Here is a 72,089-nt window from a genome sequence, read left to right on the forward strand (position 1 = left end):
TGCATGTATGATACATGTACTCCACATAATAGGAGTGCAATAATTTATCCCAATTGCACTGGTATTAATTTTATTGTAGTCGCACTGTTACACCAACAGTATGGTGTGGTTCTATCTGAACCAAATGGACGGCTGTTGTGATAGATTCCCATAGCATAGCAACAATGCTGTTGTTTAGCAAAGGTTGTTAGGTAACCATAGCTAAGGTAAACGAAACCAATGCACTGGTTGCTAGACAATGGTTGCTAAGTGTGATTAGTATTTTGTTTCCATGGTTAATTTTCAAATTCCTGTTGCTCAGTAATGGTTGCTAGTGTGGAAGGTGATCACTATGTGATTAATAGGTTCTCATACTCCTTTTTTTGCAATTATGGAATAATTGTACTTGTAACAGCCAAAATTGCACTCTGCTTTGCCTCGTGCAATTTTGACTATTACTCATACAATTGTTCCCTAATTGCGCTCAAATGATTACCTATACAAATAGATAGGTGTAGTTACAATTATTTATAGAAGAGTGTGTGTGACATTTACAGTAGGGACATGAGTAATAATGCAATACAGAATCAAAATTTTCTAAAACGTTAGATAGGTGACTACTCAATGCAGACCCAGTAAATATTTCAAACATTGTGACAATGGTTGACTGCTTAATTCAGGTGACTGTTAACACAGGTTTCACTGTATTGCAAGAGTATATGTTTAAATAAGGTTGTACTGTACAGGACGTATAGTGAATTATTATTTTGCATACACTTAGCTATTGTGTATAAGGTACAGAATTATGGATGAAGAAGAGGACCCTAACAAAGTTAGGGAATCAGCAAAACCAGGTAATTTAGTAATACCATAGATATACGACTCTTAATAGAGACTGGAAATGGCGTCATGTGCCCAGCGTACATTTGACGTCACTGGTTAGGTATGAGGCGCGTTTTGTTTGTTACCACTTTGAAGAACATGAAAAGACTGACATTTCTCATTACTGTAGACTATCAGTGTAAGTTTAGTAGAATATGAAAGTTCTCTAAGGTTGAGTGATACAAGTTACTTTGGTGGATGTCACTGACTGGCCTTTCCCACAGAAGAAACTTGTCGTATCGTATTGCTTCTACACCAAGGTACGTTTCTGTTCCTGTAGCAGCTGTGTACACCTTCTGGTATCGATGATGCGTGGCTTTTTAGAATACCTTTGGTCATTAGAATTGAACAATATGGTTTGTAAGCCACACCTCTAGTATAGACGCTGCATATTTCCTTGGTTACAGCTTGTGCGAGGGGTAAGTAACGACCTGAAATTTCGTAGATCACCACTGAAATTATTTCTGCAAGACGAAATATTGCCTGAAATTTGTGCAATTTGAAAGATGAAATTTTGATGATCGAAAAGATGTAACAAAAATTTACGGAGTCTATAATCTTCGGATTCACTAATTTTAGAATTACTGAATTTTACTGAGATATTTGAACTGAAATTTGTCATGAAAGATGAAATATGGGCAGTCATATTTCTGAAAGATGAAATATGGGCAGTCACCTTTGAAATTTCGTAGACAATTTTACCTCGTTACCAACCCCCAAACTTGTGTAGGTGTTGTTGTACAGTCGTGTTTCTGTTCTGCACAGCTGCTGTCTATAGCGTAACCGTTTGTCTTTCAAGCTTTAATCTAATGCCAATGCTGTGAACAAAGTTAGTAGGATGGTAGCACACTTCGCTCTTAGGTTCTAAATCACTCTTGCAAAACATTTAAAACTTCATTAGGGGACAATTAAATCAGTATACAATACAAATTACGGAAACCACCTGTAACATTTGAAACAAGCCTATTTCTGGCACGTGACACCATTTTCAATTCCTATTAAGAGTCGTATATCTATGGTAATATGGTGCACACACAGTTTTGTGTGTATAGTGTATGTGTGTGTGTGATGTTTCAATAAATTTAATTTAACAAGACTGAAATTAAGGCTGAAAAACATGAAAAAGATAAATTAATATAATTTGAATAAAAGGTTTATATACCCTAATGTCTTATAAATACACAAAAAATGGAATTTTCAACTAGAGTAGGGACCATAGCACACCGATAAAAAGTAGGCGAAATCAAATCACAGTAAAACAAGAAGAAGTGTTATATCTCAAAATACCATAATGGAAATGCACAGTAGGGATATAACATTTCTTCAGTTTTCTGTGATTTAATATCATCCACTGGGTGTATCCATTCACTGGACTGGACTACTAGACTGGAACACTGGACTGGCATATTTTTGGTTTTTGCACATTCTGTGATTAAAATTAATTTTATTGAGTCTCGCAAGCCAAGTGTCCTGAGGGAACCTACAGTCCACTACTAAATGTTGAATGTGAGCAGTGGAGTATGCAATGACTGTCTTAATAATTTCGCTGTGTCCTACAACACTTATTCCTTACCCTGGTGTATAGTAATGCTGTAGGGAATGTATATCAGCAATAGTTAACCAGTGATCAACTCGCCAGTTGACAAGATGTCCTTAGTGTGAGCTCAAGGAGCAAGCTATATAGTATAGTCCTGCGTGGCAAGACCTTTACTTCTGGAGAAAGGCTTACCGATTAGAAATTTTCTCAGCGTGTGCTTAATTATAATCATTGCATCCCATGGCACTGAAAACAAGTCCGTTCATTCTAGCTCAATTCCTGAGCTCACACTAAGGATATCTTGAAGGATATTGTCAACTGGCAAGTCGATCGCTGGTTAATTGTTGCTGATACACATTCCCTACAGCATTACTGTACACCAGGATAGGGAATAAGTGTTGTAGGACATAATAAACCACAGCAAAAATATTAAATGACAGTTATCGCATACTCTACTGCTCATATTCAACATTTAGTAGTGGGCTGTAGGTTGCCTCAGGACCCTTGACTTGTGAGACTCAATAAATTTTACATAGTGGATATTGTGCCAGTACTGGTTAAAAAGCATGAACGGCTTTGTGCCAGCATAGTAGTATGCCCTGAGTACTTGACTTTAGGGCACACGACCAGTAGTTTGCCTCGAGTGCTGTACTTTAGGGCATGCGACAAGCAGTATTAGCGTTAGGGTTTGGGTCAGGTTCAGCTTTGATTTCTTCTTCACTTCAGTTGGACATTTTAAGGTAGAAACTAATGTAAACCAGTAGTTGTGGCACCAGTGGTACAGTGGTTAAGAGTATGGACTATGAGTATGGAAGCTAGGATTTGAACCCCAGCAGAGACAACTTTTTTAGGTTTTTTGTGCAAGTTTTTTTTTAAACGCATGTAAAATTCTCAGTATTATACCCTCTACTGCCGGCAAAATAGCTGGTGAAACAGTGTAACTGGTACTTGCTCTATATTACCTACCTAAATTTAACTACAGAATGTGCAAAACAAAAAAATATACCAGTCCAGTATTCCAGTCCAGTAGTCCAGTCAAGTGAATGGATACACCCATCATCCACTACTCCTGCAGCTTGTTTCAACACATTTTATCAATGTGCTATGGTCCCTACTCTAGTTGAAAATTTAATTTTTTGTGTACTGGTTTGTTAACTTTTTGTAAGTAATTATTATGACTGGTGAACCCAAAAAGATTATGACTTGTCTTCAGAAAAGTGAAGTATTCATTATGCTTCATTGTCAGCTATGTTCAACCCAATACACATCATTTCGAATCAAAAACTGTTCGAAAAGCACCTCTGCAATCCACGCATACCAAAAGAAAGAATGATGTTGTGTGCCCCAATTATATTAATCATAGTCTGAAAAGTGAAGTATCCATTATGCTTCATTGTTGGCTATGTTCAATCCGTTACATAACAGTGTGAATCAAGAACTGTTCAAAAAGCACCTCTGCAATCAAAATAGCCACTGTGAAAAATATGGACAATTTCTGTTATGAAGGGAAGCTATCACGTGCTACTGCCAAATCAACATTTTTAGCTGTCAGCAAAGATAAATGGGACACAAAGGAGAACACCGGTAAGTCCATGAAGAATGCATTGTATGTACTGCAGTATGCCAAAAGGAACCTCTCAGGCCAAAGTGACATCGAACATTGAAAAAATCAAGTCAAGCTTTATAGCCTTAGCCGTTATCAAATTGCGCTTGTCTGAAGGCATTAGTCGGTCAGTCAGTCACAAGAAAGTTCCATTTACTAATTTTTTTAACTTGTTGAAAATGTTTCAAGCGGATCTGAAAGCTTGTTTGGGGTTAGTTATACCTAACCAATACTGCCTCATCATTGTCAGGGAAAATCGAGGCTGGTTTTTGGGTGATTGTTATTTTGTTAGCCTTTGTGGTCCTTACTATACAGTACAATACTGTACAATTTTCTTCTCCACAGATTTAATGTTACTACATAATCCTCTCGCGAATATGCATTACAGTTCCCTTAAATCACGTTGTTGTATTGTTGTTGTTATTCTGTAATATTCTGACTCGTTGGCCAATTGAAATAGGGATTCGTGCATCCCTAGCATACCGCTTCCCAGAAGCTTAAGCTACCTGATCTTCTAGCTTTCTATCAGTTTTCATTGCAACAAATCATAATCCCCTTCTCTGTTGCAAATTACAGTGCTACATATCTTTTATCCTCTCAAGCAGAAACATTTGGTATTCTTGGGCACACTCTGCCTAACTATATTGATTGATTCCACACAGTTATTGCTGATTGGTAACTCTTCCCAGTCACCTTCACTGATACTACTTAAGACCGTACTCAGTTTTAATAGTAAGGTGATGGCAATTGTGAGACAAATTAGTGAAATGTAGCAAACATTAAGCATTATTTCTTTGTATTGGCTTTGTGTGTGAGCATGTTTATTTTTGGTGTTATATCTATAGTTGTATTTGTGTTTTGTGCTCTTTCTCTTTTGCTCACAGGGCCCCAATGAAAATCAGTGTTTGGCTACTGAGTTAGACCCCTGTTTAAAAATTACAATTACAACCTACACAAGACTGTAAAGGCTAAGTCATTAGATGAGTTGTCATATGGCTAAGTTGACAACTAAGTTAGATAAATAATACATAGAAAGGTGGTGGATATTTAACTGCTATTGCTTTGCTACCTCATTTGTAAAAGAACAGAATAACCATGTATTTGGTTAGAAATTTCAATTCCAAGCGACGATGAGGCAGTATTGGTTAGGTAAAACTAAGCTTTCAGATCAACCCGAAACGCTTTCAACAAGTTGCTACAGAATTTTATTTTTTATTCAACGGAAATTTTCTACTGACTGCCTAACTGACTGACTGATGCCTGCAGACTAGTGTAACTTGATAATGGCTAAGGCTACGGGATTGATATTTTCACTGTTCGACGTTGCTTCAGCACGAGAGGTGCCTTTTATTATTATTATTATTATATTGTTTAATTAGCAGAGCCCGCCTGGGGCATAAGTGCTAATGTACATTAAAATTAAAAGTGATTGTATAATAATTATTTGAAGGCTGTCAATAGTTTGTTGGTTGATGATGTCTTGTGGTAGTCCATTCCATTCTGGTATTGTTCTTGGAAAAAATGAGTACTTATAGTTGTCTATTGATGTATGATAGTGTAGGAATTTTTGTTCATGATTAGATCTTGTAATGGTGAAAGGTGATAATGTTGGTACGTAGCTGTTAGGTATTTCAGCTAGGTTGTGGATAATCTTGTATAACAGAGTTAATCTTGCACATTTTCTCCTTAATCGGAGTGGTGGCCATTCTAATGATGTTAGCATTTCAGTTATACTATCTCGCATATTCCTTCTCCATGGTCGATTCAGGGCAAATCTAGCTGCTCTATGTTGTATCATTTCTATTTTATTTATGTCTTTTAGGTGGTATGGGTCCCAAATTGCAGCAGCATATTCCAGCACAGGTAAGATAAATTGTCTATAGCTTAGTTCTTAAAGTGCACATGAACAGTTTCTTAAGTTACGTTGTAAAAGTCTGGTTGCCTTGTTGCATACATGGTTAACCTGTGGTCCCCAAGAAAGATGGTGATCTATTATTATTCCAAGGTAAGAACGCTGTTCAACAACTTTGAGGGGTTTGTTTTACATGTGATAAAGAAATGTTGTTTTATGGTGGTGTTTGGATAACTGAAGAATGCAACACTTGTCAACATTTAATTTCATTTGCCATGTTTTAGTCCAAGTATTTAGTGTATTTAAGTCTAGTTGTAATAACTGATGTCGTTAGGAGAATTTATTGGTCGATAGATAAGACAGTCATCAGCAAATAAACGAACAGTGCTCTGAATATTTGATATTAGACATTAATATATAGTAGAAATAGTGTTGGTCCTAAAACTGTACCCTGAGGTACTCCAGAAGTGACATGGGGATGAGTATGTGCTCTCAATGACTACTTTCTGTGATCTGTTGTGTAGAAAAGATGTAATCCACTGAAGTGTTTTCCCTCGTATTCCGTAATATTCTGATTTCTTCACAAGTCTGGCATGCGGAACTTTATAAAATGCCTTTGAGAAGTCCAGAACTCCAATGTCAACTTGTAACCTGTTATTTAATGCACGAGGAAAATCATCAATAATTGTTAGCAGGAGTTGTGATTCGCTAGAGCATCTAACTCTAAATCCATACTGGTTGTTACATAATATACTATTTGTTTCCAGGTGTTTCATAATCTGAGTGACTAAAATATGTTCCAACGTTTTGCAGACTACAGACTGGACGATAGTTAGATAGATCGTATCTTTTGCCTTTTTTAATTATTGGAGTTACAAATGTAGACTTCCACTCCTGTGGTATATCGCCAGTAGTCAAAGATTGTTGAAATAGGTATCTAATCAAAAACAGCCAAGCTGTAAAAAAAGGTGCGGCCCCCATAAAGGCCATAGTGAAAAAAGATGTGAAATCCAAGGTGGCGGCCAAGAAATGTCTGTGATGGTAGGTTAATGGTTACATTTTAATAACAACAATTCAGGTGAATTTGGTGCCAAGGCCAAGCGGCACAAAATTCACCTGAATTGCCGTTATTAAAATGTAACCATTAACCTACCATCACAGCCATTTCATTGCCGCCACCTTGGATTTCACATCTTTTTTCACCATGGCCTTTATGGGGGCCGCACCTTTTTTTACAGCTTGGCTGTTTTTGATTAGATATCACTTCTTTTTGTATTTGTATACTGCAAAGCTGGCCTATGGCTGGCTTTGGGGCTTTTTTAACCCATGTGTTTTTTTCTTTACCACAGGAAGAAGAAAAGAACTTAAAGAAGAATTTTAGTACTTCAATTATTTTTGATTTTATTACTAATTATACAAATTATATACATATATTTATTACATGCTCATTATTCCCCAAAGGATTTTTTTGCAGCTGATCTCTCTACTGGGTGACTTGAAATGTAGCTGAACTATATACAGGATGGTTTCTTTGTAGCTGAACTCTGTGTAACAGGTGATTTGTTTGCAGCTAAACTCTCTACATGGTGGTGTCTTTATAGCCGAACTCTCTACATGATGGTTTCTTTGTAGCTGAACTCTCTATAAGGTGACTTCGTCTAGCTGAACTCTCTACAGGGTGATTTTTTTTGTAGCTGAACTCTCTGCAGGGTGATTTGTTTGCAGCTGAACTCTCTACATGATGGTTTCTTTGTAGCTGAACTCTCTACAAGGTGACTTCGTCCAGTTGATCTTTCTACGGGGTGATTTGTTTCTAGCTGAACTCTCTACAGGTGAATTGTTTGCAGCTAAACTCTCTACATGGTGGTTTCTTTGTAGCTGAACTCTCTACAAGGTAACTTCTTCTCTACAGGGTGATTTGTTGTAGTTGAATTCTCTACAAGGTGGTTTGTATGAGGCTGAACTCTCTACATGGCGGTTTCTTTGTAGCTGAACTCTCTACAGAGTGATTTGTTTGCACCTGAACTCTCTACATGATGGTTTCTTTGTAACTGAACACTCTACAAGGTGACTTCTTCTAGCTGATCTTTCTACAGGGTGAATTGTTGTAGCTGAACTATCTACAAGGTAACTTCTTCTGGCTGATCTCTATACAGGGTGATTTGTTTGTAGTTGAATTCTGTACAGGTGGTTTCTTTGTAGCTGAACTCTGTACATGATGGTTTCTTTGTAGCTAAACTCTTTACAAGGTGACTTCTTCTAGCTGAACTCTCTACGGAGTAATTTCTTTGTAGCTGAACTCTCTATATGATGGTTTCTTTGTAAATGAACTCTCTACAAGGTGAATTCTTCTACCTGATCTCTCTACAGGGTGATTTGTTTGTAACTGAACTCTGTACAAGTGCGTTTTTGTGGGTGATCTCACTGCAGGTTGATTTGTTTGTAGCTGAACTCACTAAAGGGTGATTTTGCTTGTAGCTGAACTCCTTGCATTGTATCTAGTTTCTAGCTGATCTCTCTACAGGGTGATTTGTTTGTAGCTGATCTCTCTACAAGTTGATTTGTGTGTAGCTGATCTCTCTGCAGGTTGATTAATTTGCAACCGATCTCTCTACAAGGTAATTTGTTTGTAGCTGAACTGTCTATAAAGTGATTTATTTGTAGCTGATCTCTCTGCAGGTTGATTTGTTTTAGCTGAACTCTCTACAGGGTGATTTACTTGTAGCTGAACTCCTTACATTGTGACTAGTTTCTAGCTGATCTCTCTACAGGGTGATTTGTTTGTAGCTGATCTCTCTACAAGTTGATTTGTGTGTAGCTGATCTTTCTACTGGTTGATTTGTTTGTAGCCGATCTCTCTACAGGGTAATTTGTTTGTAGCTGAACTCTGTACAAGGTGCTTTTTTGTAGGTGATCTCACTGCAGGTTGATTTGTTTGTAGCTGAACTCATTAAAGGGTGATTTGCTTGTAGCTGAACTCCTTACATTGTGTCCAGTTTCTAGCTGATCTCTCTACAGAGTGATTTGTTTGTAGCTGAACTCTCTATAAGGTGATTTATTTGTAGCTGAACTCCTTACATTGTGTGTAGTTTCTAGCTGATCTCTCTACAGGGTGATTTGTTTGTAATTGATCTCTCTATAGTTGATTTGTGTGTAGCTGATCTCTCTGCAGGTTGATTTGTTTGTAGCCGATCTCTCTATAGGGTAATTTGTTTGTAGCTGAACTCTCTATAAGGTCATTTGTTTGTAGTTGATCTCTGCAGGTTGATTTGTTTTAGCTGAACTCTCTACAGGCTGATTTATTTGTAGCCGATCTCTCTACAGGGTAATTTGTTTGTAGCTGAACTCTCTACAAGTTGATTTGTGTGTAGCTGATCTCTCTGCAGGTTGATTTGTTTGTAGCCGATCTCTCTACAGGGCAATTTGTTTGTAGCTGATCTCTCTACATTTTTTTGTAGCTGACCTCTCTTCAGGGTGATTTTTTTCTAGCTGATCTCTCTACAGGGTGATTTTTTGTAGCTGACCTCTCTTCAGGGTGATTTGTTTCTAGCTGATTGCTCTACAGGTTGATTTGTTTGTAGATGAACTCTCTACAGGGTAATTTGCTTGTAGCTGAACTCCTTACTTTGTGTCTAGTTTGTAGCTGGTCTCTCTACAGGGCAATTTGTTTGTAGCTGAACTCCTTACATTGTGTGTAGTTTCTAGATGATCTCTCTACAGGGTGATTTGTTTGTAGCTGATCTCTCTACAAGTTGATTTGTGTGTATATAGCTGATCTCTCTGCAGGTTGATTTGTTTGTAGCCGATCTCTCTACACGTAATCTGTTTGTAGCTGAACTGTCTATAAGGTGATTTGTTTGTAGCTGATCTCTCTGCAGGTTGATTTGTTTTAGCTGAACTCTCTACAGGGTGATTGCTTGTAGCTGAACTCCTTACATTGTGTCTAGTTTCTAGCTGATGTCTCTACAGGGTGATTTTTTGTAGCTGAACTCTCTTCAGGGTGATTTGTTTCTAGCTGATCTCTCTACAGGTAGATTTGTGTTGATTTGTTCATTGCTGATCGCTCTAAAGGTAATTGATTTGTTGCAGTTGAACACCCTGCAAAGTGTTTTGTTTGTAGCTGATCACTCTAAAGGGTAATTTGTTTGTAGCTGAACTCTCTCCACAGTGACTTGTGTGTAGCTGAATTCTGTGTAACTGAATTCTCTAGAGAGTGACTTAATTGTAGCTGAATTTTCTACACAGTGCATGACTTGTTTATAGCTGAACTTTCTTCAGTGTGACTTGTAATGTTCTGAATCTCTATAGTGGTATATTTGCTTAACTCTCCACATGGTGACTGTCTTCTTTTTGAACTGTCTATAAGATTAACTGTTTGCAGCTGAACTCCCTACAGAATAACTTGTGATGTAATAAAATTCTATAATGGAGTAAATAAATTAGCCGAATGCTCTATTAGAGTGACTGTTCTATTAGAGTATCTCGATCTCGCATTTGCTACACGGAGTTGGCTTTCGAATCATAACTCAGTGGTTTGTAATCCGATTCTTCTGTACTACTGCAAGGACTTTCTATGAAGATTATTCCAGCTATACACCGATTTTCAGCTCATTGCTCTAAGCGGTTTGCCTAGTAGGCGTGAAAACTAATACTTTTTTATTCATAAAAATCGATCGCGTAATTGTGACACAGGTTGGGTTTTGTGTCATATCTCCGTGGTCTTTATCTCGATTCCTTTCAAACCACCAAAAGGCACTCCTACGATGGTTACTCCATCTACATAGCAATTTTCAACTCATTCCATGCAGCGGCACTGTGCAAAATGTGGGATATAATATGGTATTTCCAGTGGCTTATTGAATACAAATAAGCCTTAATATAAATCCTGTATTATACTTATTTTATACTTTAGTATAATCCATACTATACTATTGCATATATGGTTTCAGTTTATTTACCACATTACCTCAAATAGCTTATATCTAGTATAATGTCCACACTATACCATCGCATATATGGTTTCAGTGTATTTAACACATTAGCTGAAGTCTTACAAGAGATTGTTAGTATAATACAGGTTATACCAACCTTTTTTGTATTCAATAAGCCACTGGAAATACCATCTTATATCCGTCTTTTTTCACAGTGCGGTTTACCCTGTAGGCGTGACAACAAATCGATCTTGTTTTACACGAATAATCGGTCATAACTCCTGAACCATTCATCGGATTTGTACCAAATCTGATGCTAGGATTTGCCTTTGGACTCCCTTTCTGTGTACCAAATTTCAAGGCGATTGGAGTACGCCTTTGCTTGTTATAGCAATTTTTGCAAGTGTGCGAAAAGACGAAGAAGAAAAAAAACGAAACTTTCGCAGCTCGTATCTCGGAAATGGCTGGAGCGATTTCCTTCAAATTTGGAATGTAGACTCCCTTGGCTGGCGGGCAACTGTGTAGCAAATTTGGTTCAATCAGATACGTGATCACCGAGATACAAAGGTGTGAAAATGACGTTTTCGTTCTTCCTGTCAATATACTCATGGTGTGGCGCGCCGGCTTCTTGGGCCGCACGACACACTACCGTGTGTCTTGATGTGAGCATTGGTGTTAACTGATATGCAAGTTCCTTAAGTATTTGAGCTGCAATGTTGTCTGGGCCCCCTGCTTTGTGTGGATCTGTCTGAGATAAGAGAGCAAAGACACCAGGTTTTGTTATGGTTATTCTTCTATGGGTGGATGAACTGATTCAAATAATGTAGATAAGGAAGTTGATCTTCTACTGTAAACACTGATTGAAATGTACTATTGAGAATTTCAGCTTGACTGCTTGGTGTAGTAACTATTCCATCAGGGGTTTGTAGTACACTAATTCCGGTGTGGTCATGGTTCTGAGATTTGATGAAGTTCCAAAAGGGTTTGTTTCCTTTCAATTTACTTGTGGAATTAAGAATGTTGGTAAGGTAGTTGTTATGTTGTAGTCGGATGGATCGGCGTACTTGTTTTTGAATGTTCTTAAATTGCGCCCAATCAGTAGCTGTCCTAGTTTGCTTTGCTTTATTGTAAAATCTCTGTTTTTCCTTATTAGTCTTTTAAGGCAAGGTGTCATCCATGGAAGTTTCTTCTGACTAGAAATATATTTCATTGGTATGTAGGCGTCAACAGCTTGTAAGAGGTTTTCACGTATATAATTCCAGTTTTCTTCAACAGATCTCGAGTTGGTTTCATTTAGTTGACAATAATCTGTAGAAATGCTGCTTACTTTGTCACGGAGAGAGACTCAGTCTGCTCTTTTAAAACAGTACATTTTCTTTCTAGGTTTGCTATTACAAGGAATACAATTTAACAGATCAACAATTACTGCATTACGATCACTTAAGCTGGAAACAGTTCTACATTGGCAAACATAGCTAGGATGTGATATAAAGCATAGGTCTAAAATATTTTCTTCTCTAGTAGGCTTGGAAACTATTTGCTCTAATAAAAAGTCTTGGGATAGCAAAATTAATGATTCTCTAAATGCTGCTGGAAAATAAGATTCGGTTAGACAACCAGAAGACCAATAAATTCCTGGGGAGTTAAAATCACCCCCAAGAATGAGTACTGCATCAGGAAACATTTGTTGAATTTGTTGTATACATTCAGATAGTTCTTCCTAAATTGATATTGGAGAATGAAGAGGACAGTAGAAGGATCCTAAAATTATATCGGGATGGTTCTGTACATGTACTTATGCCCACACTACTTCACATGGAGAATTTATTAACACTTGACTAGATGGAACATTTTTGTCAACTTATATGAACACTCCTCCACCATGACTGTTTTGATCTTTCCTGTACGCATGATAGTCTTTTAGGAATACTTCTGAATTTGTAATTTCTTGATGCAAATGTGATTCTGTACCAATTAAGAAACGTATACTATGTAGAACTAAGAATGCTTCTAGTTCAGTGTGCTTATTTGTTATGCTGCAAAAGTTAATAATTGTAAGATGTTGTAGCAAATTTTCGTTTGAACTACTGGTAGATTTTACAGGTGACTTACCACAGTTTTTGCCTATAGTGTTGTAACTAGGAATTGGTTCTGTAGCGGTAAAATCGTCAGGACAATAATTTCTTTTATCAGAATTTAGTCATTGGGAATCAGTGGAAGTACAGTAGTGTCCATAGTTTGAGATGGCTCAGGCTGAGATGTATTTGTACTTGTAGCGTCAGAGGAAAGAGGAACAAGCTGGCTGAGTTGGTTGAACTTTGAATTGGTGACTATGCCGTGTGGCTGATTATTGACATAAATGTGAGCATTACAAATTTTGATAGATTTGCGAGAATAGCCTTGTTGGATAAGCTTCCATCTTTCCTTAAGTAGTAAGGATTCAGTGTTTCTCTCTTCAGGGGTCATGTCAGGCTTGGTAAGTATAGGAGGAGAAAGCTTACTTCTATCATACAGAATAGCTTGAGCATCTAGTGCACGGAGAAACTGTACTAAAAGTGGTCTTGGGCGTTGCTGACTTGGTTTGAATTTCCTTAGTTGGTGTAAATCTTTAATTGGTGAGCTTTTGATAATGGGTACAGCTGAGAGTATGTTTTTAAGATCAGATTGTGATCTAGCAGATTTAGATGTGTTTGTAGGACATTCTGCGATACCATAAAATACTACATTGCACTTCCTGTCGGATGACCTTTGCTGATTGATGAGGGGAGTTTTAGGTTGGTTTGGGGGACCAGGTAATTGGTTACTAGACAACATTGGCTGCTAGTGTATAGTTTTAGAATGGCTAGTCTGGTTCAATTCTAGCTTGCTTATTTTGTCAGTTAGGGTCTTTATGGTCTCTTTTAAAGTACTGATTTCATTATATTTTTTGCCAAGGGTGCAGTGTGGACACAAGTATGGAGTGGACTCACTTAGTAACTTCTCAAACACAGGACGAGTAATGCCGGCACAATGTCTATGAATCCACCCCTGATATTCCCCTTCGCAGAATACAGCGTCGTGACCATCTGTGTTTTCTCCAGGCTCTAATATCATGTTGTTACAAATTAAACATTCGATCTGGTTGTCATCCTGAGTTTCCTTAGTCTTCTTAACAACACTGTTGTTAGGAGGAGTGTTATAAAAGGGCTTTTTCCATTTGATCTTTCTAGTACGTCGACTAGGAGTACTCATTTCATGTGTTTCATGTGGTGACTGCAAAATAACGACAGAAAACACACAGTTCAATTGTTTAGAATGGTCAAACCTTTACAGGCACCGTTAGTGATGCTTAGCCATGGTACAACAGTGTAAACGTTTTGGCTGGAATAGTCTGATGTCCGGGACTATAAGATATTTCCTTGTCTGGCGTCTGCGGTTTCTTCTCGACGTAATTCTCCAATTTCAGCAGTATAATTGAGGTCTTACAACACCAGAGGACGACGAAATACGTGGAGGTAGTTTAACGCTGCAACCCACAATCGAAGCTATGTGGTCTTTTGGCATACCACTGTACGTACAATGCATTCTTCATGGACTTACCAGTGTCCTCCTTTGTGTCCATTTCATCTTTGCTGACAGCGAAAAGTGTTGATTTGGTGGTAGCTAGCATGTGGTGGCTTCCTTTTGTAATGAAAATTGTCCGTATTTTTCATAGTGGTTATGTTAGGCGCAATCTGTGAATTTGCGCTGAGCATTTTGTGAATTCATAAAATGCTCAACAATTTATAAATTGTTGCGCAGTTTGTGAACTACCGTAAGAGCTGCGCATTTTATGAACACTAACTGGATTCTGGTCCATTCAGCGTACCGCCTTTATGATTCAAGTGCGTATCGTAGCTGCTTTCAGGGGGGAATAGCAGGCTTCTTTTACCCCCTTAATCGAACCCTTAATATATTTACTAGCTGAAGGAACATGGATAAAGACGCATTCTAGCTACATAGCAGGCTATCTCTCCCTCCTGGGTTCCTTTGCGTGCTTGCAGCTGGCCTGGATGTCGTGTCGGGGGTGATACGGTTCGCTCCTGGTAGCAACTGCTCGTGATTGATCGACCACGCACGGATCCCACTACTAACATCCTAATTAAAGCCTTCAAACGCATGCGACAGTACACGTGATACAGCATTACATAATACATTACAAACAATAACAGTTAGTCAATTCTCGACATCCTCCGGAGCCAGGCGAAGTACATTTTCCCACTCAGAGATTCTCTCCAGTGCCCTTGTTGCAGCTCTTCAAGATGGTCTGCCGGTTGAAGGTATCTCAGCTGTTGCTTCTTGAGTAGTTTCATCACAATCAGATCTTGACTGAGGAATTCGAAATTGTTCAGCATCACTATTTGAAATCTCCAACGGATATAATTTCACAATGGGTCTAGTTGTCTTGTAATTGCTCAAGCAGCTCGAACAAGGCCATCGTTCCCTTCAATGAGGTCTTCCACAACTGCGAGCCTCCAGTGAAGCCTGGATTTGTCATCATGCACAATTACTATGTCTCCCTTCTTGATAACTCTTTCATTACTTCCTGATGCCTTATGAAATTCTCGCAATGAAGTTAGATATTCACACTTCCATCTTTGCCAGAACTGTTGAATCAGCCTTGTTTGTCTGTTAACTGATCGTCTGAGTGTAGTATCATTCACTGCAAAGTCAGGATCATTCAAGTCAACTGGGTCATCAAGTGGACATGGAAATGACCGTATCCTTCTACCATAAAGCAGATGGGATGGCATAAGTGGCTCTGGGTCAGTTACATCTGACGATATGTAAGTAAGCGGCCTATCATTCAGCATGGCTTCTATCTCTGTGATAACAGTTTCAAGCTGCTTTAAGGTAACAAATGTTCTGCCAAGTGTCTTCTTCACCGCCTGCTTGGTTAATCCAATGATACGTTCCCAGAATCCTCCGTACCATGGGGCACGCTTGGGAATGAAATGCCAAGTGACATTCTGGGATTCTAGAGCTTCCTTCATTGCTTTTGAACTAAACATCCTCTGTAATTCCTCCGCTGCCGCCAAGTACGTAGAGGCATTGTCAGATATCATCTTCTTTGGTAATGATTTGCGACTGCAGAATCGACGAAATGCCAACAGAAATGTCTCTACTGTGAGGTCAGTCACAACTTTTAAATGTACTGCTCTTGTAATCGCACATGAGAATAAACAGATGTGCACTTTCATCTCCTCTCTAGGTACCGGCCGATTATGCCGACATAATTTAAAGCATAATAGGTGACCAAAAGCATCAAGCATAATGCCAGCATAATAGGGACGATGTTTGAAAAATTAATTAAATGCGCAATACGCGCGCCTGAAAGAAAGCAAATATTCACTGCCAATAGTATTATTAGTGCATTTTATAATCAAAAACACGTAATATAACTTATTAAACCGTTTCTTTGTTGGTTATTCACACTTTGCAGAAATAAGATCGAGATACTCTAATAGAGCAGTCACTTGCAACCAGGAAAGGCTGATATATTCTAATAAAACAGTCACTTCTAGAGAATAATCTTAATTTTGAAAGCATAATTTTGAGCATAATAGGCTTAATTTTTGAGCAATGCTCAAAAGCATAATAGGTAAAATTTCGGGCACAGTAGGCCGGTGCCTACTCCTCTCGCTCCTTAACATACAGTGCCCCAGTGAAATCGACTCCAGTAACTGTAAATGGTGGAGCTTCCATGACACGAATCTTAAGCAGTGGTGGTGGATCTGGTGACTTGAATGGTTTCCCTATTAATTTCTTACATGGCACACATCGTCTTAACACACTCTTAACACATTGTCTAATACACAGAATCCAGTATACCTGACGGAGTGCAGTGACTGTAATGTTTACTCCTCCGTGATGAAGTTTCTTATGTGTATCAGTAACAATCATCCTAGTCACTGTATGTTTGCTGGGGAGAAGGTAAGGAAATTTGCTGACATCAGTGGTTGGTGTATTATGTATTCTTCCTCCACAACGTATGAGTTTCTTATCATCAAGGAACAGACGAAGTTGCTTCACTAATGGAGGACACTTGGATGTTTTCTTACACAAGAAGTCAAACTCTTCTGAATAAACTGAGTGTTGAACTCCAGTGATTAATTCTCTACGAGCTTCAGATAGTTCTGTGTTGGTAAGAGGTCCAGATTGTAAAGGTGTCTGTTTCTGAAGATTGTGTAAAACCGGTAGACATAAGCATTTACAGCTGTCAAACGGTAAAGATTGCTGTAGCGTGATGGATCAACAGTTGTAAGTATGTCTGTTCGACTCTGCTTGAGGGTTGTACTTACCACAGGTGTGGGTTGTTCTGTAATTTGCACATCTAAGACACTGGTTGGTGTCCATTGTGGCCACTTAGTTCTATCCAATAGCCAGTTGGGGCCATGAATCCATAACTGAGAGGAACGTAACAGTTCAGTAGATATGCCTCGTGTTAGTAGGTCAGCAGGATTGTCGCCTGAGGGTGTGAATGACCACTTCTCTGATGGAAAATCCTTAACTATTTCTGCTACTCTTGGCTTGACAAAGGAATTTGATTGGCCTCTATGGTGAATCCAGTGTAGCACTATTTGGCTATCTGTCCAGAGATGGACTGGAATTGGCTGAAAGTAAGTTGACAGAGATGATTGTACAAATTTTGCTACTCTAGTGGCAGTAACAGCAGCCATTAGCTCCAGTTTAGGTAGCATTAATGCTTTGATTGGAGCGACTTGACTTTTGGACATGACGAAAGAGAGGTTGTCCTTGCTATGTAGATAAACAATCGAACCATATGCTTTAATGCTAGCATCTGCAAATACATAGATATGGTCAATCTTTCTATCTGGCAGACTGGGGAAGTATGCTCTTGGAAGAGTCAGGGTGGGAAGAACAAGAATGTCACCTCGTATGTTCAACCATCTGTCAGTAATGTTATCGTCAAGTGGGGTGTCCCATGTGCATTTCTTTTGCCACACTTCTTGAAGTAAAATCTTAGCACGGATAGTGACCGGAGTGGCCCAACCTAAAGGATCGTAAAGCTGCGAGGAATCTTGCAAAATATTTCGTTTTGACACTATGTTGCTTGGTGGTAATGGCTTGGGAACTAGTGACAGGGTGTCAGTCAAGGTATTCCAGAGAAGACCTAGCACATGTACAGTTGTGTTGCTATCAATGGACTTGTCGGCAGTGGCAGTCTGTTGCAAAGTTGTGCTGTTAGTAGCCCATGATTGAAGGTTAAAATTTGCTTGGCTCATGATATGTCTTGCTTGTGAATAATACTGAAATAATTGAGTGTCTGTGTCACATACAGATATGATGTTGTCAACATAGATGTTCTTTTGGATGTCTTCTGAGATCAGTGACTGGTACTTACGCAAGTGTAAGTCAATCGTTGCATGCAGCATAAATGGTGAGCTGGCAGTACCAAATGGAACAGAAGTAAAACGGAAAACTTGAAGAGTGCTGTCAGGGTTTTCTGGTTGGATAGGCCACAGAAAACGTGTGAAGTCTCTATCTGATTGATCTAATCTCACATGGAGGAATGCCTTCTCTATGTCGGTGGACAATGCATAGTTGTGCAGGCGGAAGCGTAACAAAATAGCACACAAATCATTCAAGAATGGTGGTCCAACTTGTAGACAATCATTTAAACTGGCAGCATATGAGTTTTCATGGCAACTACAGTCGTAAACAATCCTGATGGGTGTTGTCAGGGAATCCTTTTTGACTGGGTGATGGGATAGATAGTGAACAGGTGTAGTAAAGGTATTGTCAGCACGTTCAATGAATCCACGACGTTCTTGTTCTTGAATGATGTTGTGATACAGATTGAGCAATTCAGGAGTTAGCATCAGTTTGGTGAGAAGAGTCTTAGTTCTACATTGACAGATGTTGAAGTTTGATGGTAAATAAGGTTTGTTATCCTTCCATGGGAACTTAGCACAGTATGTACCATTTGGTAATTGGGAAATGCTAGAAGCTTGGTACGTATTGAGGAATGAAGAACTGGATTGTTGAGGACATGTTCCAATGGCTTCTACTGACCACAGTTGTTCTAAGTTGGGTTCCTGATTGTGATCTGCAATGGTCGTCAGCTGTAACAATATTGAAGTTGATAATTGAGTGGAAACTTGTGGCATTGGGCCAGAGAGTAGGTATCCCAGTTTAGACTGCTGGGCAGTGGGACCATCTCCTCGGATAATCCAATCTTGTACAAATGACCAGTAATGATCAGTGCCAATGAGGATAGAGATGGTGAATTCTTTATTGATAGTAATAGGAGTCGCAAGTTTCAAACCTTTCAAATGTGGTAAAGTGTTCAGAGCTAGATGATAAGAGTTGGAAATAGGTGTAGCAATTGTCGGTACAATTAAAACTGAAATTGCTATAAGTTCACCCGCTAGTGTTTCTACCTGGACAGTGGCAACATCAAGAGTTTGAAGGGATTGTGATTCTGCTCCAAAGGATGATAAAGCTACTTGCGTACTAGAGGTTGGCTTGACTTGTAGTTCAGTGGCTAATTGTACGGACATAAAAGAGCGCTGGGCTCCCTCATCAAATAGAATATTGGCATTCATTCTCATGTGACCATTAACAACTGGGGCTACAGCAGTCTTCAACAAACATATAGGGGAAACCTTTGGAGTGTTATGTGAAGCCGGAATTACAAATGATGATACTGGAGTAGCACTAGGTACAGACATAGCAGGTTGAAGTTGTGTGGTTGTTGGCTGTGTACTCTGAGGATTGCTCATTGGTACAGTAGTAGTATGATCTTGACCTTCATTGCACATGCTTGTGTGGTGTTTGCATTTACAATGCCGACATCGAAACCTTGAGGTGCATTGAGACACCTTATGTCTGGCCAAACAGTTATAGCATAGATGGTTTTGCTTTACAATCTCTAGACGTCTCTGCTGGTCAGTTATGACAGTACATTGGTGTGTGGCATGAGGCCCTTTACAGAAAATACATGATGGTGGCCCTTTATCTTGTTTTTTGTGAATATGATTGGGTTTAGAGGAAATTAGGAATGTAGCTGTAGATTGGGATGAACCCAAAGGTGAATTGTGGGTCCCACACTCTAATATCCGAATCTCTTTAAGGACAGCTGACATTAACTGAGGTAATGACCATTCTGGGGTGGTCTTTGATCTAGCTATGTTCAATTTGACCTCTTTAGGAAGCTTTTCATGAATAACAGTGACTAGTAGGTCTCCATATGTCTCTCCAGATTTCCCAAGGGAAGATAAGCCATGAGTATGACTTTCCACAGTGTCGTGAAAGTTGCGTAAACTGTGCAGTGAGTTTGTGGGCCTCGGAAGTTCCAACAGAGCTCGCATGTGTGTATCAATTAACTGTTCAGTTTGGCCAAAAACGTTCTTGTAGAATAACCACTGCATGTAGGTAATTGTGATCACTGAGAGGAAACCCTGTAATTACCTTAGCTGCATCCCCTTGCAGTTGAGCCTTCAAATAATTGAATTTCTGCACACCACTTAGATTGGGATTGGAGTGGATGGCAGCTCGGAAGGAATCCCAAAAAGTTAGCCATTCTAAGGGGTGTCCAGAAAACATCGGTAGAGTTAACTCTGGTAACCTGCTCGCAGCAAACTGTGGAGTATGATTGGGAACTTCTGGTGCGGTAGTAATAGGTGTTATCATCAGGGGTTCAATACTTCTAGTACTCCCTATGGGGAGTCTGCTGGAGGGTTGACTAGTGTCCATGTTGAGATGAGACAATGTCGGTAAAACTGACGGTATAGAATATAAGGGAGCTAGTGGATGGGGGCTAACTGCTTCAGTACTTCTTGGAATTAATGGAGGAGGCCCCAAACTGTGGACATAGCTCACTGATGGGTAAGAAATTGATGAAACAGAAACTGAGGTTGAAATGAGCATTGAAAATGTAAGTGTTGAAGAGATGTTACTGGCTGGAGGGCTACCACACACTTTTGGTAATTCAATATCAACATTTGAAACTGATTGGTTATCAACACTTGTGACTGAAGATTCATTAACAACATTACTGTCATGCATACTTGTTGATTGGGAGCTAGCTACACTACTCACAATGTCCTGGTGTGATTCCTGGGTTGCATCATTGTCATCTTCAATTGTCTCTTGTTGGGATGATGGTGTAGCAGGACGAGGCTGCTTTGACAAAAGTTCCACTTGCTTCTTCAGCTTATTGATGTTCTCAATAATAAGATCTTGCCCCTCCTCAGAGTCCATGATTGCCTCTTCTAGCTCGCCTGGATCCTGAATCAGTTCTGTGATCTGTTCATCCAGCTTGGTAATCTGTCCATACTTCTTTTCTAGTTGCGAGACGGCAGTGGTAAGGTAGGTAAGGGCTAGTTCATCGATCTCCTTGTCGAGGGTTTCATCTATATACCTTGTTGAGGATTCGCGTGACGTGCAAACGATACGCTCTACAAGAAGTCTGTAGGCGAGTCAGCTGCTCCATCGCTGGTAGTGCACTGAAAAAAATGCAATGGCAAACAACTGTTTATGTTCCGTTGGTGCTTGCCTCTCCGGGTACCGTTCAGAGTAGAATCTACAGCTTGCCACGGTACCACAGCGTTTACGCCTAGGGTTGCGAAGTTTCAGCGGCTACAAGGTGAAAATCCTGGTCACAGCACCAAAATGTCGTGTCGGGGGTGATACGGTTCGCTCCTGGTAGCAACTGCTCGTGATTGATCAACCACGCACGGATCCCACTACTAACATCCTAATTAAAGCCTTCAAACGCATGCAACAGTACACGTGATACAGCATTACATAATACATTACAAACAATAACAGTTAGTCAATTCTCGACACTGGATAAGGTGCATAGCATACTGTCTTTTTCTTTCAGTTTTGCCATCTGCATACTACAGCATTTGTGGTAGCCAGCAGGTTCATCTACGTAGTTTCGATCAGCTGATATTGATGGGCACATGTACAGTCCAACCTACATGCATGTATGTTTTTCTAGCAGTTGTCCAGCACAAAGTGAACAAACACTACACGTGCATGCTCCACCAGTAATAAAATGTATATCAGCACATAAGGTTTGGGGCATTGTAACTCGTGTCCCAACATCATATCTTTAATGTCCAGTTTAAATGGTACATGTACATAATAGTTTCACTCTCACATTATCCCATGCATACAGATGTAACACAACACGTAGTTGCATAGTGTCACCTCATACAACTATTAGTGCAAACATATAGTGTTTGGAATAGGCCTGAGCCTAATATGCTCAAAATTTTACCTATTATTCTTTCCAGAATTTCCCAAAATTTTCTCCTATTATTCTTCTTCTATTCTTGTATCTAGCCTATTATTCCATAATAATGCTCACTTAGTTTCTGTAGCTACAGTCACTTAATTCTCAAGATGCTGATATAAGTAGTTTTGTAACTTTTGTCAAAGTTAATTAATTAATAGCTAGCCATAAATGAAGCATTCCACCTTACACATAATGGTTATAGTCATTACAACAGACGTAAAATAGTTATCAGGAGTAATATATAACAAAAGAGTTTTCAATTATCAGTGTATTAAAGCTGTATAACTACATGCTAAGTTTAGTGGATAATGATATCAATATGTTTGTTGAAGGACTTAAAGAAGATACACTGGTATAAGATGTACAAGTTTCAGAACTGCAGATAATCATGCAGTTAAATCCTTGATGCTGTCTGCAGATTGTTAACATGAAATGATCTGACCGCTCTATTAGAGTATTTGAGCGTTCTATTAGAGTATATCGATCTTTTAGAGGTTTTTCGGCTCCTTTCAGTCAGCACTTGTATAATAATGCCAGCCATCTATCATTCTTAGTAGTTTAGTACTTTCTTTTAGCTAATCAAGAATAGGCACGCCCCTTAATTCCACTGATTATTCCCGTGGACGTTCGATAATTCCAAAATTATTCCTGTAACCATCCTACAGTATTATTCTGGAATTATTCTCACGAAATTGGTGACCTATTATTCTCACAATTATGCCGGCATATTAGGCACAGGCCTAGTTTGGAATCAGGTATGCTGTGTTACGCATGTAGCTAAGTACACTCCAATACATGAGTTACAAAGGCACAGCTCCATTTGATAGCTATATCCACTTTCATCTTGCCTGGCTGTAACCGCATGTCTTCCTAGACACCGTTCATGGTACCATAATCCCTGATGAGCAACTATTGCATTTGACCTATGGAATCCACACATGAATACAAAGTTTGCTTTCATAACTAGACCTCACCATGTCAGTCATATCATCATCCAAACTAATCATTCCACAAGAATGACAATAGTCACATCATAACTCATCGGAATATACAACAAACTATGAAAAGAAATTCACTGATTCACCAAAAAATCTAACGATTCATCAAGAAGGGCAGAACAATATAGATACAAACATGTATATGTTTACTTAATGGTACAAATGAGTACACAGAATGTGATGATGTACATTAAACTGTTTGCTGAAGCAATTAATAGGTGCATAATTATAATTTTTGTGGCATAGTCTAACTTATTTCAGTACATTTCATTTTAAACAAAGGATAGTCGAGTTTCAATCAGTGGGTAGTCTGCATAAACCGAGTCAAGTCAAATAGTTAACTGAAAACAAGTGCCAGACTTCATGTATTCATCTGAACATGCCCCCAACAATAATTAGGCCACTGCACTTTGCCTTCAGCCATGTTCAGCCAGTTACACAGCATTGCATGGGAAGCTCCTCTGGAATCATTCCAGTCACTACAGTAACAGAAAATACAGATAACTTCTGTTACACATGTAGGGAGGCAAGCTAGCTACCACAAATCAGCATCTTTCACTGTCAGCAAAGATACATAAAAGAAGACTCAAGTAGGACCATGATGTTTGCATAATAAGTACTGTGGTATGCCAAATTAAGATACCAAGCGATGTTGAACAGTAAAGAAATCAGGGGGTCTGTTCCAGGTAGTTGTAAAGTTAAGTACCATGTGAAAATACACACATAGCTAGGGGGTCTGGAGGCATGCCCCTACAGATTTTTTCTAAGATCACTTATACATACTGACTGCTCTATTAGAACAAATGACTGTTCTATCAATCTTTTTCCAAACTAATATATTAGAAAATTGACAGGTGGGCTCCATAAATTGATAGCTGGTTGCTATGTCTATGGAATCACAAAGGTTTGGTCTCTTGCAAAAATATCAGCTAAAATCCAGCCTGACTTGTCCATTCACTACAGCTTAGCATTATTACAAACTTGAGAACTGGACTGCTTGTTCAGTATTATAATATTGCTACATAATTAACCACCCATCTCCACAATGTCCAGGTCTTATGACTAGTGGCTATAAATTTTGCAGTGGATATTCATCCGGCAGCCAGACACCATTTCTATTTGATATCCGTCCAGCAGTGTCACCCATAACTTGAGTATCAAACATACTAGTTGTGTGATGCTCGAGAATATGATAGCATACATAATTCACTATACTTCCAAGTATTTTCTTGTAGTCTACATGTTCATTTTCAATACACTCTACTATGTCATAAAAATCTCAACTGTTACAACTAAACAATGGTTGCCTAAGACAGTTTTGTCATTCTCATTCTGTAATCACAAAATTTTGTGAAGGGCAGACACAAATAAAGCAGGTTTAGTTTCTTATCCTTTGCTTGGCAGGCAAATATAGAACATCTTCCTGAACTTCACTGCATGAGCTCTGGGTAGGTTTAACAAAACAAACCGGCTTCTTTGTTTCAGCAATGAAAGGGCTAATTAAAAATATCACTTCTTTCCACTCCATTCAACACGTCTGTTATCTTCTGCACCTTATCCTCCGTTAAGTTACTGTTTTGCTTTTGGAGGTGTGGTTGGGATCAAGATATTTTCCTCTACAGAAGCTCTTTGTGCGTGACACTTGATCTTTCCGACGTATCTCTAAACTCATCATTCGAAACTCACACCTCGGATCCACTGCCACGAGGAAATCTTGTGATCCAACACTTGGAATGACAGTAGGTCGGCAACCGATACAACTTTAACGTGTCGCATCTCGCGTCACCCCTTGCCATACTGTATGTCTGTACGACACCTGTGCAATTTATAAATTGTTGCGCATTTTATGAATTCACAAAATGCGCAGCGCAATTTATAAACTGCACAAATTCACAGATTGTGCCCTACAGCTACTTCGATTGCAGAGGTGTTTATAAAACAGTTTTGGATTCGTACTGCTGTGTAACGGGTTGAACATAGTTGACAACGAAGCGTAATGGACACTTCACTTTTCAGGCGATATCATGGCGCCATTTCAAAATGCAGTATGCGTCATGAATCATAATAATATTATTTATGAAAAAAGTCAATAAACAAGTATTTCAAAAAATTTGAAATTTATAACTAGAGTAGGGACCATAGCACATCGATTAAAAGTACTGAAACAAGCTGAAGTAGTGCACGATATTAAATCACAGTAAAACAATAAGAAGTGTTATAACCCTACTGTGCATTTCCATTATGGTATCTTGGAACACAGTAGGGATATGATACTTCTTATTGTTTTTCTGTGATTTAATATCGTGCACTACTCCAGCTTGTTTCAGTACTTTTTATTGATATGCTATGGTCCCTATTCTAGTTATAAATTTCAATTTTTTGAAATATTTGTATAACATATAATAAAAACACTTACAAGTGGCTGGATATAAAGTTTTTAAAAATCACCTGCCTGCCTGCCTGCCTGCCTGCCTGACCTGCCTGCCTGCCTGACCTGCCTGCCTGACCTGCCTGCCTGACCTGCCTGCCTGACCTGCCTGCCTGACCTGCCTGACCACAGTTACAAGGATAGAGGCCAAACAAAGCACCACACAGCCACCATTTTATGCCACAATAACAAACTAACCAATGGGATGTGCCTTTTGGGGTTCCAACGAGTGTAGGCCCTCTGCACCTTGTCTTTTTGATCAGGCTGCTTGTCTTCTTCATCTAACAAATCCATATCAAAGTGTTAATTTTCTGTATCAACACTTTCTTTTAGCAGCATATTTAGATGCCACAGAATTATTTCAGAGCTGCATTTCAGAAGTACTTCAGTCCTGGCGCTACTATAGAAGAGATATACTACCTATATCTTGCTATATACGTAGGTGGACTAATGGTGATAGAGTATGGAAACTACATGCACGTCTTAACAATCTAGTTATTTACTTCTCAGTAAACAAGATGATTTCACCCCAGCCCTTATTGATCTAGCCTTGGCTGACTTGAGATATACTCTAATACAACAGTCATGTATGATAATCTAATAGAACAGTCACAAGTTACATTGTAGCTGTTCTACAACAAAAAAACTAAACAAATTAGTATTTTTTTTAAAAATCGTTAATTTAAAAATGAGGTATACAGGAATTTATGCAATAAAAAAATTATTGAAACAAGGGATGAATAATGCATGCTATTACTGCATAGCTTGATAGGAAAGTCCTTACTTTGACACATTAGCTACAATAATTATTTTGTTCAGTGCCAAAGGAGTGACTTTCCCATTGAGCTTTGCTGTAATAACACGCACCATTCATATCTTGTTTCACTAGTTTTTATTGCAAGATCCCTACTCATTTTTAAATCAACATTTAAAAAAATACTAGTATATGTATATATTGCTTATAATTATGCAATTTTTGTTTAAATTTAATACTGTGTATATCATCACAGGAACTCTCTTATACAGGTTGGTTTGTTTGTAGCTGAACTCTCTACTGGAAACCTTGTTTGTAGGTGAACTCTCTACAGGGTGCCCCAAACACTTCTAACAAGTTTCAATGGCCTTCAGTTAAGCATAACGCTACAGGCTTGATTATGCACTGTTGCTTAGACCAGAGGCATGCCCTTTTGCCAACCACAGCAGCTACGATGTTCACTCCTTGCAATTGGTCGCCTGTTTCTCTCTCCACTTCACATAGGGCTAATTTACAGTTAGCATTTAATAGTTTTCTTATGCTAACTGCCATGGAGATCGTTCAATATTTCTGTAGTGACTGAATTGTTTGCAAAGGTGCTTCTTGTACTGTTCTTCATTTCTCACATTGTGGAACACAGCTAAAAGTGAAGCAGAATTGCCACTTCACTTTTAATAACTGATAGTTGGGGTGTGGCTTGTTTGTAGGTGAACTCTCCACAGGGTGACTTCTAACTCTTTGACTTGTTGATCATGAGCTAAACTCTTTACAGCGTGAATTGTTTAATGTAGCTGAACTCTCTACAGAGTGAGTTTTGTAGCTGAACTCTCTACAGCATTAATTATTTGTAACTGAACACTCTACAGGGTGACTTTTTTTATAGCTGAACACTCTACAGGGTAAATTTTTTGTAGCTGAAATCTATACAGGGTGGCTTTTAACAGAGTTGAATTCTTTACAAGGTGAATTGTAACATAGCCGAACACACTAAGAGTTAGTTGAGTGCTCTATTAGGGTGACTGCACTATTAAAGTACAGTAAGCCACCGATGTTTGACCACCATGAGATTGGATGCAAACCCCACAAATTAAATCTTACATACAAAATGTTAGACCTGCAGCTTTCTTCATCTGGCATATCTAAGAGGCCACAGTGTTTATTGTCATATTGCTATCATCAAATTGATATTAATGTTCTTACTGTATAAAAAGCAGCTTTTGCACTGTTTCTTGAAACATGTAAATTCTATAATACAGTATGTAGCATGCATTTAACTTTAATCTCAATGCAAACACAGAATTATGCAAACTGGTCAAGTTTTCTGTCAGCGGATCTCATTTGTGCAATAGTAGCTATTAATATTTTATTCAGTATGTATGTATGTATTATATGAGCTGGGTACCAGCTTTGTGTGTTGTGAAAAATGTTGTGATGTATTCATACCAGATTGGCATAGTCAAAGATTCCATTCACTACCAGTACACGAAAAACTTTGGAATTTTCAACTAGAGTAGGAATATAGCACATCGGTAAAAAGTACTCAAACAAGTTGGAGTAGTCCATGATATTAAATCATAGTAAAACAATAAGTTGAGTAGGGACGTAACACTTCTTATTGTTTTACTATGATTTAATAATATGGACTACTCCAACTTGTTTCAGTACTTTTATCAATGTGCTATGGTCTCTACTTTAGTTGAAAATTCCAATTTTCTCATATACTTGTTTGTTAACTTTTTTTGTAAATAATTTTATTATGATTGGTGAACCCACACATACCGCATCTGAAATGGTGCTGCGCCCCAGTTCCTTATTGTCTGTAAAGTGAAGTATCCATTGCGCTTCATTGTCTGCTATGTTCAACCCATTGCACAGTATTTTGAACCAAGAACTGTTTGTAAAGCACCTCTGCAATCCATGCATACCAAAAGAAAGAAATCATGCCGCATGCCCCAATTATATTAATTATCATCTGAAAAGTGAAGTATCCATTATGCTTCTCTGTCGGCTAAGTTCAACCGTTACACAGCAGTAGGAATCAAGAACTGTTCCAAAAGCATCTCTGCAATCAAAATGGCCACTATGAAAAATGCAGATGGTTTCTGTTATGAAGGGAAGCCATCACCTGCTACTGCCAATTCAACATTTTTTGCTGTCAGCAAAGATGAATAGGACACAAAGGAAAACACTGGTAAGTCCATGAAGAATGCATTGTACGTACTGCAGTATTCCATAAGGCACCTCTCAGGACGAAACAACATCGAACAGTGAAAAAAATCAAGCCCGTAGCCTTAGCCATTATCGAGTTATGCTTGTCTGAAGGTACTACTCAGTTACTCAGTCAGTCAGTCAGTAGAAAATGCTGTTGAATAATAAACATTTAAAATTCCGTAGCAACTTGTTGAAAGCATTTCAGGTCTATCTGAAAGCTTGTTTGGGCTTAGTTTTACCTAACCAACACTACCTCATCATCATCATCTGGGAAAATTGAGACTGGTTTTTGGGTGATGTTATTTTGTGGGCCACGTCTACTCCTTTGTGGTCCCTACTATACAGTAGTATTGATACATTTTCTGTACATCATAGTCCATTTTTGATTAGCAAGAAGATTTGTATTAATTGTTGATAGATTCTGTGCATATATTTTAGCCACTCAACATGTCGCCAGTACTTCCAGTGTATTTTGGCTTTGTCTTGTACACACATCAGATATTAAAGTATAATTCTCCAAGAGAAAAAATTTAATTTGCAAGAATAAAAGAATTGAAGCTTAATACCAAACAAAATGTAACAGATTATATGAATGTTTGTCACAATGTCACAATCAATGTGATCGATCAGGTGAGATGAAAAGGTATTGGATCATGTGACTACAATAGAATGTGATGTCGTTGTATTGTAATTTTGCAAATACAAATAAGTGAAATCCACACAAAAACAGCCAAGCTGTATAAAAGGGTGCGGCCTTCAAAAAGCCTGGATGAAAAGGTTGTGAAATTGTGAAATCAACGATGGCGGCCATGAAATAGCTGCAATGATGTGGATGATACTAAATTTTATTAATGCAGAAAGCCATTATTAAAATGTATTATCATCCACATCATTGCAAAATGGCTGACACCTTTGATTTCACAATTTCTCAACTTTTTCATCCGGAATTTTTGAAGGCTGCACCCTTTTTATACAGCTTGGCTGTTTTTGTGTGGATGTTCAGTACTACACATTAGTAGTATAACAGAAATAATAATTATTAAGTATCTAATGTACTTATATACGTCTAATAATACTTTACTTTCTTACATACTATTATACTTCTTGTTTATAACTAATCAATTTCACAGCTCCTCTTGGCAAACCTGAATTAAAGGAGCTGTTTCCTTTTGTTGTACCAAATTACACATCCAAGTGGAAACAATTAGGATCCTTGCTCGGTCTACCAATGGGAAAGCTTGACACCATTGAATATGAGAACCGTACTAGAGCTGATGATTGTTGTCTTGCAATGCTGAATGAATGGCTACAGTGCGACCCTACTGCCTCCTGGGATAAAATACGTAAAGCTGTCAGTTTACTTTCTGGTCACCATAACAGTCATACCAACTCAACAATTCCAACAATAAAAGCATTTTTGAAAAGGCATTATGCTGAAGGTGTGAGTACAGGGAAGACTAGTCCATCATACAAACCCAGCTTACAACCTAAACCTGGTTCATTACATCTTCCACCATCATTATTGTTATCCAAACTGCAAGTGAAGTTTACAAAGTTAGTATTCATGATTCATGAGAGCAATGAAATCACAAAATAAGATGCTGCATCTGTTGCCAATGTGTTTTACACTGGGAACATTACTATAGCTAATAAAGGAAGATATGGTCGAATTCTTTTACAAAAGGATGGGGATAGTGACTACTATCAGAGGTGTAGAAAATATACTGAAATAGGTGATGTACTTGCAAAACTTAGCTCTCATAAACCATTCCTATTGTTATTAGAGGGAGGTCCTGGAATGGGCAAAACAACTGTTTGTAGGGAAATAGCAAATCAATGGGGTAATGGCAAAATTGAATCTTATGATATGGTATTTTTAATATGCTTGCATCTGCCTAATGCCAAAAAAATTGTTTCATTTGAATTATTATTTGAGGCTGTTTGCCCTGGAAAGCAGACAAGGTTATCAATGGATATGTTAGATCACCTCAGTCACACTAGGGGTGAGAATGTTCTGGTTATAATTGACGGGTTTAATGAGCTTGATAAAACTTGTAGCTCATTTCTTCTTGATATCATTCATCGTAATCTGCTCCAGTTACAATTGTGTGACATGGTAATTTCGTCATGTTCTTCTGAGGCAGGTCAATTGCATCATTGTGTAAATTGTACTAGAGTGGAAATCCTGGGGTTTACAGATGACGCTAAGCATCAATACTTTAAGCAGCACGTTGCTAATGATGCTGAGAAGTTGCAAGAATGCATCGAATCAAAGTCTTTTATAAAATTGTTGTGTTATCATCCACTGTTTTTAACAAATTTGGTCAACAGTTTTAAAGCATCACAATTGCCAAGCTGTGAAACAGAGATCACTGACAGGTTAATTTGTCAAATGATTATCTGGTGTTTAAAAGTAAAGCCTTCCTGCCATAATTTGTCAATCAGTAGATTGTTTCAAGAGTTACCATCAGAGCATCAACTTCTTATACATGAGGTAAGCAAGTGTGCATATCTTGCACTCCAATCAGAAAGAACTTTGTTTACATTTGAGGAGCTCAATGAATCATTCCAAGGTAATTTTAAGATGAATGGACTAGGGTTTCTGAAATCATTTATTGCAACTGAAAGTGGTGAACATTTTAGTTTTATTCATCATTCATTGCAGGAGTTCTTAATCTCTTTCTACATTACAACATTATCCGACAATAAGAGAGAAAGGTTCAGGAAAGATAATATGTGGAGAAGCAAGTATTTGAATATATGGTTCCATTATTGCGGACTAGTTAAAGGTGATGACAATATTATCACTGCCTCGCTATCTGACAGTTGGTTTGGCAGTCTGTTTGGAGTGAAGGGTACTAGTGAAGTTCTACAAGATAAGATGAAGTGCCTGTACTTACTCCACTGCTACTTGCAGTCACCTGATAATTCATTATATCAACAGGTTAAAACAAAAGTTATTGTCGATGAAAATATTTTAGATATTTCTCATATCAACTTGACAACTGAAGGGCTTCAGTTAATAAGTTTGTTTCTGTCTAGGTATTCACATAAGAAATGGAAGTGTTTAAACTTCTCCAAATGCTGTATAGACAATAAATTGTTGACTTGTATATTAAGTTTGCTGCAAGATTTATTGCAAAGTACACTTAGCATCAGTGTTTTGGACTTTACAGAAAACAATGTTGATTTAAATAAGCATGTTTTCTTGAACATAATAAACGCACCCAATATCCAGCAACTTATTCTCTCTCACAACAAGATAAGAGATGAGGATGTCAGTAGTGTTATTCTGTCAATTACAGAGAAACAATTCCATAAACACACTGACATCTATTTAAGGAGCATCCAAAATCATAACACCCTCTTTATCTTTTACACAGCATCACTAAAGAATCAAGGTATATATTCTATTACACCTCTGGTGGAATTGTATCTTATAAGGTGTCACTTCACCAGTGAGGCAGTAGATGATCTTTGTAATGCTTTGAAGTTGCATTACACGCTTTCGCTACTTTGTCTTTATGACAATAAACTGCTAAGCACTGATGTAGTAAAAATAGCTGATAGTTTAAATGTTTCAATCAAAGTTACTGTTAGCTTTCTGCTATATGAAATATCCTTATCAGATAAGGATGCTGATCATTTATATCAAACCTTAGCTACTGCCTGCTGCAGCTCTCAACTAATGTTAGTAAGTACTAGCAAGTTACAAGCTCTAAGAGTAACCAGTTATCACATCATACTGGCCTTGAAATACATTAATTCTGTTGATCATATACAATTGAGACAATGTTACATCACACATGAAGTGATGCTAAAAATTGGTATTCTTTTAAGCAACTCATCTACCTCCTGCAACATGCTTGACTTGTGTGGTAACAGAGTGGATGACTCTCATTTAGAAATTTTTAGTAATTCATTAGATTTTGAAGTCTCAGTGAAATCAGTGTCTTTTTCAGAAAGCATATCTTCCCTTAAGCTTGCCGAGTTAATATGCTGTGTCCATCCATCATACGTTAAGATTTCTGGTTCGCTGACTGATGGTAACAACCAGTCAGTTGGTATGGTAGTAGCTGAGAACTTGTTCACTTCACAGAGACAGTCAATTGTGATGTTGACATGTGACAATGAGAAGGTTGGTATTTTTCACAAACTAGACCTCTACTCATCTTGTATAGTAGAGAACACTTCACAGTTGACTCAGTTGTTCATCAACAATTGTACTATCGATGGCGAAGTGTTAGCTAACTCACTGGATAATAGTGAATCAGTTGTGTTGTTACATTTATCCAATATGGAATGGGATGGAGAAGTGTTTTATACTTGTAAAAGCTTCATTAAGAATAAGAGGATTATGATATCTGTTGTCGAGAATATTCTACCAAAAATTGTGCAGCAAAATCTTCTCAGCACTTTCGATGCAAATGGTAGCCTATCTCGGATTGTATCTACTGACAATATATTCATAGCTCATAGTTGTAGTCATGAACTAGTAAGGTGGCATCTCACTCAAGAGGTATTATGTAAGCCACTAGAATTATTCTATGTGTGCAACTGTCCAATGACCACTGACCCTGAATGGTATAATGTAGTGGAACACTATTTCAATTCCAAACCATTAATTTATGAGATTATTTTGCACAATAATCGTAGTATCTCGAAAAGGTTAGAAAAGCTATTGGAGAACACCATTCAGTACACCAAAGTTAAAGATTTTTTTATTAGTGAGTGTGTGTTAAATTGTAACTGGTTAGTCAGTCTGTTGTCTTCAGTACCTAGTGTCACCATAGCAAGTAGTAAAATGGTCATTTCTGTTGGGGGAACTGGAAGACAATTTGCTTGGGTGGTTAATGAGATTTTGCCATCATTGCAGGTTATAAGAATGATCAATTCCAAATGCACAACTGATAGTTATGAAATACTGGTGAAGGCTCTCAGTAAGTGTACTAAACTTCAGGAATTTACTGTTAGTGGTGGAAGTATTGGTAATTTGCACTCATCAGCCATCTTGATTAGGGCTATATCACATCTACAAACTCTCAAATGTCTGCAACTTCATAACAATACTTTAACTAGTGAAGCTGTGAAAGAATTAATGATAGTCATTGCTAACAACTCTTCTCTTGAAACATTGACACTGAATAATCTTGGTTTAACTGCAGCAGATGTGATATTGATATGTCCATTGATTGGCAAATTGACTAATTTGAAAATCTTCAGCTTAACAGACAATATCATATCTGAAAAGGCTGCACATTCCTTAGCAGCTGCAATTAGTAATAAAAGTTCTCTTTGTGTACTATGCTTGGGAAAGACTAAATTTCAAAGCACTGGCACCATTGCTATTGCAAATGCCTTGACTACTGTAAGAACATTGAAAATGTTAATGTTGAGTGATAATCTGATAACAAATGCAGCATCACGCAACATAGCTGCTGCCATTTCCAGTAATGCAAGTTTGGAAAACTTGTACTTGGACAATACTTTTCTGGGAACAGATGGTGTCATAAACATGGCCAATGTATTATGCAATTCAGGTAGGTTAAAAGTACTACGTTTGAATAATAATAAATTAGACCATAAAGCAGCTAATCACATCCAAGAGATTATCAATTGTAATCCATATCTTGAAAGTATTCGCCTAGACAACAACTTGCTGTACACAGCAAACATGTTAAAGATGGGGCATGGTTTATCACATATAAAAGTTCTTGGAATAAGTTGTAATGGAATAACTGAACAGGGAGCAGGTCACTTAGCAGATATGGTCACTAGCAACTCTGAGTTGGAAAAGTTACAAATCAGTAATAATTTCTTAACAGCTAAAGGTTGCAATATTATCACTGACACACTAAAGAGCATCTCAACATTAAAGAGGCTTTATCTTGGTAATAACAATCTCACAAAACATGGAGCTGATGGCATGGCAGCAGTAATTACAAGTAATCCATTGCTAGAAGTCCTTGATGTAGAAGAGAATGAATTGCTCACAGCTGGAACTATTAAAATAGCCAATGCTTTGCAGAAAATACGTAACTTGAAAGAGCTGTGGTTGAGTAATAATTATATCACTGAAAAAGCAGCAAATCATATTGCAGCTGTTATTACCAGCAATACCAAATTGGAGAAATTGCAGTTAGATAATAATTTACTAAAAACGTCAGGAATTTGTAGTATTTGTAATGCTTTGAAAAAGAATTATTCCTTAAAGGCAATTCTCTTTGGTAATAATGATATAAACCAAGATGCAGCGGAGTGTATTGCTGAAGTTATTCATAATAATCCATTTATTGAGTGTGTTAAGCTGGGAAGTAATAACCTGAAAAATTGTGGTACAACTCATATAGCAAATGCCTTAAAGTGCTTATACCATTTAAAAGCATTAAGTTTGGAAAACAATAATATTGGATTTGAAGCTGCTGATGATATAGCAGCAGTAATTGCCAGTAATACTGATTTGGAGATTTTGTGGTTACAAGATAATGAATTAGGATCAAAAGGCACTCAAGCTATTTGTAATGCACTAGAGAAAGTCAATGCCTTGAAAGGATTGGCTATGGATAACAACAAAATTACTGAAGATGCAATTGATGAAATTGGAAATCAAATGATATCTAAAAAGTGTTCTTTGCTTGAAACGTTATCTATAAATGAAAGTAATCTTTCAACAGCAAGTATAATTAAGGTATCAAGCATTTTTAGACAACTACATTGGTTGAAAACAGTTACGTTTAATCTCCATCGTGGGAGTGATGAAGCTACTGATAACATTGCAGTGGTCATTTCCTGTAGTACTGAATTAGAAAGGTTAAACTTACGTAATGTCTTACAGTTTGAAAGACTTGCTGTTGCTATGAAGCATATAAACACTCTAAGATTTCTTCATTTGGAAAACAATAGCATCACCGGCACATCAACAGCTAGTGTAGCTGCAGCGATATCTAGCAATCCACTGCTTGAATGTGTGTATCTAGGTCATAACAAACTGCGGCTAGAAGGTGTATGCAAATTGATTGTTGCTTTCCAATGGTTGCAATATTTATGTGAATTAGGTTTGAACAATAATGAACTAAATGAAGAAGCTGCTGCCTATACTGCTGCAATCATTTCTGGTAAACTTACATTGAAAAAATTTTGGATAAATAATAACAAATTAAAATCACCTGGAATAAAGAAACTTTGTAACAGTTTAAAGCTGTTTTCAGGATTAACACTACTAAATTTTGAGAATAATGAAATTGATGAAAGTGCTGCTACTGATATAGCAGATGTAGTTGTCAACAACAAATTACTTCAGGTATCTTTATTTAGGAAATAACAAACTTAAAACTACTGGTATGGTAATGTTGACAATGGCACTAAAACAAACACAATATCTGAAGTATCTCAGTTTGAATGATAACCAAATAACTGTAGACGGTGCTGACAGTATAGCAGAAATTGTTGCAAACAATAAGGAATTGAAGAAAGTGTGGCTAACTAATAATTTATTAATGAAAAAAGGTATTGATGTAATTTCTTATGCTTTAAGAAATGTTTATAATCTGAGTACGCTTTATATCAGAAATATTAGCAACACCAGAATGCCACTACATATATTGGAAGGACATAACTTGTTACAAAAAGATTGATTTGGGGGACAGCAAATTAGGTAGTGAGGGCATTACTGGATCAATAAACATATTCAAACTGTTGAATTCACTTACAGTGTTGGCATTGAATCATAACAACATTGAAGGAGACGCTGCTAGCTACATCACTGAAATAATTTGTTGTAATCCTGGATTAGGATATTTGTATTTGCGTAATAATAAGCTACAAGGAACCGGAGTTAAGGAGTTTTGCAAGGGCATAAAGCAACATTCAAACTTTATACATCTATCCTTGGAAAGTAATAAAATTACTGAAGATGCTGCAGATGACTTAGCAGCAGTATTTTGTAACAATGAATTGCTGGAAATGGTTGCCTTAGGATTTAATAAACTGAAAACAGTTGGTATTAATAAAATATCAAATGCACTTAAAACGTTGCACCATTTGAAAACACTGACACTTAATGACAACCAAACCACAAAAGAAGCAGCTGACGGTATAGCTGAAGTTATTGTAAGCAACCAACAATTGGAAGTATTGTGTTTGGGTAACAGTGATTTAAAAGATAAGGGAATTCACTGTGTACTAAATGCACTTATGAAAGTTAATACTCTTACATGTCTTTGTTTAGAAAATAACTGCATCACTGAAAGAACGGCAAGTGATATTGCAAAATCATTTGTGAATAACCCTCTTCTAGAGAATATTGTAATAGCAAACAATAAACTAGGGAGCAAAGGTATTATTAAGATGAGCAATGCTTTGAAAACATTAAAAGTGTTAAAGATTCTGGTATTAAGCAGTACAAACATTGAAGGAGATGCTGCTAGTCACCTTGCTGAAATAGTTTGTTGCAATCCTGGAATAGAACAATTGTGGTTGAATAATAATAAACTTACAACTGTTGGAATTAAGAAACTTTGCGAAGGTATTAAGCTACATTCAAGTTTTAAACTTTTACGGTTAGACAGTAATGAAATTACTGAAGAAGCAGCTGATGACTTAGCATCAGTACTTAGAAACAATGAATTCCTTGAAACACTTGGCTTGGGTAATAACAAACTACAAACAGTTGGTATTAATAAAATATTTGCACTTAAATCATTGCACCACTTAAAGACACTGTCATTTAATGACAACCAGGTCACTAAGAAAGCGGCTGATGGTATAGCTGAAGTTATTGTAAACAGTCGTGAACTGGAAATACTGTTTTTAGATAACAATACTTTAAAGGACGGAATATGCAGCATAATGCATGCACTATTGCAAGTTAATACTCTAACATCACTTCGTTTAGATGGTAACAATATCACTAAAGAAGTAGTGAGTGATATTGCAAAAGTATTAGTGAATAACCCTCTGCTAAGTCATTTTTCAATTGGTAACAACAACCTGGGGAGTGAAGGTGTTATTAAAATTGCTAAAGCTTTGAAATTATTACAAGGACTTAAGTTTTTAGGATTAAATGATACCAACATTGAAAAATCGGCTGCTAGCCACCTTGCTGAAGTAGTGTGCTGCAATCCTGGATTAGAGCAATTATGGTTAAATGATAACAAGCTTAGAACTGCTGGAATTAAAGAATTTTGCCAAGGTATTAAACAACATTCAAGTTTAATACTTCTACAGTTAGGCAGTAATGAAATTACTGAAGAAGCAGCCGATGACTTAGCATCGGTGCTTAGAAATAATGAATTCCTTGAAACACTTTGCTTGGAAAACAACAAACTGCAAACAGCTGGTATTATTAAAATAACTGAGTCACTGAAGAGCCTGTTATATTTGAAACTTATTACCTTAAATGATAACCAGCTCAGTGAGCAAGCTGCTGCATCTCTAGTAGGTATCATTAGAGCTAATAGGAACTTAAAACGTATAGCATTACATAATAATCATTTTAAAGGTTCAGCAGCTATGACAATTGCCGAAGCATTGAAATACCATCCCTCTATTGGTGAATTAACAATTTTTAGTATGTATATACCTAGTTCAGAAGAAGATAATATCCAGCAAATAATTGAACATACAACTGATTTAAAACTACGGGGTGAAGCATTTTTAACACATGCCACTTATCAACAGTACTGTGGTGAAGAAGTGGACATAATAGGTTGGAAATATACGTTTCTTAGAGCTAGTGAACCTATGGCATGTGTAAACTTGGATTTTATAGTACATGCAACTCGTTTATTGCTCATAAAGTCAACAGACGTTCCATATTTAAGAATAGTAAAATGTCACTGCAACAATATTTTGGCTATATGGAAGAAAGATGAACACTTAAATGTACTGTTAGAAAAAAATGACTTATTTCAAAATGTTATTACAGTAGCAGTTAGGTGCTCCACTGATTCACAAATCACTAATTCAGATGTTGCAGCCATATCTTTTCTTGTCAGAAAAATTCGAAGGTTGGTAAGTTTAGATTTAGGCAATGTGATTGCAGTACCATTACCTAATCTAGATGGTTGGTCATTTCCCATCCAAGATATATGTCATAATCTTGATCTATTTCCTACACAAATTTTAGACATAGTTATGTCGCTGTCCATATATAACACAGTTACACATTTAAATTTTTCTGGAAATAGCATTGCACTTGATACAGCTCACATGTTAGCCAGTGTGCTGCCTAGATTTGCAAATATATCAACACTGGCATTGGAAAACTGTGATTTACAATTGGAGAATCTGCATGTACTCAGTAACCCTTTATCTAGTCTCAAATTGACTGTATTGAGTGTGGCAGGTAATAATATTACATCACCTGTTGGTGACATTATATCCCTTCTTACTGCAAGCAACAGTTTTCTAAAAGAATTGCTTTTACATGATAATTTTTTGACATCAACTAGGCATTGTATTTCTTTTAATACATTAGAAGAGTTGTGTATTGAGAAGAATGTGCTTTCAGATGTAATGAATGCTTTCCAAGTGTTATCAAACAGTAGAGTTCAGCCAAATCTTAAAAGAATTTATGTGTGTGACAGTAAAAGTAAAACAAAATCAATTATATTTTTATTATGTCCTAAACAAATGTTAAACAAGATAGTTCTACGTAAAGGAAGTTGTAAAGCATCAAAGAATATAAGGATACGAACTGGGTTAGATTTACTGGAGACTGTAGGTGAAATACTTTTAATGTATGAACAAGTTGGAGTATCATGGGAAAAAGACATTGCTTTAAAAGACACTGCTATTATGGAATATTGCAGCACACTACAAGATGCCAAAGAGCTTTACTGTCATAACTGCACAGATGAAACCTTAACTGAACTTGAAGTGGATTTCATGATTACAATCATTGACAATAATTTTAACCTTCAGAAACTCAATCTAAGCAATTATGATACAACAGTGAATACACCTTTTCCTAAAGATTCCTATGTTACTTCCAAACTAAATTTTTGGGTTGGTATTAGACCAATAAATTTATCAAAAGGATCATTCAAGAAACTTCTATTTATGTTGCATTGTAGAACAAGTCTAATGACCGTTTTAAATTTTTCTGGTAACATTGTCAATGAAGAAACAGCTTATTTGCTATCTATTGCAATAGCTAACTGCACTCTCCTAGAAGAGCTATTTCTTAAATGTTGCAGTCTACAAACAAGAAGTTTAGTAATGCTTGGTCATTCATTAGCACAAATCACTACCATAAAGATCTTGGACTTATCAAGTGATAATCTCACAGAGTGTGTAGCTCAATCTATAGCAGCCATCATTAATAATAACTTGATGCTTGACGAATTGCATCTTGATAACAATTTCTTGTATTCAGTAAGCAGTTTAACAAGCATTTGGATGGCATTGAAAAATTCACAATTATCATTGCTAGTTATTGATGCTATTATGATAAGCAACAGCACAATGTGTGAGGTGGCAAGTTTTGCTAACAATGTTTCTGTAATTAAACGTTTAATTCTTAAAAACCACAAATTAAAGATTACAGGAGAAATGCAACTTGGTAAATACATCAATAACAGCACACTGTCACTTATTAAACAGCAATCATATAATGACTATTTAGTACTCTATCCTCATTTTATAAAACAGAATGAAGCAATAAATATTTTACTTTGGAACAAAGACTATGGAGTAGATGCAAGTGGAATTTTTAACTTAATCTGTGCTGTCATGAATGTCAAACATTTAGAATTGTGCAACGAAACTTACAACTATTGCTCAGAAAAAAATCTGGTTGCAATAACAAAAGCAGTTACTAATTTTCTTAAATTAGAACAAATAGTTCTTAATTGCGTTACCTCTACTGCACTTCTAAAAATCTTCAAGTCTGTTAAAACGTTGAATTTTCTCAACACAATTAGTATATTTTTTTCTGAGATTAATGATGAGTTCACTGTTTGTCTATCAGAATTACTAACCAACAACAAAAATGTGCATACATTTTGCTTGTGCTATTGTTCACTTGGATCACCTGAAATAATAAAGTTAATGTCATCATTAACAGTCAAGCATGTGAAAATATTAAGATTACATAACAATTTTATCACTGATGAAGCTGCTGACAGTATTGCTGATGCAGTTCTAAGTAATAGCAGTTCCCTAGAGTATTTTGATATTACAGAAAACAAACTACAAGCTGGTGGATTGCTAAAAATTTTAACCAGTTTGAGGGAATGTAGCTCCCTTTTGGCTTTATCTTTCTATGGCGTCAGAATTACTACAGATGTGTTAGAAAAACTTTTAGTTGTCATTAATAAGAACCCAAAATTAGAAACACTTGATTTAGAAGACATTTTCTTAGGTACAGAAGGTGCAGTGGAAGTAGCAAAAATGTTGGAATCACACACGTGTTTAAAATTTCTAGATATATCTGAGAATCACATTAATGAAGCAGTAGCTGATTTCCTTGCTACTTTCATCATTAAAAACACTGCTTTGGAGACCCTGCACATTGGTAGAAACCACCTTGGATCCAATGGTATATCTGTAATAGCCAATGCTCTTATGACAGTGACTGGAATGAAAGAGTTAGAATTCATTGATACAGGCATTACATCCAATGCAGCAGCCAGTATTGCTAACTTTATAAAGAGCAATACTCGGTTAGAATCCCTGTATATTGGAGCAGGATGTTTTCCACAACAAAGTCACTGGAAATATCATTCATTGAGAAATCTATTTTACTTGAAAAACAGTTTGCTAAAATTGTTCGATCTTATACTGGCTTTAGTATAAGAAAGAAATACAACATTGAAAAAATTAACAATTTCTTAAGCACAAAGAAATTAAATCTACCCAGCTCTAACAAACTGCAAAAAGAAGGAGCAAAAGCAGTTTGTATGGCATTACAAAATATACAATCTCTTGAAAGACTGAGCTTAGAGAACAATGATTTAGATGATGACTCAGTGGATATTATTGCAGCAGTCTTTACTAGTAACACTTCAATGAATCAATTGTGGATCAGCAGTAACTTGTTTTCACCTATTGGATTATCAAAACTATTAAAGCCACTGCAAATGATATCAACACTTGAGGTACTGGATTTGGCAAATAGCAATTTGTCACCACAAGTGGCATTAGATATTGCAGCTGTGATATGTAGTAATAAACAAATAAGGCAATTGTGGTTGGAACACAGCAACCTAACTGACAATGGAACGATTATTATTCTCAATGTTCTGATGGCTAGCATGTATGTTGTAGTGGTTAGCTTGAGAGATAATAATATCACTGAACAATCAGCAAACTTGCTTTATAAAGCTTTAGCACAAAACATAAGCTTAGAACAGCTGTATCTTGGCAACAATAATTTAACTGATTACTAGTAGTAGTCAACTATAACAACTATTCCTTGGTGACAACAAGTTGTGCTCATCAGGAGCCATAAAAATAGTCACAGCTCTACAAGGCTCCCACACTATACAGGTACTGGGATTAAGCCATAATCATATCACATGTGAGGCAGCTGGTGAAATATCTACAGCAGTGTCCAGTATGTCATATTTGTCCACCTTGATGTTGGATGGTAATGAACTAGAAGTGGATGGAGTATGTACCATCATAGAAGGTGTACAGGAGCTGAACTGGTTGATGATATTGAGTGTGACTGATAATGTGAACAGTGAGGAGGAGGAAGAGTATGAGGTTCTGAAGACATGTTTTACTGATAGCACAAAGTTCAAGTTATACATGTAGATTTGCTAGTGATTTTCATAGCTTTTAGTTCAATAAACTTGTAATTGGAGTTTTTTTTAATGTGACAATTATGCTTTATTGCTACTTTGCTTATATTATTGCCCCTTTGATCATTTTGCTATGCATTTGACATAATTATAATTTTGTTACAATTACTAATTATTTGATACATAATTTTGTGTGACTCATGATGTAATATTCCCTTTGATCTTTTACCAGAATTTTTACAAGATCAAAGGGGAATTACATAATAGCAATTCCCCTTTGATCTTTGTAGTAGGACATTTTTGTGGCACATAATATTATCCTTTTATTTTTATATTATACAATTATTTGTTATGTTTTATTATAATAACAATTCCCCTTTTGATCTTTATACTACAAAATATTTTATGCACAATTCTTGTGTGACACATTTAGTTTTAAACAATAATCATTACAAATGCTGCTGTTATACCTTGTAAGATTGATTATTAGTAAAGTACTGTAGTGGTATAACTTGCAACAAGAGAAGTATTATTACGAGTGCTCACAAAGGGATGGCAAGGTCACTGGTGGGAAAGAGAGATTTCAAAATGGAGGCAAGCCATGATTAAAGTCCAGAAACGAGATTACAGGGCTGTGTGGCAAAATCACAGAAAAAAGTAGGCCAGAAACTGCCATTCGTAATAAATACTTAGGTTTAAAGGAAGAAAATCCATCCCTCCAGGAGTCCTGGAGGAGACTGAGCGTGGTGCTCGACTAGACATTGGGTGGCCTGCAGTTCGAATCCTGGGGTAGGAGGGATTTTATTTCCTTTCTTTGGCCCTTTTCTGTTTCACCTTATTGTTAGCTAGGTTAAGTAATCATTTAAAGTCTCCAGTTCTTGTTAGGTTAAGTAATCCAAAGGCTGCAGCACATGTTGCTGTCAGACCTTCAGTGCTGGTCACTGTAAAGTACTAATATTAATAATAATAATAATAAATTCGAGCTCTCCACACAACCCAGAAAAGACGTCTGTTAAAACCAGCCTTGAGTAGTTTGAGTAGCTGAGGGTCAAAACTAGTAGTACGATAGTGTAGCTATCCACTGGTGGTGTTAGTTTGATTTTTCCTGATGTGTGATTTTGGATCGGGTTTGTAAAATCTGGTCACATATTTACATTCATCGATCTCTCAGGGAATGATTTTTAGGACTTTGAGGCTAAAAGGTTTAGATCATCCATTAGAGCAGTCTGATATATATATATACAAGGTGTAACGGCTAAGGAACTGAAATAATTTATGTAGTACTGGCATGCAGTATAAGTTTACTACCAAAATATTATGTTGCCAAAACTGGCATAGGCAGGTTTATCAAAACCTGCCAAAATTATCTATTGAACATACCTGATCATTAATACTGTATATAGGTTCATATCTGGTCTTATTAATTTTATAATTAGACATAGAGATGAGCCCATTTTGCTTTACTCCCACTAATTGTTCTTTTCAGATTTTCTATAATTATGGTCAATATTATGATACTTAAATTCTTTCTATTTTGCTCAGAATCAAGTAATCAATGTTGATCTCAAGCTCAATAATTATGCAACTGTTTGTATTAGTAATAGCATGGGCAACAGTGAAAATAATTTGAGATAAATATGAGTAATGCATTAAAAAAGTAATGGGTAAAACTTCATGGGGTGATGCCAAGGGAAAGGAAAATTTCCAATTTGAATGCAACAAGAGTGCCTTAGAGTGGTATTTTTCCCAAATGTCACTGCTATTCATGCTATTCCAAGTTAGTACCATGTTTGTTGCCAAGCAATAGTTGTTGGATCTGTTTGCTATGGTTTAAATGGAGAATCAAATCAGAATAGCCCATAGCAACCAGCTAGGCATTAAGCCCTTGACTGTATATGAAAAGAGCGAGCAACATACAAGCTGTAAGGCTTTAAAAATATCTCATACATTAACATGGACAATTCAGGTAAATAAACAATGAGTGCTCTATTGTATTCACTGACTGCTCTATTACTAACTATAACATTAGGGAATATCGATCTATTTTATGGATTTATGATCCATATTTTGCCTAATAAGCTAGCATTAGCTGGCATAGCACTCCAGCTTATTATGCTGGCATATTTGACACAGGCCTAGTCAACAGGGAACCACCTGGATGTGTCACCAATAACAACAACTCTCTGATGTCGGCCACATAAAAAGCTACTGATTCAATGTAAACAGTCATTTGTTGTACCATATCCCTTTAGTTTGATTAACAACCTTTGGTGGGGAACATGCAAACAACACTGTCAAAGGATTTTTTTAATATCAAAGAATACTACTTCATTGCTATGGCCAAGGTCTGTAGATGTTGTCCAGTGTTCAAATGTTTCGAGCAAGTTAGTGAAACAAAATTTTTAGTAAGTGAAGCCATGTTGTTGAGTTGAGAAAACATTCTTATCTGACAAGAAGGTAATCATTTAGACAAATAATTGATTCATAATGTGATGATGATGTCTTTCAAGGAAGCATTTGTCAAGTCCTTTTCTTGAAGATTCCCACAATGTGAACCATAGCGTCAAATGAAATTATATATAGCACATAAATAATGATTGTCTAAAGTCAGTATAATATACATTATGAGATTAATACAAACTATGATTTTGTGAGTCTAAATCATGTTACTCTGTACATGTAAGTTACAATATAAAATATAGCTACAGTTTATAGCTTTGCAAAGCGGTCTTTCACTATTAGGCTTGTGGGTTTGTAATGTTTGGTAAGTCACAGGAGTATCCAAAATTACTAGACCGTGTGAACATGTCAGCGTTGGTACTGAGAGGGAAAAATGGAACCATAAAATCGTCAGGCTGATGTCCAGTGGTGGTAACTGTCATTGGTATATCATTAGGATACTCTGCATCAGGGTGTAGCTCTAGCCACTTATCAAACATGCAATCTACCATGGCATGGTGAAGAATGAAAAGAGGATCATTTGGTGATGATGATACAAACCACAAGTTGAAATATCTATGCCAAGTTGTAAATGCAGGACCAGCATGAGCATAATCCAAGCGATTTTCTAAATCTAAAATGGAACAATGTCATTGACACACATATAATTATGTATACAGTTAATTATTGTGATGAGATTTTGGAATACAGTGTATCAGTTGTAATGTTGCAACTCAAATACATACTGTATTTATGACCAAAACAAGGCAGTTAATGCTTCTAACCAGCTTAAATCACAATGTTTATAATTAAGAGTCAGTACTTGAATTACTATAAATTGTATGAAATATCCTTGAAGGCAGCGTAGTAAATTGTAAGCTTCTAATTGTTTCATGCATGACATTTAAACAGATTTTCCAAAATCCGGTCACAGTTACTATTAGCATTAATTTTGTGCTTTGTGCAGCATATATTTTGAATACTACAGTATCTAGGTATTCCAGATATTTTAGCCAATCAAATGTGCAAAAAAATTAATGTTTACCACTAAACATGTGATATGTGCTGATACTATTGGCTAGTTTGCTGTAGTATAATATTAAAACATGTTATGGGAGATTTAATTTTGTACAGTACAACTTTTAAAAAATTCGTTAGGCTTGCACTGGTTATCCCAGCACAATTTCAAGCATAAGGCTAGTAAAAGCATCAAGCATTATGCCAGCATAATAGGACAATAATTTCAAATGTGCAATGTGCACACCAAAAATACAGTAGTTAAAACATGAAAAAATTTGTTGTATTTCATATCAAGAAAAATATGTAATGTTAATATTTTCTCTCTTTCTTGGTTACTTTGCGGTAATAAGATCGAATAGCAGTCACTCACTTCAATACAGCACAGGGGCGGTGGAGCAGGCCAGCTGTAAGTTGAAGACCAAAAAAAAAAAAAAAAAAAGGTCACAGCCTGCTGACAATAGCTGCTCTCCACCAATTACATCTCCTTATTTATAACTACACATACGTAGCTAAGGAATTTGCTACACTGCTTCTCTGAATACTGTGACTGCTCTATTAGAGTATCCAGATCCTGACTGTTCTATTAGAGTATCTCGATCTTTTCTTGCAAACAGTGTCCCAAAAAGTGGGGGGGGGGGGGCATGGCCCCCCCCCCCCGTCTCCACCGCCTATGATACAGCAGTTAGGGAGGGATAATGTACTCTAATGAAACAGTCAGTTCTCGAGTATAATCTTGATTTTGAAAGCATAATTTTGAGCACAGTATGGTAGGCTAATTTCAAAGTAAAATTGGCTCAAGCCTAAACATCGTACACACTGTATATCTGACTGGATTTGCGAAAAGGTACCTTTTTTCACACATTTGACATACCAACAAACAAAATGGTGTAACAGTTGACTCCTCACACTGATTAACTTCACTTAGCATCAAAATGCAGCCAGATATTGTAGCTACAATCATGGACAATTATATGCCACAATCAAAACTAGGGACCCGCCGATTATGCTCATAATTTTACCTATTATGCTATGCTGCACTGCTCAAAAACTTACCTATTATGCTTAAATATATGCTCAATACTTACCCATTATGCTCAAATTATGCCCAATTATTTATGCTTCAGTTCCCATGCTCTAGTAATAATTTCCAATTTATGGATAAACAATAAGTGGCTGAAGCACAAACTTACTTGTCAAAATGTATATCACAGAAAAGATCGATATACTCTAATAAAACAGTCAGTTATATGATTGTTCTATTAGAGTTACTGACTGTTCTATTAGAGTATATCGATCTTTTTGTGATAGCTATTTTGATAAGCAAGAATTCATACTATTACACAAATATTCTACCTATTATGCTAGCATTATGCTCAATGCTTTCAGACACCTATTATGCTCATAATTATGCAAGCATAATCGGCGGGTCCCTAATCAAAACGTTATGAAGCTGTAAAGTTTAAAAAATGGGTCAAATTTTGTGTGTGAAAAAAGGTACCTTTTCGCAAATCCGGTCACATATCATCACTGAATACAGATGCAATAGATGCAGAGAAGATACTTACCCATTGTATTAGAGTCTTTTGCAGCATAGTGGTGCATCCATACATAGAAATTATACAGTGATATGTTTGTCATGGAGAGATTTGTAGTTCCTGGAGCTGCCTCTTCTAATACAACCATGTACCCCGAGTCAAATGAACGTGACTGAACAATAGTATCAATGAAGTCAGCCCAGTCACTGTCAGTGTAGTTAGCAATGGGTCGTCGGGGAAGAACATGAGACTGAGAGCAATCGGGTCCATAGTGACCAAACTTACACCGATTACAGCCATATCCTGAGTAATTTCCATTACACTTACAGATCTATGGTTCAACAGAAGATGAAATATTATAAGGCTATTTTATACTTAAATCCTATGGTTGTGCTGTTGTTAACTTCCAGCTATGCATTTTATACGCATTACATCAATTGACAGCGATCAATTATAGTAGAATCATAGATCTAATTAGAACATTAATTAGTACTAACCCTGGTGAAGTAGTGAGGCCAATTGTGACGGGCATCAACACTACTTCTGTCATATCCAGGCAAGTTCAACTCAGTACACTGTCCCTTACTGGCATCCTGTCCACACACACCATCACTTGTAGCCGGACAACACGCCAGGTTTTCTAGACTTGTAACATCACTGCATGCTATTGGTATTTGACCAAAAACCTCCTGCCCCACCAGACATAAGAAGACAATGGCCATGAAAGAAACTTGAACACCTTGCATTTTAGCTACAGTATACAAAAACAAGATATTATACAGGGTAGCTACATTCCATACATAATAGATTAGGTTGATAGCTACCACCCTTGAAACTTCACACACACTATAGCTAACTATACCTTAGCCTCTGAGTCTCTATAGTTTAGTGCATATAATTAGTCTGTATCTTGTCTATATAATTGTACCTATACAGTAAACTTAGTCAAAATGGCTAGCTATACAGTAATATATGCCTAACTGTATCTAGCTATATAGCTAATGGTCATCTTTTTAATCTTAGTAGGATGCACAGTCATATAACAGGCACTGAGAAAGAGAAGTTTAACTACGTATCTAAGACTGCACAACTAAATGTACGTTATTGTCTACACATTTGTGACAACATAATTATATATAGTAATACCCCTCATTCTCCAAGGGCCAATGGCTGTATAATATTTGCAGCCTTTATTACCCAAAGGATGAATTATGATATAATAACTGTCAATTTTTGCAGCAGCTACGTTCTGCAATCTGAAAAATCAACTTTTACAAATTGATCTCCCTACCATTGTGGAATGTTCATTGTAGTGCCTGCCCCATTGCTAGGTCAGGTCCACTAGAGGCACAACTGTGACCGGGCCTGCAAAAACAGGGCATGTGGGCATAAACTACACTCCATCACACAACAGGTCATATCTCATGCATTCTGTAACTTTTAGTATAAAGTCAATTAAATGTTTAATGCAGAATAAAAATTGCATGACCATAGCAGTGGTATAAAAAGTTATGGGCGATGAAAGTTGGAAAAAATAAGCAAATTTAATGTGTTCACATTCCTGTTTTCGCAGGCCCAGTCACAATTGTTGTCTTCACAGCAGGGCCGCCCAGAGAAAGTAAGGGGCCCGGGGTAAAGAGTTAAAGTGGGGCCCCAGGAGCAAGGAGGTTTCTATTCTGAATCACAACTTCACCCAAGTTGTAAGTTGAAGAACAAAAAAAAAAATAACGTCATTACATGCTGACAATGGCAATTGCTACCACTCAACTACCATATCTCCTTATTTATAAGCTTGCTACACTGCTCCTTCTGAAGAATAATGTGACTGCTCTATTAGAGTATCTAGATCTGACTGCTCTATTAGAGTATATCGATCTTTTAAACAGGTATTCAAGGGGCCCTTCATGGGGCCTCCTGGGGTCCCTTTCAGGCTGGGTCCAGGTGGGAAATGCACCAGTTGGACACCCCCTGTGGGCGGCCATGAGAAATATCGATTTTCAGTAGTAGTCTGTCTCATAAGATGCAAAATTTATTTTCAAAATTTCAAGCTCCACACAAGGGACTGGAAGAAACATGCTACTTAGCCAGATCATATCCAGAGTTGCTGTAGTTAAAAGTACGCACAGTAATGATTTGCTGGGTGCCCTGCGCAGGGTTGCTTTCTTCGAAAAACAGACAAATAAATACGAATAGAGCGTTTTCATTTCCATGGTAACGAATGATGACGTATAGGGCACACCCACGGTCGCCATATTGTTGAACCGGAACTGGATCGTGATTAAGGATATGGCGGCTGATGAATTGCCATTAAGTGACTATGCTCGGGAGTTGTCTATCAGTAATAAGAGGAGGTACCTCGAGGAACTATCTGGAATTCAAGACCCGTATTTGATTCTACTCTCTGAATTGATGAAAGGCGTTTTTCCACCTGTCACGAACACAGATATCTTCAACTACTTGGTCCTGGGACTCAGCTTTTGTACTTCACAATGGTTTAAAGCTCATAAAAGTCTTGATGCGTACAAATACTTATTCGTGAACTACCTGGGTTCAAAACGATTTGACAAAAAGTTTGCTGCAGTAGCAAAGGTAAATTTTAGCTACACATGCAATCACTTCACTTATATGTACTATAGTTGAGACACTCCCAGCGTGCTAATGATCCACCAGTGAACACTTGGGTGACATGTGAGCATGATGGCACAGTTGAGGCACGTCACTGCACCTGCATGGCAGGCTTTGGTGAAGTTTGTTCCCATGTTGCAGCTATTTTATTTTATCTTGAATCGGCATCACGGGTTTCCACAACTTGTACACAGATAGGTTGTGTGTGGAAGGAGCTGCGCTTAGTGGAAACGATACCTTATACTCGAATAATGGACATAACATTTACGAAGCCTAAAGGTTCTATTAGCTGCAACAGGAAAAGGGGAGCACATTTATACAATGACTCATTGCCTGATTCGACGAATTTGTTATCCAGAGATAAATAATTTCTCCTCTAAGGCTACTAAGTGGGGGTGTGAACACGAGACTTCAGCAAGGTCAGCACATGAAAGATGTTCACTCTGGCTTTGTTTGCAAGGAAAGTGGGCTTATTATTAGCATCACATATCCCTTCATTGGGGCTAGTCCGGATGGTAATATCCAGTGTGAATGCTGCACTGGAATAGGGGTACTGGAAGTCAAGTACCCTTATTGCGTTCGTGATGTTCAACCATCATCAGCTCCCTACATTCAAGATGATGGTAACCTTTTGAAAACACACATGTACTACTATCAAGTACAGACTCAGCTCTTTGTGTGTTCTGCTGATTTTGTAGTTGCGACTTTTCGTGATGGTAATGCAAGCATCTCAATCCAGAGAATATTTTGAGATGAACACCTGATCAAAGACATAGTCGACAAAAGTTCTCATTTTTTTGAATTATGTATTCTTCCAGAACTGCTGGAAAAATGGCATTCTCGAGAACAAGTTATACCAGCACAGACTGCAGCAGCTTCAGCTGTTAGTGATACTTACACTTACTGCAAGGAAGACAAGGGCGGTGAGATGGTTGGATGTGACCATGATGATTGTGAGAATATTCAATGGTTCCACCTCTCATGCCTTAATCTTGAAGAATCCTCCACGTACCAACAAGTGGTATTGTGCAAACTGTTGTAAGTTGCCTCAATTTACACAGAAGAAGCAAAAGAAATAATGTTATTATATTAATGTACAATTACAGTATTTGTCATGTAATGAAATTAATTATTAGGAACTACAGATTTACTACATAAATTATTTAATGCTGAACAAATAATTATAATTTTGTCTATAGTAGCTTTTTCTCCATTTGCCTTAGGTTTCACAAAGTCTATGGGGATACAACTCATCAGAATAGAGTATCTCTGCCTCATAGCACCTATCACCCTCTCAATGTGTATACAAACATTTGCCAGTTGGCGAGTTTTCTCAAGATCTTGTGGAGACAACTGCACACATCCACGTGTGAATGCGGGTATTTGTAAAGTTGCCTGCATTCTGGCAACATCCTCATCAATGTCAAAACCGCGGTCAGCAAGGACAATGTCTCCCGGCAATAATTTTGAAAGAAAGCCACAGTTGATAGTCAAGTGTTTATCACTTACTCTTCCTCCCCAGGCACATGAAACAAAGGTAGTTACTCCTTGTGGACACATTGAGATGAACACTTTAGCAGTGTTAGCATGTTTATATTGCGACCATGTTGCTGACTTAGCTACTAAATGAGATGGTGTTTCAATCTTTATCTCATAACAGTCAACAATTGCCACTACCTTAGTTCCATAGCAGGCACGAAAGCAGTTTGGCATAGTTTTCCACAGCTGCTCCTTCTCTGGCCATTTTATAAGCCACTGCAAATGTACCATCATAACCTCTAGTGTTGCATGGAATGAACGTGACACAGTAGCTAGTGATACATTCAATCTATATGCTAGGTCTTGCAGTCCCAGATTAAGCCTCAACTTTAAAAGAACTATGAGGAATGAACGCCAGTAGAATGCTCGTTTCTCTCCATTACAAAAGGGCTTCATCACAAACTCAAATGTTGACAGCAGCAGTGCGCACTTGGTCAGCCCAGTGTAGTAATGTACCTTGGAATCATCTGACAAAAAAACCTTCTCATTGAAAAAATTCCAGTCATCTGTCTGAACCCCAACATCACAAGTCTGAGGTGGAGTTGTTTGCACCATTTTACTGTGACACAACACTCCTTGATCAGTTCGAGTACCATGATGGCATCATTAACAAACACACGGCCAGTATCTTCCTTTGATACTTGTGCAACAACACTGACTGGAAGAGGCAACAATATCTTCCTCTGATACTTGTGCACATTTGTAGCACTTACCGCTTTCAAAACGATTACTGCAAACATAAACATTTTCTAAACATGACAAATCGTCTCTAGAGATGACTGATAACCAAACTCTTCTCCTTTCCGTCGTTATTTCCACCATTTGAGGTCCTTGATTATGGTTGGTAGCTTGTGAAACGAGCAATTGTTCCTTCCAGGCTTGCTACTGTCACTAGAACAGCCAACAATAGCACAGTTAACCATTGTATTCACAATACAAACGTTGTAAAAACAACAATCACTACCGCAACGTGGTTCAACAATATGGCGACCGTAGGTGTGCCCTTTACGTCATTATTCGTTACCATGGAAATGAAAACGCTCTATTCGATTTCAAACTGCCCTACCACCCATGGTAGGATCCGTACCGCGAAAAATCGATATCCTCCAATCAACTACCTAACTATTGTCATGTGTTAGGCTAAGTGTAACTTAAATAACACCAGCGTGACAGCCAAGTTTGTCACTTTCTTCTAGTAGAAAACGGTACAACTGAATGTCTTAAAATCACGTGATTTTTCGTTGCAGCGGTTCGTAGGATTCTACGTATGCCACGATATTCACTCTCAACATTGTTTAAGTAGTCTATCATCAACTCAAAGTATTGGTGGTTTGATTTTATATTGGTCAGTTTCTGGTAGCAGTACTATCTGTGCAGCATTTTGGCGAAGAAGATTATTATGACACTGCCTGCACTTTATTTGCTGGTACTTCCCTGCGCATTACAACTGAAGGTCGTCCCTACTTGGGAGCTCCTCTTGGTTCCCCTGAATTTAAATCCATCTTTCATCAGGAAAGGGTATGTCAATGGCGGAATGACGTTATTCAGCTTTCCAATTTTGCCTCCAGTCAGCCACATGCTGCATATTCCGCTATGATTCACAGCCTGTCATCTCGTTGGACCTTTTTAACTAGGACTGTGTGTGATTTGCCCTCTCAACTCGCTCCCCTTGAGGAGGCTATTCGTCCGCACTTGCTGCCGAAATTATGTCTCCATGCCCCTAATGACTCTGAATGGGCTATGTTTGCTTTGCCAATACGTCAAGGGGGCCTTGGTGTATTTGACCTTTGTAAATCTTCCCAAGACAACTATCAGTTTTCCACATCTGTTACATCCCCCCTAGCATCTGCCACCCTGAATCAGCTTTCTTGCTTTGATTCCTCCATCCTACAAAAACAGCGTGCTCTTAAACAAGAAGCTCTATCCATCAAACGTCAGAATCTCTCTCAAAGATTTTCAGAGTTTTTCTCGACTTTGCCCAACAACCTCCAACTGTCCCTGAAACTTGTTGGTGAGAAGGGTGCATCCTCCTGGCTTTCCACTTTGCCTTTGGAATGTCATGGATTTGCTCTCCACAAAGGTGGCTTTTGTGATGCGTTAGCTCTCCGTTATGGTTGGTCTCCTAAGAATCTTCCTGTCAGCTGTGTCTGTGGCAGATTCAACAACATTGAACATGCTCTCAGCTGTCCGAACGGAGCCTTCCCTACCATCCGCCACAATGACATCCGAGATTTGACTGCAGAATTAATGTCAGAGGTTTGTCATGATGTATCTACTGAACTTCCCCTTCAGCCCTTGAGTGGTGAATCCCTCTCCCTACGTACAGCTAACCAAGATGTCGGTGCTCGCTTGGACATCAAGGCTTCTGGATTCTAGGGTTCTCGGTTTGAACCTACTTTTTTGATGTTAGAATATTTAACCCTTATGCCCCTTCAAACCGTTGTAATCCCTATCGCCAGCATGAAACTTCGAAGCGCCGTCAGTATGAGGAGAGAGTGCGAGAGGTGGAACATGGTAATTTTAGTCATCTTGTTTTTTCAACTTCTGGAGGCATGGGGCCTGTCATGCGACAATTGGTCCCCCCAAAATTAGTCCCCCCGGACTAGTTAAAGCCGCGCTATATGGTCCCCCCGGACCACTTGAGACACTTCAACTTGTCCCCCCCGGACAACCTAGAGCGCCACGGTTGGTCCCCCTCTGCTACAAGTGGTCCCCCACGCTGAATATGATCCAGGCGCGGCAAGCAACACGGCCGGATCAGTTTCTTCGTACAGCTTGTTTTTAAACTATAAAGCTACAGTGCCAGTGATCGGGTATGAGGCTACAGGCTGTGCCTTGTATGCTCGGCTAGGCCTGTGCTTCGTGGATTCTCAGCCATGATGCCGGTGATCAGTCTATGTTGTCAATTCACTACTAATGTATTCACTGACATGCGTCATGCCAGGCTATATAGCTAGCCATAAAAGCGATGCAGCTAGCATAATTAATGTATGCCATGAAATAGCTAACTAGTTAGCAAAGTTTGCCAATATACATCAACAATTGTTACAGTCATTAGCTAATGTGTAAAGTCTTTACGTTGTTTGACACAATCAATACAGTTAAATTCATAAGAGGGTGCTGAAGGGTCATCCACAGTTACTCCTGAGCAGATTACATGCACCCACGCATTACAGTTACCACACTGGATCTACATACACAATAAATATACATAAAGTTCTCACATGAATAATATATGTGTATAGCATACCCAGCGATCAGTATAATCTTCATGCTGAAAACTTTCTTCAGATCGTCCACACATGATGCAGCGCTCAGTCATGTCAACTGAATTTGAAACACACGTATATATGCACACTTTAACGCAGAGCAAATTACTTGAATTGGTGAGGAGTGCTGTGCCTATATCTATTCTGGCTTTCTTCATATTCATTTGCAAAATGGTGTCTTCGTCGATACGGTTAAAATTTAACAATTGTTCAGCAATCTGTGTATAATACACAAACTTTATAGCCTTAGCTACAAAAGCGAGATGTTATACATTTAAACTCAAAACACCACAGTTGAAGCTGTCTCCTGGCTTTTGCACACCTTTCTTGAGCTGAATGAGCTCAAAATTGTCCAATGAGACGTTGTCTTGACCAACGCAGTTATATCTCATAGCAAAGAACCTTCTATGGAGCATATAAAACTAGGTGTAAAAGTGCATTGCATCAATTTAGTTCACAGTGATGCACTGTATAATTATGTTAACAGTCAATGTTACAGTATTGAACATACTTCAAACCTGTGTATGCTCCACGTATGGCTCGCGATGGTCCAAGAGGATCGATGTAGTAAAACTTTTTTTCTTCCATGTTGATTGCCTACAGAGCAGCACAACAAGTGTATTGGTATCACCCTATGCAAATTGCTTACAATCAATATCCAGTGGTTTTCTCCACGATTGTACATTCCAACAATAAACACTTTGGTGCTTAGCGTCTCCTATAGTATGAATAAACTAACTCCTCCACGTAGCATTTGTGATCTTACCTTGCTTAAAAGGTGCAATGATTTCCCAGATTTTGAGCGATTAACCCAGGCAGTGATGGTTTGTGACAAGACAGCAAAACTGTCATTCCTCAATTCAACTAGCATGCGTAAATATCCATTCACTATCTATAACATTAATTTTAGTGCATCAAATTTAGAGGTATATAATACAATGCACTGACCTCATCATTTAACCAGTTATTTCCTTTCAAGTTGTGAAAGCTACCTTGATGTATAGCCAAATGTCCAAACCTAGCTTTAATTACATAGCACGGCTTTCTTTTCCAGATAGCTTTTAGCTGATCCTGTATGTATATATATGAGTCATATGTACCACAGCACAAAAACATACATAGGCTGTAAGTGGTATGATGCTTCCATTGTTGGCTCCGGCTGTATTAATCATTCCTGTTACTGCTGTAGACATTGTAGCTGTTACGTTAGGTGTGGCTGTTATCTTGGATTCCACTGTCTCTGTTGTTGTCGCAATCATAGGTGCTACCACTGATGGTTCCGCTATTGTAGGAGGCTTTGTTACGGTGTTTTTCTGAAACTCCTCACATCTCTGTGTAATGGTAAGCACACAATAATTACAATAGCTGTCAAGGAATTATCACAACAAAATACAACCTTTATAAGCTTGCGACGTCGTCTCAATGGCTTAACTGAATTCGTATCAGGACTATCAGAGAAATTCAGCTTTCTCTTGGTAACAATGTGCTTTGGTGGTGAGAATATCATATCAACAACCCTCTTTCCTATTGGAACTGTTGTGATGTTTTTCCAGCTATCACAATTTACCTTTATCAGATGTAGGCTTTATTTTAAATTCATTGTGTTCCAGTTTTTGGCTGTAAATAGGTGATAGCGCAGGTGCACTAAAACTGCCAAACTCTGGGAAGTAGCCTCCTGCTTGTTTGGGGGAACTGTAAACCAATGGGCAATTCTGAAAATAGACATTAGTAAGATATGTGAAGAACGAATTGGAGGAACCTCTAACCACATTAATAGCAACTGATACATTGTACCCTTGCTCCTTATTCATTCGTACTAGATCTTTACAGTGAGTGATATCTTCCTCATCCCATCGTGATATCAAACTGGGATAGCTGGGTTCCTATTACATGTACTCATATAGAATTCCACGTGGGTGTATATAGTATGCTACAGTAGCTATGTAACCAGCAAATCAGTGAGCTTATTAAAACTACTCAAAGTATGTATGCTGGCTGCACTACAACCATAGTTACCATGCTTGGCAATAAGCCTATACATTACTTACTTTGTCACTCATGATGCTGCTAGGATCATAAGAAATGGACGTTCTTGAAGAAGAGTCACTCTGATCATGAGATGTACGAGCATGTAGGAGCACTGATATGTTGCCATCATCCATTTGGTCCAAAATTTTGGTCTTAGTATCTTCATCACACTGAGATGTCAAGATGGGATCCTATAACATGTACATGATATAAATATTACAGTATAGTATCAAATAATCTTACTTTATCACTTTTGGTGGCACTAGGTTCATGTGAGATAATGGACACTGTTGGGTTGTGAGATTTTGAAGTATGTGTACAAGTATTGTGAGTAACAACTGATGTGTTGTCCTCCTCTATTTGGTCAGTCTTGATATTGTCATCATACTGGGATATCGAGTTGCATGGTTCCTATGTATTGCAAGATAATATTACATCAATTAACATGCAGTTATAAGTTCTTACTTTGTCGCTCACACTGGCACTAGGATCATGTGAAATGGATCCTTTTCCACTTTTGACAGATGTGTTGCCACTATTATCACTTTCGTCATGAGATGTTGAGATACAACCAGTTGCCTATACAATTATAACTTACATAAACACACACCTGTGTGCCGCACATACATGCATGTACCTTCTTGGGTGGATAGAACAATTTCAAATGTGTACCATGGACTTTTAAAGTCTGTTTAATGTCATTGGTGTTTAGGATCTGAAAAATTCCTTTACCAACAGACTTCACAACTTTATAAGGACCCTGCCACTTATAATCCATTTTTCCACCAGCCCGCTTTTTCCTCTTCATATCTTTTCTAAGAACCAATGCTCCAACTTTGAATGTAGCTGGGTTATGGTGCTTCCTGTCATACACTTGTTTTTGACGCTTTTGAGCGGTGAGTATGTTCTCCTTCACAATTTGTGCTACGTTTGTTTGATGAATGAAATGTTGTTCTATAACTTCATCATTATGATCCAAGTGCTGTACGATATCTTCTTCTTTGGGAGATTGAATTTCAACAGGTAACAGAGCTTGTCGTCCAAACATCACAGCAAAAGGGCAATATTTTGATGACTCGTGTTTAGAAGTATTGTAAGCAAAAACACAGGTGTCTAAATAATCTTCCCAGAGTTCCTTTTCTCATTAACAAACTTTACCAGCATATTCTGGATGGTCTGGTTAAAACGCTCAACCAAGCCGTTTGCCTACAACAGACACATAATACAGTTGTATCTACTTAAAGTGCATAAGGTAAATATGCATATTATAGCACTATGCATTTCTTTACCATGCAACTATTAATGTTGATTAGTTACAACATAGCATATAGTATAGGATAGTAGAGTAGTAGTTACCTGAGGATGGTAAGGGGTAGTCAAACGGTGGTCAATTTTCATCATCTTCATCAATTTCTTGTCAAGGCGATTGTTAAATTCACTTCCTTGATCAGAAGTAATTACTCTTGGTAATCCAAACTGCATGAATAACTGTAAAGTATGTAATATGCAAGTAAATAACATGGTACACTTTGAATTGCATGGTTCTAGTGGCTGCTTGGGTTATAATGACTACTTCATTCTGTTAGTATTTAATTACATTTTTGCAGCACACTATAATACATTGCTTTGTCTTGGGTGTGTGTGTGTGTGTGTGTGTGTGTGTGTGTGTGTGTGTGTGTGCGTGTGTGTGTTCATGTATATGTGTGAACTTTTCCGAATGTATTAGTAGATTTTATTTTGCATTGTTTTATTGTTACTGCATGGAAACAGAATTAGATGCAACATACAAAAGTATTCTTTAAGTCAATTTGGACACCTGTGGATGTTATTAACTGCATGCACAGTTTCACATTAATGACAAACATTCAAAGTACATGTATTACTTCTGCACGGTTATTCTGTATTCCGTAATCTCCCAAATATTGTGCAGTTGTTTTACATACTCCTACATACAATAAGCAATCAAGTTGAAATTTTCAGCACCTAGCTGCTTCTCTACCATCTCTATCTAGCTACTTTTCTACCATCCAGTAACCAAGTCAAAATATTTTGGTGATCATAGCATAGGATTGTGATAGGCTTAATTATAAAGGATCCTTTATGATGAAGCTATGACAAAATTAATAAGTTTCAGCAGCCGCGTGAAAGGATAGGAATACTAAAGCTAATCTATTGACATCCAAGTAAGCAAGATTCACATCTTGCTAAGATAAGTGATTTAGCCAAAGGTTTTCATACAGCTATACAAAATGTTTCAATTAGACGTAGAAAATGAATACTGGAATTGGTATGCTGGGAGAATACGGGTTAAACGGCCCACATAACTGGCTATACAACTCTTTTCCGACCCATATTATATAGCTGCTTTAACAAACATATACTGTAGTTCTGTATTAGTCTATACGTCCAAGTGTTTGCAAACTTTAAGTAAATATGTGTATTATACACACAACATATATATATATATATACCTTAAACAAAGCACTAAACACGGTTGAGGATTCCTTATTGCTGCAAGCAAATGCCTGCACAAACTTGCTAAAGTAGTCTGCTACTGTCAGAATATAGCAATTTCTTTGAGTGGACTTGTGCTTTAGTGGTCCGACAAAGTCTATTCCAATGTGGTACCAAGTTGCTACAACTGGAATAGGGTTAAGTTCTGGTACCCCTGTGTCCATTTTCTTTGTCATCCGTTGGCACACATCACATTCCTTCACCTTAGATGTATAGAAAAATGTGATGATGCAAGTTTATTACTGATGAAATATTTTGCATCTTGTGCAAAGGCATTATGTATACGTGCATGGTAAACCATTGTTCTTTACAACCTGAAAGCATATAAAATTAATAGAGTTTTGCAGTACAGTTCTATTTCAACTCCAACATGTTGATTGATATAATTGGGTCATTTTTCATTTATGTAGCTATTTAGAAAACAGAATACTGCAGTTGCAAGTGGTATAGAAGCATGCAAGCAGGGTAAATTTTCAACATAATCATAATTATTATATATGTCTACAACATTATCATAAAGTAAAACTGACAAGACCAAAAAGATGTAACAGGGGCATCATACTGTAATAAGCAACCAAATTACATAGCTTTTTGGTATACGTATTGTGAAAGCTGAGTATTAGTCTGCTATTCTAAATTGCAAGGCATCAACTGCATGATATACTTCCGCATATATGTATACCCCCAAGGTATAGCTGTATAGGTATGTACTTACAAATGCTTTTACATCCTTTCCTACTCCTTGCCACATGTAGCGTTCTGTAATCCTTGCCTGTGTCTTCTTTGTCCCCATGTGACCTGATGTAGGGTGTACATGACAACCTCGCAATATCCGCTCTTTCTCTTTCGGGTCTAGTATGTATCTGACCTATACAAACCATACACTTGTATTACCAGTCACATACACTGCATTATAGTATGCTGAGTCAGCAGCTATATATGGCCCTACAGCTCTATACAACTTAGAATTAGAGAGTCAATAGGATCTTGAACTAAAAGAGAAATTATCACACCAAGCAATTTGTCCATGTAGACAACAGCAGGCCATGCAAACTAGGTGGCTACCAAGTACCGGAACCATAACATCCTGAACGAAAAGAACTTCTTATTTCAGTGGAAACTGAATCAGTTCTGTTTCATTTACCAGAGGTTGCACTATATGTATGTTTTGCATTGATTTTGCAAAAGTTCAGAAATACTCTATAGCAGCCAGCCACTCCAACAGAACAGTGACAATTTTGTTTATTCAGCTGTGCATAGCAATTCACTAAAATGGTCCAAAACTTTATTTCAGTTGACCCACCCTGTTTAAGTGAAAAGTTTGGAAGCCATATAGTCACTGCTGCAAAATTTTATTCCTGACTCATAAGTTTGCTTTCTGTACTCAGGGTTACTGTGATTAAACAAATAATAAATATGGCAGGGAGACAGAAACATAACTATATGTTTAAGTTTTCATAGTACAATTATCTGGAAGCTAGCCAGATGTAATAAATAACAGAAAGGAACCATGGGACACGTGGTAGACTGTAAATACAATGGCTTATACGTTGGCAGCTGCATTCGCAGTTTCTAAGTGTGACTGCTCTATTAGAGCAACTGACTGTTCTATTAGAGTAAGTGGCTGAGCCACTTTCTTTCTACAATTATAGAAAGTAAGCCCGACTCGGGGAGTCTATGCCACGGCCTCCTAATGCTGGCTTCTCCACCTCCGTCCTATGCATACATGATGCATTATAATAGTAAATCTTTACCTTGGTCTTGTCCTGTTTGGTGTACAGAAGCGCTCCATCTTCTAAAGTGTACCTCATTGCCTTTCTTCTAATACACCTCTTCTCGTTCTTTGTACACTCTTGTCTGTACCTCTGCTCTTGAAGATACAGTAAAATATCCTCGTGCAGTTGTCTCTCAATCTCTCCACGACTATCTTCCGACTCCGTACATTGGCTGCTGCTACTGTGACCAGCAGGGTTAGCGGAGCCATCCGCCATCATCCTTAAACTGAACTGTTACAAATACTGCTCTAAGCGTCCTTAAAGTGCGAGTTAAAGTGACGAGCCCTCAGCCGAATCAGTACAGCTATAAACTTGAATCAAGTAAAGTCACGCCAACAGTCGAGGCCAACAGTCGCTGTTCAGCAACTGACACGTGTTTAGACTGTAGATCAACCGTATCAATATAAAATATGGCTGAGTCGACAGCTGCCAGTCACCTTTGAACTCCTTTCGACACGATCATCAAAGGCAGCGGTGTGCCGGAAAGCTACTGATAACATCCACATAACTGAGTTTTCCGGTAACGAACAAGTAACCCATATCTAACCGGCCTCTATACAGCTGTTTCATTGGGGGGACCAATTGAAGCAGGGCGGACCACTTGACGCAACTTCACATGGTCCGGCCGGACAGCCTGAAGTGCGCTAGTTGGTCCGGCCGGACCACTTGGGGCGGGGGACCATCTGTAGCGTGACAGGCCTCCACCACTGTGGCTTACAAGCACCTGGCCTTCCTCCTATCTTGTAGGTGGAAATCACCCTACTGTAGGGTGATGAGCTGGCTTCGCTGCTGTCTTGGCTTCTCTTTATTGCACTCTGCCATCATGTGCATAAGGGGTTCTCGCTCCTCCTCTGGTCATCCCTTTAAGGGTCATGTTCCAGCATCAGTTGACCTTGCACTGGAGAAGGGGCGTCTTGGGGCCGTTTAAGCCCCATTTCCTTTTTTTTTCTATTCTATGTTCTGTAGGTTCTGTTTCAGTAGCTCTGTAGGTGTAGGAATAGGCTAAACCCATTTTATAGAACCTCTTAGCGTAGAGTAGAGTGTGGTGGATGGGAGTGCCAACTTGGGCCGGTTCTTCTTTCTTTAAAAAAAAAAAAAAAAAGAAGCATTTTGGCGACAGATTAGATTAGATTAGATTATCGATTTTTGTCAAAAGAAAAGGGTCACACAAAAGGCAAAGCCTACAAACGTGCTCCCCTTACAAAGACATACATACATACATACAGTTACAAGTACAAAATAAAACATACAGCAGAAACATGACACACGACAACTACATACCCATACAAAAAGAAAACAAAGAGAAAATTACAAAATCAGGTTAGCTGAGTAGAAATCGACGAAGTGCCATCCGAAAAGGAATTGCTTTGGAAATTTGTAAAATTTCTACAGGTACTGAGTTCCAAAGAAATGGAGAATTTATAATAAAAGAAAAACGGTATGCGTTAATGGTAGATGATGATGTGGTAAGTGAAAGTGACAAAATGTTTCTTCCTCTGCAGCACAGGACAAGCAGAGCAGCAACTGCGCCGTGGATCAGCAATGACCAGTACTAGGTAAAGTACCTGCATGCGGAGTATGGTTATAATTGAAGCTTGCTAGCCATCTGGCTGAGCCATCTATATGCTGAAGTTCGGCCAAAACGACGCGATTTTTGCAAACAAATGCCAGAATTGTTGATACATCAGTGAGATAGTCTCCAACAGCAAGGATACAAAGCTTATAAGCACCTAACAATATGGCTTTCTCACCCAGTAAACGCATAGAGCAATCCAATGCATGAAATAGGCACTCACGTGATCGAAATTCAAATCGCGGAGATACCCATAAAATCGCTTTCATTTCTGAATAGGAACCATGCAGTGTGTTCCTTTTGTAAATATTTCTGCTAATTGTTGGCTCAGTGGTGGTCTGGGCCAGTGTAGGTGTGTTTTATGCTGTGATGGCATCATAGGGAGGGTCTTAGACTGCTGGGCTAATCGAGATGCTGAACGTAATGCACACAAACTGATTGTCACTTGATTCCAAATAATTTTAAGGTCATTGGAATAGATTATGGTTGTATTTTCTGAGATTTCAATATCGATCACGTGAGTGCCTATTTCATGCATTGGATTGCTCTATGCGTTAACTGGGCGAGATAGCCGTATTGTTAGGTGTTTATAAGCTTCGCATCCTTGCTGTTGGAGACTGTCTCACTGATGTATCAACAATTCTAGCATTTGTTTGCAAAAATCGCGTCGTTTTGGCCGAATTTCAGCATATAGATTGCTCAGCCAGATGGCTAACAAGCTTCAATTATAACCATACTCAGGGCCGCCCAGAGAAATTAAGGGGCCCAGGGAAAAAAGTTAAAGTGGGGCCCTAGAGGCAAGGAGGTTTCCATTCTGAATCACCACTTCACCCAAGCTGTAAGTTGAAGACCAAAAAAAAAAAAAAGGTCGTGACCTGCTGACAACGACATCAGCTACCCCTCACCAACCATATCTCCTTATCTATAAACTTGCTACACCGCTCCTCTGAACAATACTGTGACTGCTCTATTAGAGTATTTAGATCTGATTGCTCTATTAGAGTATATCGATCTTTTAAACAGGTATTCAGGGGGCCCTTCGTGGGGCCTCCTGGGGCCCCTTTCAGGCTGGGGCCCGGGGCAAAATGCCCCAGTTGCCCCCCCCCCCCCCCTGTGGGTGGCCCTGACCATACTCCGCATGTAGGTACTTTAACTAGTACTAGTCACTGAGATTGCTGATCCACGGCGCGATTGCTGCTCTGCTTGTCCTGTGCTGCAGAGGAAGAAACATTTTATCTGTCGCCAAAATGCTGCACAGATAGTGCTGCTACCAGAAACTGACCAATAAAATCAAACCACCAATACTTTGAGTTGATGATAGACTACTTAAACAATGTTGAGAGTGAATATCGTGGCATACGTAGAATCCTACGAACCGCTGCAACGAAAATCACGTGATTTTAAGACATTTGTACCATTTTCTACCAGAAGAAAGTGACAAACTTGGCTGCCACGCTGGTGTTATTTAAGTTACACTTAGCCTAACACAGGACAATAGTTAGGTAGTCGATTGGAGGATATAGATTTTTCGCTTTGCGGACCCTACCCATGGCAATAAAGGCCAATTCTTATTCATAGTGTTTCGACACAGTTGGATGTATAGTCTGTCTATGCTATTAATCTGGAAAAGATCTGAGACTTCTCACCATATGGCCATGGGTGATGAACGTCGAAATTTTCTGTAGCATTAAAGAATTGGAAGTAGTTACTGAACCGAAAGGTTTTATTTTCGCGTCTAGTAGCTAGTTTCCCCTAGCATTCCAGGGGAGGATCTAGGATTTATAAAAGGGGGAGGGCTTACTCAAGGTACTAATCTCTTGGGTGGAGGTGTGCTTTGCACACCTTCCAGCATGCAAAGCATACTGGGTCTGGGGCATTCCTGGGAAATTTTTGAAAAATAGATGCTAAAATACTGCAATTTGGAGACTTGTCCGCATATTTCTTCCTGTAGATATTTATATACTGCCTTTAATATATATGGCTCTCTGCAGCATTTGCCAATGGAAAGGTTTGGGTAGGTTCAAACGATCAAGCACATGATACACCCTCTCACAATTGCATGCATGATAGAATAATAATGTTGAAACTGGAAAATTTTGAAATTTGAATGATACAAGATTGAATCTGAGAGCATTTTCAATGGAAATTGTGTATCTGAATTAAGTATACCAGTACCGGTAATAACTAAACAAGTAGATGAACAAGCCTTTTAAACAGACCAATGCAATTCATTGTATGTAGCAGATTTGGAAAAATTCCATAACAGAACCAACTTTTATGCTTACACATAATGTTCTATTAGAGTAGTTAGGTGACTGTTCTATTAGAGTATCTCGATCTTGTACACCTCCAATGCTGATCTGGGTCCTTGTTGCATAACCTTTAGCATAAATCCACTAATAATGCCTTGGAAAGATGTTTATAAGGTGGTTTCATGAGTATTTGTATTATTAGTGATCATATAATTATGCTAAGACAAAATTTCATTATAATACTCAGCATATTGACCAAGTAAAGCCTAAAAGTGAAGGGGGGATTCAGCCCCCAAAGCCCACCCCCTAGATCCGCCCCTGCATTCGAGTTTAAGGAACGCATCTAGTAGTTTCCCCGAGCATTCGAGTTTAGGTGACGCGAAAAAGTAGCATTAGCGTTAGGTTCGGGTTCAGCTATGGTTTTTTCTTCACTTTTAGGTTACGTTCTTCTTACTACTGTATATCTATAGTAGGATTGGCAATGTAAAAATCAACCTCTATAGTTTCTCCTCCAATTCTGGGTGATCAATCCTACCCAAGTCTACATCAAAACCGTAGGGTAATAATACGGTGATTCCCCTTGCTGTTTCTGACCGCATTTTAAATTTTCGCGATTTTTCAGGTTTTTAAATAAAAATGGGCAGCAGCATCAGCGATGCTGTTTAGAGCACTTCAATGTTTCCATAAATGGTGCATTACATAGTGGTTACTATACTATTGAAGACGGATGCGTATTCTTGGTGAAACAGATGCTGCGAGTTTCTAAACCATAGCATGAGCGAGGGCATCAGTTTGCGTTGGCACGTAAACACTGTAAATCTCCACTTCATAAGGTGCAAAATGGTGCCTAGGAGTTAGTAAACCAACCTTGAACTTCATTAAGTGAGTTTCAGTTGGTTGATTTTTCATTGCAGACCCGTGGACACGCAACATCACGTGATCGATGGTTTGCGCGAAATTTGCTCTTCATTCTCAACTCGTCAAATCGACTTCTAAGCTCTCCAGCTGTTGTACCGTGGCGTTTTTAACGGTACCACCAAAGGCCAGTTGTTTGTTATTGTAGTACATGCGTTTGTCTCTCTGTTTGTCTTTAGTCATAGTGGGCATTAATCAGAATTGTGGTCGCTGAGCATGGATAATGGAGCTGTAAAACGAGGGAGACAGCCAACCGAGTCACCAGATAAAGTGAATAGTCAAAGTAAAGACGTTCCTAAGAAAAGGAAACAAGGTGAGGAGTATATTTGTCCAATTTGTACTGATATATATCATTATTGAGAATACCAATGAAGTGGATGGTCATGATGCTATCTTTTGTGAGGGCACTTGTAATTCTTGGCTGCATTGCCAATGTGCAGGTCTGTCAAAGTCTCTGTTTCAATCCCTTGCTAAGTCAGAGAAATCATATCATTGTCCTTACTGTCGACTTGCCAGTTATGAATCAGTAGTAGACAACATGAAATCTATCATTTCCTCCCTAGAACAACGAGTTAAAACTCTCGAGACTAAAAATTAAACCAATGCAAATATAAGTTATGCTTCTGCTACAGCTAGTAGCATAAGTTCTCAACCAATTCCTGCTCCTCAAAGCTCTGTGACCTCACCACCAAATGATCACATCACAACAATAATTGTTTCATCATACCTTAATGAGGAAAAAGAGAAGTCTAAAAGACAACTAAACCTTATTGTGCACAACTTGAAGGAGCCATCTTCTGAAGATGGTGCCACACGTAAGAAGGAAGACATCAAACAGATCAATGACTAACTTCAAAAACATGTGGAAGTGACTCCCTCTATAACTAATGCAATCAGGCTTGGGAAATGTGGAGATAGACCAAGGTTACTAAGAATCACTGTCTCCACTGAATCTGAGAAGGCTAATGTACTAAGGAACACATTCAAGTTGCGTAGAGAACAAGAAACCAAGAACATATTTATCTCACTTGATATGACACCTAGGGAACAGGAACTGAACAAGAAGTTGCGGCTTGACGTGAAAGAACTAAACAAAGACGGAAACCGATACCAGATAAAAAAAACGGCAAGATTGTGCAGCAGAGGGGGCAGTTTTAGCTCCCCTCCCTGCACGGATCCCCCATGCCCTTGACTTTGATAACAATGTTGAGCACATATCTGATCAGGAAAATAATCCGAAACCCCTTTCCTTTGATTATGAAAATCACTGTACTCCCTCAGGTGACCCACCCTGTTTAACTTCTCTAAAAGTAATCAGCTTAAATTGTTGTAGCTTAAGAAGTGTAGGAAAGAGAGCTGTATTGAAGGCCATGGTTGATGAACATAAGCCTGACATTACTATAGGTTGTGAAACTCACTTAGATGAAACATATACGAGTAGTGAAGTGTTCCCACAAAGTTATTCCATCATTAGAAAGGATCGGTGTTGTGGAGGTGGAGGAGTATTTCTGGCAATATCTCAAAGTATTCTTTTCCTTAATGTGTCAATGACTACTAATGCAGAAATGATCTGGACAAAAGTTTCCCCAGTACATGGAGAACCCATAAGTATCTGCTCACTTTATAGACCACCTGACAATAATGTTAATCCTATGGAAGATCTCAAAACAGCCCTAAGTATGGTAACCAACGTTAACAATATAATCCTAGCTGGAGATTTCAACCTACCAAGCATAATATGGAAAGATGGCATTGGACAAATTGGAGTAAACCCAGTGTATGGTAGAGAAGTAAATAGTATGTTTCTAGATATAGTAAATGAATTTGGACTTGAACAGCAAGTCTACGAATGTACTAGAGAAAATCACATATTAGATCTGGTGTTTGTATCCCAACCCAACCCAATAAATAAAATAGATACAATTCCAGGTACGTATGTCAGATCATGATGTTGTAAGCTTTGAAGTGCTCACTAGTTTAGAAAAGCATAAAATATGAAGAAGAAAAATATTCCAATTTCATAAAGCTGACAAAGATGGAATTATATCAAAAATGCATGAATTTTGTGAAAAATTCTTTGAACACGATCCATACCGTTGAACTATCCAAGATAATTGGCATCTCTTTAAAACTAGTATTATTGATATCATCGACAAATTTGTACCCACTGTGACATAGTGACCTATGTCATGCATACACCAAGCAATAGGGAACCTTTGTTTTGTAATTTGGAAGTGATGTACATTTGATTATTTAGGCTACATCCTTTTGTACCATAGATATAAGGCAGCCTTACAAGGTTAAGGTGACCTTATTGCTGTATTAGGACTTTGTGGTTTTTGTAAGTCTTCCTTCAGGAAGTTAGGTAATTCAGTTTTGTAGTATAAATAGAGCGCACATTTTGCAGTTTGTATGAGTGGTATGAATGGTTGAGTTGAGTTAAGCCTATTAAAGTGCTTATAACCTTGGAGAGCTAAGCCAGCTTAGCACCTTAATCACTCGGATTCGCGACACCCACTAAAGTAATTAAGCCTCATAAAGGTGTTCCTTGGTTAAATCAGTTTATCAAGCAAAAAATGAGACTCCGAAACAAATTATATGTTCATGCTAAATGCACACAAGTAGGATCAGATTGGTCCGCATATAGGCATGTGAGAAACGAGGTTAATAACGTAATGAAAGATGCCTATCATAATTATTGTACACATCTATTTGATGATTCTCATACTAATAATCGTAAAAGATTTTGGTCACTGATTAAACATCAGCAGAAAGACTTCTCCAGCATAACATCCTTAGAAGTTCATGGGCAATGCATTACCTCTCCACAAGAGAAAGCTGAAACATTGAACAACCAATTTTTTTACTTTCTTTACAGATGAAAATACTTCATTCTCAAACTAGAAACCACTTTTCCACTAATTGGAAGTCTTAGTTTTTCTACTAAAGGAATTGAAAACGTTTTAAACAATCTGTCTACTAATAAATCTCCTGGACCTGACTGTATATCCCTAACTTTGTACTAAAACTCTGTAGCTCAATCATTGCTCCAGTACTACAGGTAATGTTCACTCAAAGCCTTAAAAATCAGACACTTCCTATAGACTGGCTATCTGCTAACATTGTACCGATCCACAAGAAGGGTAAAGAAACCTGGCATCCAACTATAGGCCTATTTCTCTTACATCTACATGTTGTAAAGTAATGTAGCATATTGTATTTCATAATGGAACATCTCAACAATAACATCATTAATAAGCATCAACACGGTTTCAGGCCTTCTCATTCCTGTCAAAGTCAGCTACTGCTACTAGCTGATGACATTCTTAAAGCTATGGACGAAAAGAAACAAGTAGATCTGATCTTTTTAGATTTTTGCAAAGCCTTTGATAACGTACCACATAGACGGCTATTAAACAAACTAAAGCACTATGGAATTACTGGTAACCTTGTTAAATGGATAGAGCAATGGCTGACTAAAAGAAACCAACAAGTAACTCTAGAAAATCATGTGTCAAGTAAACTAACCGTAAAGTCTGGAGTTCCACAAGGAACCGTATTGGGACCTCTCATGTTTTTGATGTACATTAATGACATTGATGAAAATATTTCCTCAACTGTTTGGCTATTTGCTGATGATTGCATTATGTATAGTTAACATGCTACCTTCATGACACATCACGGCACGTTACGGCATGCCCTACACAAACCACCCTTCCACCGCACCGAGCTCTAAACACATTACTTCACATGATAACTACATAGAAACATCACTTCACATACATGTACACACATACGTACATACAACTCTTTGGGGGAGGTAGGGCAACTGAGGTAAGGCGCATTTGCTTGAAGGAAAATCGTGTGTTATCACTATCCCAGTTGTGCCACGCTTAATGCTACCATTGATGATGTAACTTACAAGACATTAATAATGCCCAACAGTACATACACCCAACAGTGCTTACGCCCAACAGTACTTACGTCCAACAGTACTTATGCCCAATTGTAACTTCACCCAATAGTGCCTACACCCAACAGTACTCACGGCCCACAGTACCTATACCCAACATTACATTACAACACTCTAGCATTACCAACATTCAGTGACAGCCTACATTACAAACATCTAGTCGCAACAAACATTACAAACATTAAGTCACAACAAACATCACAACATTTAGTCGCAACAAACATTACGAACATTCAGTCGCAACAAACATTACAAACATTCAGTCGCAACAAACGTTACACACATCGCAACAAATAACCACATGTAATCGCAACACATAACCACATTTAGTCGCAACAAATATCGCACATATAATCGCAACACATAAGCACATATAATCGCAACACATAACCACATTTAGCCACAACAAACATAGGCACATTTAGTCGCAACAAACGTAACCAGTTTGAACATAGCATTTATTGTTAAGTCGCATTAGTGATAACACACGCATCTTTGGACTGAGTTACTTTTAACTAAGTTCAGCAATTTGCACCCAATTTCCCCCAAAATAGTTGTTAACAGTGATATAAAACATAACACATGATGATGTATATTTTTGCAGAACTTGTGTCTATTTGTCATACTTGAATTAATGTTCCAGTATTATTAATGTACACATACCATATCAAAGCTCACCATGAATACAACATCATGAGTGACAAAATCCAATAATTCCATTGACTGTAACTCTGATTTACCATACCACTCATTACCGTTACATTATGACTATGTAATACTGCCACATGTGATGGTAATTAACCCTTAATGACATCAGAATCTATGAATGATGTAATGTATATAGTAGTAGTAGTAGTATATAATCAATATGTATCTGTATAATATTATCACAGTGGTCGTGTTGAAACCATAAATGGTGTCTACCACTACTGGGACAAGCCATCAAGTTGTGCTGCTGCCCCCCTTTGAATAGCTTCTTATGTACTGACCATAAGATTTGATGACAAATATTATTCTACTTACCATGGCTATGGGATGTGCACAACCATAAATCTGAGACATGCTTTATGTGAATACAATGTATCCTCTGGTGATATTCTATGTACCCATATATTTTCAATGAAACTACATGACTAGCTTCAGCAGCCGTATCACTATGCACACAAACTCAAGTAATGCAGGGTAATGTGAACCTACACATGAATATGCGTGATGGTAACAAGTGCTACAAATTAAATATGATCATATGCATAACTCTAGTACATTTGTTAATGTATCCTGGTGACATGTTGGGATAATGCACAGAATGAAGAGTTTGAGTTGAATAAAATATCAGGGATCTTCGTGAAGTGTTCAAATGTAATAAGGATTATTAGTGATTATCAGGGTTCCAAGCTTGTTAACTATGAAGCATGCATCATCTACTGCATAGTAATTAAGAACACATACAGAGGGATCTATAAAATTGTTACTACTGAAGCACACAGGTGCATACAGGTGAGGACACTGAAAGGTTCTAGTTTGAGTGCGTTCTGAGCAAGAGGGTCGCCCAAAACAGATGGGTTCACAAACGCAGATTGTAAGTTGTGCGCTGTGTCCATGGAGTGTGGGGCTGTGTAACTGAAGTTACACCCTTGTCAAATGTCTAATAAAAACAGCTGTACAAAAGCCTTGTCACGGTGATTACATAGTTCACACTCAAGAGTGAGTGGTACTGTAGTAGTGGGGTGCATGCATCCCACTTACGCATGCTGGGTAGGGGAATCCCCACGAGTAAGGTGGGGCAAGTCTGCTTTGTAACTGGGTGAGCACCTTTGCATTGTTACAAATGTTGAGGTATTGACAATTGGCGTGTTGGCAAGTTATTAGGTTGGTCAAAACACAGCAGATTTGCATGAGTGATTGTGGTAGGAAGGTAGGATTGACTGCTAGGGGGCAAGTTGGAAGTTTAAAGTAGCGTTGCACTGATAATTGGGTTGAGTTATTGGTAAAAGCTGATATTAGCTAATTTTACAAGTAGCAGTATCAGTTACAAAGTGGAGATATTTCGTTGATTAACTAAAACCTATAATCAATCATTGATGATGGTAATGAACAGGTGAAAGTAAAGCTGTGAAATGCAGCATACAACACTTAACTGTTTATAACTATGTAGGCTTTTTTTTTTGCAAGTACGGCTGCCAGGCTATAGTAGGCTGTGTATATTTATTGGCACCCCACGTAATGAGTCAATCACTTTTCGCAAATGGTCTCGAATCCCACCAGAAACACTGTTTGATAAGCTGGCTTAGCTATTTTATAACCACTTGGCTTCTTTTCCATGAAGGGGTTAGTGGCAATACTTCAACAACATTGTAAAATCGTATGCACACTCAATTAAACCACATTGATTACATTTGCAATTTAATTTAGGTGATTT

At 37.9% G+C, this 72,089-nt stretch overlaps 5 protein-coding genes across 8 annotated transcripts; 2 read left to right on the top strand and 3 right to left on the bottom strand.

The window, feature by feature from the left end:
- The first annotated feature begins 769 nt into the window (after positions 1–769).
- LOC136247578 (uncharacterized) lies at positions 770–41,844 on the top strand. Of its 2 annotated transcripts, none has more exons than XR_010697655.1 (2): positions 770–833; positions 40,830–40,964. XR_010697655.1 is itself a non-coding variant. In XM_066039339.1 (2 exons), exons 1-2 carry the CDS (start codon positions 36,428–36,430, stop codon positions 41,261–41,263), a joined length of 4,035 nt encoding a protein of 1,344 aa, XP_065895411.1. In that variant the 5' UTR covers positions 35,606–36,427; the 3' UTR covers positions 41,264–41,844. The 2 variants fall into 2 exon arrangements, 1 of the variants encoding a protein (XP_065895411.1); XM_066039339.1 differs by lacking the exon at positions 770–833 and adding an exon at positions 35,606–40,028 and having other exon boundaries at positions 40,830–41,844.
- On the top strand, positions 41,368–42,226 carry LOC136248206 (uncharacterized). The gene is made up of 2 exons (XM_066040017.1): positions 41,368–41,736; positions 41,957–42,226. Exons 1-2 carry the CDS (start codon positions 41,368–41,370, stop codon positions 42,224–42,226), a joined length of 639 nt encoding a protein of 212 aa, XP_065896089.1.
- Positions 42,227–44,818: 2,592 nt separating this feature from the next.
- Positions 44,819–47,929, bottom strand: LOC136248207 (tyrosinase-like). Its single transcript, XM_066040018.1, has 3 exons — positions 47,705–47,929; positions 47,238–47,538; positions 44,819–45,286 (listed from the first exon to the last, which is right to left on the bottom strand). Exons 1-3 carry the CDS (start codon positions 47,927–47,929, stop codon positions 44,952–44,954), a joined length of 861 nt encoding a protein of 286 aa, XP_065896090.1. The 3' UTR covers positions 44,819–44,951.
- A 3,028-nt stretch (positions 47,930–50,957) lies between these two features.
- On the bottom strand, positions 50,958–51,926 carry LOC136248208 (uncharacterized). Its single transcript, XM_066040019.1, has one exon. The coding sequence runs from the start codon at positions 51,924–51,926 to the stop codon at positions 50,958–50,960; it is 969 nt and encodes a 322-aa protein (XP_065896091.1).
- Positions 51,927–54,340: 2,414 nt separating this feature from the next.
- Positions 54,341–57,716, bottom strand: LOC136247582 (uncharacterized). Of its 3 annotated transcripts, XM_066039341.1 has the most exons (16): positions 57,306–57,716; positions 57,134–57,247; positions 56,912–57,079; positions 56,689–56,859; positions 56,407–56,523; positions 56,208–56,352; positions 56,037–56,164; positions 55,759–55,971; positions 55,589–55,711; positions 55,407–55,532; positions 55,290–55,358; positions 55,152–55,237; positions 54,913–55,045; positions 54,750–54,858; positions 54,622–54,698; positions 54,341–54,561 (listed from the first exon to the last, which is right to left on the bottom strand). In XM_066039341.1, the coding sequence occupies exons 1-16, from the start codon at positions 57,714–57,716 to the stop codon at positions 54,430–54,432; spliced, it is 2,322 nt and encodes a 773-aa protein (XP_065895413.1). In that variant the 3' UTR covers positions 54,341–54,429. The 3 variants fall into 3 exon arrangements, 2 of the variants coding, with proteins under 2 accessions (XP_065895413.1, XP_065895414.1); XR_010697657.1 differs by lacking the exons at positions 54,341–54,561; positions 54,622–54,698 and having other exon boundaries at positions 55,159–55,237; XM_066039342.1 differs by lacking the exons at positions 54,341–54,561; positions 54,622–54,698; positions 54,750–54,858 and having other exon boundaries at positions 55,042–55,107; positions 55,159–55,237.
- Between the last annotated feature and the right edge of the window lie 14,373 nt (positions 57,717–72,089).

This window comes from Dysidea avara, chromosome 2 (assembly GCF_963678975.1).
Source record: "Dysidea avara chromosome 2, odDysAvar1.4, whole genome shotgun sequence".
Classification (NCBI taxonomy): Eukaryota; Metazoa; Porifera; class Demospongiae; order Dictyoceratida; family Dysideidae; genus Dysidea; species Dysidea avara.

Coding starts and splice junctions, on each gene's coding strand:
- LOC136248207 (XM_066040018.1), bottom strand. CDS start 47,929: ATGGCCATTGTCTTCTTATGTCTGGTGGGGCAGGAGGTTTTTGGTCAA. Junction 47,539..47,704: donor GGCCTCACTACTTCACCAGG/GTTAGTACTAAT, acceptor GTTGAACCATAG/ATCTGTAAGTGTAATGGAAA. Junction 45,287..47,237: donor AAAAGACTCTAATACAATGG/GTAAGTATCTTC, acceptor GTTCCATTTTAG/ATTTAGAAAATCGCTTGGAT.
- LOC136247578 (XM_066039339.1), top strand. CDS start 36,428: ATGGTTGCCTTAGGATTTAATAAACTGAAAACAGTTGGTATTAATAAA. Junction 40,029..40,829: donor TACAGGAGAAATGCAACTTG/GTAAATACATCA, acceptor ACATTTTCTTAG/GTACAGAAGGTGCAGTGGAA.
- LOC136248206 (XM_066040017.1), top strand. CDS start 41,368: ATGGCATTACAAAATATACAATCTCTTGAAAGACTGAGCTTAGAGAAC. Junction 41,737..41,956: donor CTAGCATGTATGTTGTAGTG/GTTAGCTTGAGA, acceptor CACACTATACAG/GTACTGGGATTAAGCCATAA.
- LOC136248208 (XM_066040019.1), bottom strand. CDS start 51,926: ATGGTGCAAACAACTCCACCTCAGACTTGTGATGTTGGGGTTCAGACA.
- LOC136247582 (XM_066039341.1), bottom strand. CDS start 57,716: ATGTTTGGACGACAAGCTCTGTTACCTGTTGAAATTCAATCTCCCAAA. Junction 55,972..56,036: donor GACGTCGCAAGCTTATAAAG/GTTGTATTTTGT, acceptor ACCATTACACAG/AGATGTGAGGAGTTTCAGAA. Junction 54,699..54,749: donor AGCACTCCTCACCAATTCAA/GTAATTTGCTCT, acceptor TTTCAAATTCAG/TTGACATGACTGAGCGCTGC.